A 72089-nucleotide genomic window follows, 5' to 3' on the forward strand; every position below is an offset into this window, starting at 1 on the left:
ACACCTCCGAGATGCAATCGCATCCACCAAATCTCAACCGCACCACCACCGTGAAAACGCTCCCCCTGTCGAATTTCTCTAACGACTAATCTCATCTTCTCTAAAATTTGCTTATGCGAAACCGAAACCGATCACCTCCACTTCACTCATCGGACGCACACCTCCAAATAAACCACTCTACCACTTCACCGAAATACTCAACAACCTCGAATCCTCCTCGCCATGTACCGCTGTCCAAACCCGGCGACCTCACAACAACGAACCCCTTCAAACTCCTTTCGCTGCGACACAACAATGACACACCACATCTCCATCTCCAAACGAGACTCCTCAGCCAACACCAGTAACACCGCTGATATGTCCTTCACTCGGGACCAACAAACTAACAACCGCCACCATGTAAATCATTGTTTTCTCTATTACGGTTTATGTTTTGCATTTATTATCATTTTAGTAATGACCACACCATTGAATAGAGATAAGATGATGTTAGAATTTCAAAACTTATGCAACATTTTATTTTTTTTAACCTATTTTCGTCTTTTATTTGATAGTGATAATAGAATTGGGTTGGGTTTAGGTAACTGGGTTTCCGTTTTTTTTATCTATGATTGCACCCTCCATTTTTGCTTCATTAATATTGTTTAATTAATTGTAATTGATAATTGAAGGTTTAATTTATTTGCTTATAGATTTTAGTTAAGACTTTGTTGTTAATTTTTGAACATTATAATGACGGAAATAATATTTGTTTGTTGTTGATTTACTTCATTTCATTTTTAATCGAATTCTTTTTATTTGCGGATTCAACATTTGTATGTTGTTATGTCGTTGAAGTCTTTAATACATCAATCAAATATTTTCACCGTGTTATGATTTTACGAATGACATGAATCATGTTGTCATTTTGCACAAACCGGTTCTTGAGCACATTGTGACCGATTCAATTCAATCTTATAAATCGACATTATCACATATTTCTTTCTTTTAATTAAATTAATTAATCAATTGAAAATTTTCTTAATTAGTTTAATTTTGATTAATCAATTTTAATAAACTTGATTATTTGATTCAATTAAATCATTTTGGTAATTAATCGATTTAACCAAAGTTTAATCAATTAATTTTGATAATTAAATGTTAATCGATTTCTTCGACTATCACAATTTCACAATCATTTTCAAACCAAACCCATTCAGTTCATCATCGATTCAAAACCATGTTAAACCATTAAAAGTCAAATAATTCTAGATTTAGTGTCGACCCCATTTTCATACCATTGTAAGTCGATCGCTTTTACCATCGCCATCAACATCACATAGCTTACTCTTGGGCTTTCTTACAATGAGACCTATTCGATGTTAATTAATCTATTAGATGATTGATACACTATATATAATTCAATTTATCCATTAAACACCAATTTAAAACCTCGATCCAACATCGAGTATTTTATTCAAATCAATTCAAAGTACCCAATCGTGATTAATACCCTTTCATTTTGAAATGAAAATAAGGATGGTTTTGAGCTTTCAACTCCTCTCCTCGATTGTTTGAATTCAAGTTCCCTTACTCAGTTAGTCAAACAATTGTCATTTCTTTAAGAACTTCTATCCCGATTAAGTCAAATCATTTTCATAATAACTTAAACGAAAAAGGAGATGGTCTAGAGCCTTCGATTCCTCTCCTCAAATGCTTGGATATGAGTTTCCTTACTTAGTCATTCAAGTAATTATCGTTTATCTAAAAATATCAACCATACATAAACTTATTTTCATAATAACTTAGATGAAAAAGAAAGTGGTCTAGATCCTTTTATTCCCTTTCCTGAATACTTGGATACGGGTTACCTTACTCGATTATCCGAGTTTCGTCATCCGCTTTAAAACACCTTAACTATTATCAAACCCTTTTATAACTAAGGATGAAAAGGGAGATGGTCTTGAGCCTTCGATTCCTCTCATAGACTATTTGGATACGAGTTACCTTACTCGCCTATCCGAGTAATTGTCATCCAACAAAATATCTCAACACATCAAATCAATCTTTTCTCGCCCCCGTGCGACCGAAACCAATCTAACCAAACATCTAACATATTAAATCCAACTTGTCACACCCATGTGATCAAAACTCTTTAAAAAAAAGAACATTGTTTAATCCATTCTAACGCGCATGACAAACTAGTGCTTAAGCCTCCGCCGAAAGTAGAAAAACCAACGTTTAGACTTTAGAACGCGATCTAGACAATTGTTTATTAAAAGACATTAATAAACTGTAGTTCCCTGAACTACGAATGCTCTGATTTCCTTATTGCACCATAAGGATACGTAGGCACGAGATTGTGAGATCTTGGCGAGTGTCATACCCCAATTTTGTCCGGACAATTTAAATTTTCATAAATTCGATTTAAGTTTTCAGTTTACGTCACATGTACAACATAACATGCATTTTATCATTAATAATACCTGAAATATCAGTCAGGATAAATTTATTGAAAATACAAACGAATCGGTTGAATCTTTCCACAAGTACGGACAAAATCAGCGGATAAAAAGTTTCGAAATTAAAATTGCAGACGCCAGTATTATTAATCTACGGTTCATGTAGTTTAACCTGGTGTGCTCGTTGTATTTTTCAGCAGCTATTTCAGTTACGTTTTGACCCGCCTGAGCCTTTTAACCGGTGCAAACTTATTTCAAAATTTGAAGAAACGCTGTATTTTTTCAATAAGTATATTTCGCACTGATCATTTTAATGTATTCGATTTAATTTTTCGAGCAAATTTGCGCCCGACTTTTATTCATTTTTAGTCATTTTAATTTTATTCTTTCGCCAAAATATTCGGATTAAATAAATAGAATTTTCCATATCCTTGTTTTGTTTTTATCATACTCATTTTAGAAGTTGAGAATTTTATTTGATTCAATTGGTTTAAATTGTTCTAAATCAATTAAATCATATAAAAAAGACATTATATGCATTTTAATCTATTTAAAATAGTATGTGCTTCTTGGTGTGTTTCTTTGATGTGATCCAGGCCATCAATTCAAATTGATCAATGTTTCTCATTAGTAATCCGTGTCCATTTCTATCATCCAATCAAAAAATAGCATTTAAATTAATTGCATAATTAATAAAGAAAATGGAAAATATCTCTTCTTCTTTTGGACACGCCAACGGTAAGAAAGGAGAAAAAGGAAAACTCTCTCACACTCCAACGTCTCTCTCTGAGCCAAAAAGGACAAAAAGAAAAATAATAAAGACTCTAACAGACAAAAACACAAAAGATATCCCTCACGTCCCTCTCTCTGTAACACCCCAATAAAATAAAATAATTATTAAAAATTGAATTAATAGTATATTATTAATTTAATTAAATAATTAGATTATTATTATTGGATTATTTTAATTATTTTGGAATAATAATTATTATTGGAAATATATAAGTGTGAAATGAGGAAAGAGAATCCCATTTGGTAAAGAAGTGTTTTCACGTGAAAAACAGAGAAAATCGTGAAAAGGGAAAGGGCAGAGAAGAGGAGAAAGGAGCTGAAGAGCAAAGGTTGAAGAACGGAAAGGCTTGAAGCTCAAAGATTCGCCGGATTGTTAAGGTAAGGGGGGTTTATCGTCGATTAATGGGTATTATGGGATAATATGTAATGGGTAGTGAGAAACCGTTGGATCGACCCTAATTGGGATTTGGAATGCTGAAAATTTGTGATGAATAGGTTGAGTGAAAACCGTAATCAAATTGATACTTGTGTGTGTAATCAAACCGATAAATTGGTGATGAATGGCGACGAGTAAGTTTGAGTGGGAAGGGTCTGGAATGGGCACATGAGATCCCTGCCCAAAGAAACGCGTCTGGTGAACTGTCATGTTCGCCTAGCGAACATAACCTTCGCCTAGCGAAGGAACGCGCCTCAACCTCGCCCCAGCGAGATTGAGAGGTTTTGCTACTGTAATGTTCGCTGTGGACTCGCTGGAGCTTCGCCTAGCGAGTGAGTGCTAGCTGTGTTTTTTTCACCAAAACAGAATGAGTTCGCTATTACCTTCGCCTTGAGCTCGCCTAGCGAATTAATTTACCAATTTCCTGGAGCTGTTCGCCTTGAGCTCGCCTAGCGAACCAGAGCTTCGCCACTGCCTCGCCTAGCGAGCAAGGCAGAAGAAGTGTTTATACATGTGTTGCTGAGGTGTTTCATACATGTGTTGAGGAAGTGTTTTATATATGTGTTGATGATGTGTTGATACATGTATTGATGATGTATGATGATATGCAAAATGCTGTGAATGTATATATTATGCATGTATTTGTGAATGGACTGTCGTATGGCTTAAAGTGTGAGCATATGTCCATTGTGAGTTGTTGTTGATGCTGCATTGCTAGATGATTAGTGTGCATGGCATAGCCTGTGGGGCTGTAGCTAATTCCCATTGTGAGGAATTGGTGAGTGAATCGTTGTGAATTGTTGTTGATGTTTGCATGCTAGATGATTAGCTTGCATAGTCTAGCCTTCGGGGCTGTAGCTAATTCCCATGGTGAGGAATTAGTGAGTGAGTCACTAGGTCTCAAATGAGTGGGACTAGTGAGCTTAGTAGCCGTATCTGGAGGGATCGGTGAGCTTGAACTATATGTTCAAGGATAGTCGGTACCGCATGTGTAGAGTCTCATTGCATAAAAATATGTATGGCGTATAATATGAATGGATGTGTTCCAATATTATACGTGTGTTGTGTTGTTGTTAAGTATGATTTGAGATTATACTGGTATTGTATATTGATGTTGAGAATGATGTTTAAGCCAATGAGCTATTACTGAATGTGTATTGCAATTAGGGTGATTGATGTGTTAATTACTTGGCATTACATGTTGTTCTATAATGCTTATTATATTGATTGAGGAACTCACCCTTACAACTATTTTTCAGGTAACGAGAAATGAGTTGAGTAGAAGCAAATGCTTGGAGTCTAGTGTAGTCTCCCTAGTGGGTCATGCTCTGATAGATGTAACATCGGGAGGGAAAACTTTGACTATTATTGTTGTTGTTGTTGAACTAAATTACATGTGATGTTACATGTTTTGCATGATTGAGTTGATCTCTATCTGCTGCGTAATTGTGCAAATACTTTATATTTAACTTTAAATAAAGAGCATGACAGTTATTTTGGAACATGGTGTGAATGATTGTGTGACACCCTTAACTGCATAATTACTCTGATATATGTTTATTATTTTAATTAAATAATTGGGGTATTTTAGAAGGGTGTTACATTAGTGGTATCAGAGCATAGTCGGTCGTGTCGAGTCGTAATTATTCTGTTTTCCTTGTACGGGATAGGAGTTGTGTAACCCTATCAGTACTTATTGTTTTAGCTTGTTGGGTTTTCAGAATAGAGATGGCTGGAAGAGGTAGAGATGATGCTGCGATTGCTGAGGCTCTGGGTATGCTAGCTGGAGTACTTGGAGGGAATCCGAATGTTGTGGGGATGGGAGCTGCTCGTCAACTGAGTGAGTTCCAGAAGAACAATCCTCCAATGTTCAAGGGAGCATACGATCCAGATGGCGCTCAGAAGTGGTTGAAGGAGATCGAGAGGATCTTCAGGGTAACTGAGTGTGCTGATAACCAGAAGGTCAGGTTCGGTACACATATGCTGTCAGAGGAAGCTGATGATTGGTGGGTTGCTACTCGCACTGAGTTGGAATCTGCTGGGAATACTGAAATCACTTGGGCTGTGTTCAGGGAAAGGTTCTTGAGAAAGTATTTTCCAGAGGATGTCAGAGGAAAGAAAGAGATAGAGTTTTTGGAATTGAAGCAGGGTAACAGGTCGGTTACTGAGTATGCTGCGAAGTTCACCGAGCTGTCAAAGTACTATACTCCCTATAATGAGGCTGCTGGAGAATTTTCGAAATGTGTGAAGTTTGAGAACGGGTTGCGTCTTGAGATCAAACAAGCTATTGGATATCAGAGGATCAGGGTGTTTTCTGACTTGGTTGACTGTTGCAGAATTTTTGAACAGGATTCCAAGGCTAGAGCAGAGAGCTATCAGCAGAGGGTTGATAGGAAGGGTAAGAATCAGATGGATCGTGGAAAACCGTATGCAGCTGGCAAAGGTTTTCAGAAGCAGAGTGGCATGAAGAGGCCTAGTGGGGGAGACTCTAGTGCTCCTGCTAAGTGTTATAGATGTGGTCGGGCTGGACATCGTGTTCATGAGTGTACCAGTGCTGAGATGAAGTGTTTCAAGTGTGGGAAAGGTGGTCACTTGGCTGCAGAGTGCCGATTGAAGACTGTAACTTGTTTCAACTATGGAGAGTTGGGTCATATCAGTCCCCAGTGTCCTAAGCCGAAGAAGGAGAATCAGTCAGGAGGCAAGGTTTTTGCTCTATCAGGTTCTGAGACTTCTGCAGATGATCGTTTGATCAGAGGTACGTGTTATATTAATGGCTTTCCTCTTGTAGCTATTATTGACACCGGTGCTACTCATTCCTTTATATCTTTGGATTGTGCTGTGAAACTTAAGTTAGAGATATCTGAGATGTTGGGTAGTATGGTGATTGATACTCCTGCGAAGGGTTCAGTGACTACTACTTCAGTTTGTTTGAGTTGTCCTTTGAGTATTTTTGGTAGAGACTTTGGGATAGACCTTGTGTGTCTTCCGTTAGTGCAGATTGATGTTATCTTGGGTATGAACTGGTTGGTGTTTAACCGAGTTTATATCAACTGTTTTGATAAGACGGTGATATTTCCTGAGATTGAGGAAGGGCAGAGTCTGTTTCTATCAGCCAGGCAGGTGAATGAGGAAGTGGCAGATGGGGCAGAGTTGTTTATGCTGTTGGCAACTTTAGAGGCTAAAGATAAACTGGTGATTCGTGATCTAGCAGTGGTGTGTGACTTTCCTGATGTGTTTCCGGAAGAAGTGAATGAGTTACCGCCAGAGCGTGAAGTTGAGTTCTCGATTGAATTGGTACCTGGTACTAGACCGATATCGATGGCTCCGTACCGTATGTCTGCTGTTGAGTTAGCTGAATTGAAAAGTCAGTTGGAAGATTTGTTGGATAAGAAGTTTATTCGTCCAAGTGTGTCACCGTGGGGTGCACCAGTGTTGTTGGTTAAGAAGAAGGAAGGTACTATGAGGTTGTGTGTGGACTACAGGCAACTGAATAAAGTGACGATCAAGAATCGGTATCCTTTGCCGAGGATTGATGATTTGATGGATCAGTTGGTTGGTGCGAGTGTGTTCAGCAAGATAGATTTGAGATCCGGGTATCATCAGATACGTGTGAAAACTGAGGATATTCAGAAGACTGCTTTCAGAACGAGGTATGGACATTATGAGTATTCTGTAATGCCTTTTGGTGTGACTAATGCGCCTGGAGTATTTATGGAGTACATGAATAGGATTTTCCATCCGTACTTGGATCAGTTTGTTGTGGTGTTTATCGATGACATTTTGGTGTATTCGAAATCTGAAGAAGAGCATGCTGAGCATTTGAGAGTGGTTTTAGGAGTGCTGCGAGAAAAGCAGTTATTTGCTAAACTGTCTAAGTGTGAATTTTGGTTAGAAGAAGTTAGTTTTCTTGGTCATGTGATTTCAAGAGGTGGTGTTGCTGTTGATCCTTCTAAGATAGAAGCGGTATCTAAGTGGGAAGCTCCGAAGTCTGTTGCGGAGATTCGAAGTTTCCTTGGTTTGGCTGGTTATTATAGGAAGTTCATTGAGGGATTTTCTAAGTTGGCGTTACCGTTGACGATGTTGACTAGAAAGGGGCAAGCGTTTGTTTGGGACTCAAAATGTGAAGAAGGTTTCCAGGAGTTAAAGAGAAGGTTGACTACTGCTCCTATTTTGACGTTACCGAGTTCGTCGGAACCATTTGAAGTTTACTGTGATGCTTCATTGTTGGGTTTGGGTGGTGTGTTGATGCAGAATAAGCAGGTTATAGCTTATGCTTCGAGACAGCTGAGGGTTCATGAAAGGAACTATCCGACGCACGATTTAGAGTTGGCAGCTGTAGTGTTTGTTTTGAAGTTGTGGAGGCATTACTTGTATGGATCAAGATTTGAGGTTTTCAGTGACCATAAGAGTTTAAAGTATTTGTTTGATCAGAAAGAGCTGAATATGAGACAGAGGAGATGGTTAGAGTTTCTGAAGGATTATGATTTTGGGTTGAATTACCATCCGGGTAAAGCAAATGTAGTGGCTGATGCATTGAGTCGGAAATCATTACATATGTCTATGTTAATGGTTAAGGAATTGGATTTAATTGAGCAGTTTAGAGACTTGAGTTTGGTGTGTGAGAGTACTCACAACAGTGTTAAATTGGGAATGTTGAAGTTAACGAGTGGTATTCTGGAGGAGATCAGAGAGGGTCAGAAATCCGATATGCATTTGGTTGATAAGTTGACTTTAGCGAATCAAGGTCGAGGTGGTGAATTCAGAGTTGATGAGAATGGTGTTTTGAAATTTGGTAGTCGGGTGTGTATTCCGAATGTTATTGAGCTTAAGAAGAGTATTCTTGAGGAGGGACATCGTAGTGGCTTGAGTATTCATCCTGGAGCTACGAAGATGTATCATGATTTGAAAAAGTTATTTTGGTGGCCGGGAATGAAGAAAGAAATTGCGAGTTTTGTTTATTCCTGTTTGACTTGTCAGAAGTCAAAGATTGAGCATCAGAAGCCGTCTGGGCTAATGCAACCGTTGGCTATTCCAGAGTGGAAGTGGGATAGTATCAGTATGGATTTTGTTTCTGGTTTGCCGAGGACAAATAAGAATTTTGAAGCCATTTGGGTGATTGTTGACAGATTGACAAAATCGGCTCATTTCATTCCGATCAGAATGGATTATCCGTTAGAGAAATTAGCTGAGTTGTATATTGAGAAGATTGTAAGTTTGCATGGTATCCCGTCGAGTATTGTTTCGGACAGAGATCTTAGATTTACATCGAAGTTCTGGGAAGGTTTGCAGAAGGCTTTGGGAACTAAACTGAGATTGAGTTCTGCATACCATCCGCAGACTGATGGTCAGACTGAGAGGACGATTCAGTCATTGGAGGACCTTTTGAGGGCTTGTGTTTTGGAAAAAGGAGGCGCTTGGGATTGTTATTTGCCTTTGATTGAGTTTACCTACAACAATAGTTTTCATTCGAGCATTGGTATGGCACCGTTTGAAGCTTTGTATGGTAGGAGATGTCGGACACCGTTATGTTGGTATGAGTCCGGTGAGAGTGCTGTGGTTGGACCGGAGATTGTTCAACAAACTACGGAAAAGATTAAGATAATTCGGGAGAAGATGAGAATTGCTCAGAGTCGTCAGAAGAGTTATCATGATAAGAGGAGGAAGTCACTTGAGTTCCAAGAGGGAGATCATGTGTTTCTTCGTGTTACTCCGGTAACTGGTGTTGGTCGAGCTTTGAAGTCGAAGAAGTTGACACCGCGATTTATTGGTCCTTACCAGATTTTGGAGAGGATAGGGGAGGTAGCCTATCGTGTCGCTTTACCGCCGTCGCTTGCAAATTTGCATGAGGTTTTTCATGTGCCTCAGTTGAGGAGGTACATTCATGATCCGTCGCATGTAGTCCAAATAGATGATGTACAGGTGAGAGATAACCTGACTGTTGAAACATCACCTATGAGGATCGAGGATCGAGAGTTGAAGCAGTTGCGGGGTAAAGAGATTGCCTTGGTGAAGGTAGCTTGGGGGGGACCAGCAGGTGGCAACGTGACTTGGGAACTGGAGAGTAAGATGAAGGAGTCTTATCCAGAGTTGTTCGCTTGAGGTATGTTTTCGAGGACGAAAACTCTTTTAGTGGGGGAGAGTTGTAACACCCCAATAAAATAAAATAATTATTAAAAATTGAATTAATAGTATATTATTAATTTAATTAAATAATTAGATTATTATTATTGGATTATTTTAATTATTTTGGAATAATAATTATTATTGGAAATATATAAGTGTGAAATGAGGAAAGAGAATCCCATTTGGTAAAGAAGTGTTTTCACGTGAAAAACAGAGAAAATCGTGAAAAGGGAAAGGGCAGAGAAGAGGAGAAAGGAGCTGAAGAGCAAAGGTTGAAGAACGGAAAGGCTTGAAGCTCAAAGATTCGCCGGATTGTTAAGGTAAGGGGGGTTTATCGTCGATTAATGGGTATTATGGGATAATATGTAATGGGTAGTGAGAAACCGTTGGATCGACCCTAATTGGGATTTGGAATGCTGAAAATTTGTGATGAATAGGTTGAGTGAAAACCGTAATCAAATTGATAATTGTGTGTGTAATCAAACCGATAAATTGGTGATGAATGGCGACGAGTAAGTTTGAGTGGGAAGGGTCTGGAATGGGCACATGAGATCCCTGCCCAAAGAAACGCGTCTGGTGAACTGTCATGTTCGCCTAGCGAACATAACCTTCGCCTAGCGAAGGAACGCGCCTCAACCTCGCCCCAGCGAGATTGAGAGGTTTTGCTACTGTAATGTTCGCTGTGGACTCGCTGGAGCTTCGCCTAGCGAGTGAGTGCTAGCTGTGTTTTTTTCACCAAAACAGAATGAGTTCGCTATTACCTTCGCCTTGAGCTCGCCTAGCGAATTAATTTACCAATTTCCTGGAGCTGTTCGCCTTGAGCTCGCCTAGCGAACCAGAGCTTCGCCACTGCCTCGCCTAGCGAGCAAGGCAGAAGAAGTGTTTATACATGTGTTGCTGAGGTGTTTCATACATGTGTTGAGGAAGTGTTTTATATATGTGTTGATGATGTGTTGATACATGTATTGATGATGTATGATGATATGCAAAATGCTGTGAATGTATATATTATGCATGTATTTGTGAATGGACTGTCGTATGGCTTAAAGTGTGAGCATATGTCCATTGTGAGTTGTTGTTGATGCTGCATTGCTAGATGATTAGTGTGCATGGCATAGCCTGTGGGGCTGTAGCTAATTCCCATTGTGAGGAATTGGTGAGTGAATCGTTGTGAATTGTTGTTGATGTTTGCATGCTAGATGATTAGCTTGCATAGTCTAGCCTTCGGGGCTGTAGCTAATTCCCATGGTGAGGAATTAGTGAGTGAGTCACTAGGTCTCAAATGAGTGGGACTAGTGAGCTTAGTAGCCGTATCTGGAGGGATCGGTGAGCTTGAACTATATGTTCAAGGATAGTCGGTACCGCATGTGTAGAGTCTCATTGCATAAAAATATGTATGGCGTATAATATGAATGGATGTGTTCCAATATTATACGTGTGTTGTGTTGTTGTTAAGTATGATTTGAGATTATACTGGTATTGTATATTGATGTTGAGAATGATGTTTAAGCCAATGAGCTATTACTGAATGTGTATTGCAATTAGGGTGATTGATGTGTTAATTACTTGGCATTACATGTTGTTCTATAATGCTTATTATATTGATTGAGGAACTCACCCTTACAACTATTTTTCAGGTAACGAGAAATGAGTTGAGTAGAAGCAAATGCTTGGAGTCTAGTGTAGTCTCCCTAGTGGGTCATGCTCTGATAGATGTAACATCGGGCGGGAAAACTTTGACTATTATTGTTGTTGTTGTTGAACTAAATTACATGTGATGTTACATGTTTTGCATGATTGAGTTGATCTCTATCCGCTGCGTAATTGTGCAAATACTTTATATTTAACTTTAAATAAAGAGCATGACAGTTATTTTGGAACATGGTGTGAATGATTGTGTGACACCCTTAACTGCATAATTACTCTGATATATGTTTATTATTTTAATTAAATAATTGGGGTATTTTAGAAGGGTGTTACACTCTCTGCTGCAACAAGAAAGAGAAGAAGCTCAGAGCTTTGAAAGAAAAAATAAAAGAGTTTTCATTGTGGAGGCACATACACACTCACATTACATAACTCTCTCCACTTTAACTTCATAAAATCTTCCTTCACTCCACTTCCACCTAACAACGACCCAAACTCACAAACACCGTGACCTCTTTCTTCTTCACACATCAATCGCGTTGTCCACCATTAAATTGCCGGCATCACCTCACTCCACCATCCACAGCCACACACCATTTCCGCCTCACAAACACCCCGTCGCCTGAAGCCACGACCATATCACCGGCAAACACAACCGTGACGGTCACACCGCACCACCATACACTCCGCCGTGGTTCATCCTTTCCAAATCCAACCTTCCTCCATTTCTGATTTTGCAAATCCAATGAATCTTCCGCCTCTTTCATAAAAACACCGTCGGATCTCACGAGCCACTCATACTACCATCTTCGATCTCCTTCGCTCACGTCGAAAACCACAACAATAACGTGCCGGCAACCAAGCTCAACACTCTTATCGTCTCCGCCGTTCTTCCTCATTAAACGTCCACACAACCACTTACCGCCACAACGATTCACAGTCGTAAAGTAAGAGGTGTAAACAAAACAGATTGAGAAACGTAAACAACAAAAGTGTTGATAACAACACCGCGAAAACAAGCTCAGCAAGTTCCCAACGACTACCACACTTCCACATTTTGGTAACATTCTGTTTTTTGGCTTGGTTGGTAATGTTGCTTTCGATTTCGATTTGTGTTAATGATATAACATCGTTTTCACTTTTAATTCGTGTTAATGTCGTAATGTTGTTTTCATTCTGTTTTATATATGTTGTTGTGGCAAATGTTGTTGTTCATTCAGAGTTATGTGGTCACAATTAATGTCATGGTGATGCTGGTGCTCACTAATTCAATTCCCTTTGATTCACAACTGCAAGGAATGACAATGTCGTGAGTTTTCTTTTCGGCCAACATGACAAACACCTTTGACTCACACCCTCCTGCACCATCGTTCCACCCCTTTTCTTTATCACTTCACATTTATTTTAAATTTACTTTAATGTTTTATAAAAAAAGGAAAATAATGTTAAGTTGGAGCTTTGTTTTTAGAAATAGAGTTTGTTTATGATTATTGTTTTGTGGAAAAAGAAAATAATATGATGTTAAAACGAATCATTTTCGAATTCTTTTTAAATCACTTCATGATGCTAGTACTGGTTCCATTCCCATACTTGTTCGCCAAATTAGAAAGGTTGTTGTTTGTCGACATGATGAATTAAAAAACTTTTCAATCCATGTTGATATTATAAAAATATATTTTCAAGTGCTTCTTATGATTTTTTTTTAGTGATATGTAATAGTATTTCATTTATAATCTATTACAGTAATGCTATTTCTTACACAATCCAATTGTATAATATTACATAGTTAAGACACATTGTTTTCATAAGTTTTATGCTATTCTCACAGGTTATCCCAAAACGTTTATATATATATATATATATATATATATATATATATATATATATATATATATATATATATATATATATATATATATATATATATATATATATATATGAGTTGAAATGGTTTTTGAACATGTCATATAAGAGGTTTCTTTAAGCTATCACTACTGACTAGTAATTAAACCAACATTTATGCTTTTGTACAAACTTCAATAAAGAATTAGTGTTAGTGGTAATTAGGGACTTAAATTATTTTTTAGATTTCCTATTTTTTTTTAGTAATTTTGATTGTCAGATATTTTTTCAAGATCAATTGCAAAATCACATGCTATCATAATTAATTATAAACACTTGATCAACATCGATTTTCTTTTTCGCTTACTCAAAGCGGTTAAATCTTTTTCTTAACTAAACTTGGAATGAAAAAGATATAGGAAGCGTTCGCTTCATTATTTCTCAAGTATTCGAATGATTGGCGCACGCCATATTACTTGAATTCTTATCATCCGATTAAAGCTTCAACCATAATATTCAAATCATTTCTAAGTCCACTTAAGCAAATCAAAACATTCTTACAATAATAAGAAATGAAAAGGGAGATGACTTTGAGTTTTCAATTTTTTCTCCTCGATTATTTGAATACAAGTTCTCTTACTTGGTTAGTCAAATAATTGTCGTTTCTCTACAAACTTCCAAACCAATATTAAATCAAATTATTTTCATAATAACAAAGTAAAAAGGGAGATGACTTTGAGTTTTCAACTTCTCTCCTCAATTGTTTGAATACGAGTCTTCTTACTCGGTCAGTCGAACAATTGTCATTTTTCCGAAAATTAATAAATTAATCAGATCATTTCATAATAAACTATATGGAAAGGGAAATGGTCTTGAGTCTTCAATTCCTCTTCTCAAATGCTTGGATATGAGTTGTCTTACTCAGCCATTCGAGTACTTGTCGTTTATTCTAAAAATATATCAACCATACACACCCTTATTTTCATAATTACTCAAATGAAACAGAAAGTGGTCTAGAGTCTTCTATTCCCTTTCTCGATTATTAGGATACGAGTTATCTCACTCGATTATCCGAGTATTTGTCATCCTTTCAAAACACTTTAACTATTATCAAATCCTTTTTATAATTAAGGATGAAAAAGAAAGTGGTCTAGAGTCTTCTATTCCCTTTCCCGACTGTTAGGATACGAGTTATCTTACTCAACTATCTGAGTAATCGTCATCCAACCAAAATGTCTTAACACATCAAATCTATATGTCCCCGCCTTCGTACGATCCAAACCAATCAATCAAAACATCCAATGTATTGATTCAACTTGTCACCCCCGTGTGACCAAAACTCTTTTCAAGAGAACACCATTTAATGTTTAGCCTTTAGAACGAGATCTAAACAGTTGTTCATTAAAAAACACCAACCAACCGTAGTTCCCCGAACTACGAATGCTCTGATTTCCTTATCATACCATAAGGATACGTAGGCAGGAGATTGTTGTATCTTCGCGAGCACACTAATAAAAAACCTCCCCTTTGTTCTCATCCATTTCTATTTTTAATAATTTTATAACCCAAAGATAACAAACAAACATAAATTAACACTCGAAACGCATATTAGAACTAAAAGGTTCCCGTTGAGTACAACGGACGTAAGGGATGCTAATACCTTCCCCTTACGTAATCCACTCCCGAACCCGAATATGGTTGCGACGATAATTATTCAATTTCCTAAAGGTTTTATCGATATTTCCCTATCCCTTTATTGGGATAAATAAAGTTCGGTGGCGACTCTGTTCGAACATAAATTTTTTCCCCGACCATCGCGAGGGATCGTATTTTTCGAGATGCGACAGACGGCGACTCTTCTGGGGACTAGTTCCAAGAAAAAGAGAGTGAAGCCTAATTTAGTTTAGTTGATGTATTGTGTGTTAATTTTGTTTACTTGTCTGTTATTTATTCTGTGATTATTTTGCTGTCATAATTATTATCTGTTGGTGTTTATTGGCAATGTATTATTGGGGTTCTCTGGTTGGTGATACTTTGTGAGATAGGCTCTCTACCCGAGTCTGAGAAAAACCGTAAGATTAAGTTGGTGGTTGCGTAGTGGACGCCCACAAGGAGTCTTCCTTGTTGGGAAGATACGAAGACCCCGCCTAGAGGAGATTCTCTTGAGATATTATTGCCCGACGAGTTTTCGTCACGACGATAGTATTCTCAAGTTGGATCAATGACTCTAGGGACCTTTTAACCCATTATATCCGGTGGTTATGTAGTATTTACCTGAAAAGCCCCAGACTTATTGGGTTAATACGAAATCCCCAATCAGATGAGATCCCTTGGACGTATTACTATCTTACAGTAATATTTCCAACCTCGATCTATGACTCTGAGAACCTTGTTAGAACCTTGGACTCGAGAGTTGTGTAGTAGAATCCCCATGGAGTTTTCTTTGTTGGGATAATACGAAGACCTCACCTAGACGAGATCTTCTTAAGGGTATTATTGTCCGATGAGTCTTCGTCACGGCAGTGACGTCCTCAAGAAATATCCATGACTCTGGGAACCTACCAACTGTAGAGCCTACCCATGGGGTCCCATTAATTAGAGATACCTGTCATTTACCCATTATTCTGATCCATCAGAGAACACCTTGAACCTGTGATCCTGAACCTGTCATTACATTCATACACATATCATTACATCTGCATTCATCGTGCGTTGCATATCATCTTTCACAAAAAATATATACCAAAAAAAACTCATCCATCCTTTATCTAAAACCCGCAGTTGAATTCCCGACACTCATATCGGACTTGAAGTAGCTCTCGAAAGATCATGGATCCGTTGGAGCAAAGCCATATTGCACTGAGAGAAGGTGTGGATTCGATGAAAAACCAGATAGACCAACTTGTGGAGGCTATGATAGCTTTATAAAAGAGGGAGGACAACATTCAGCAGACTGCAGTCGTAGAGAATGTTATTCTAGCTCCAGTAAATGGTCCTACCCAACCTCAGCTTGCGAGAACCCCAGTTGATAACTCTATTGTACAAGAACGTCGTATGGTTCAAGATTCCTCACATCATGACGCTGTTGAGTATCACAGTTTTGCATTCTCTGTGCCAGATTCGCATGGAACAAGCCAGGGGGTTAATACTGAACGACCACAAGATAATGAGATTACTAAAAGATGTCGCGTGCTAGAGAAAAGACTCAAGGCCATAGAAGGAAAAGATACTCTTGAACTGAATGTTTTAGACATGTGTTTGGTATCTGGCTTGGTTATACCCCCAAAATTCAAAGTACCAGAATTTGAGAAGTACAAAGGGGATAGTTGTCCAAAGCACCATTTGGTGATGTTTTGCCGAAAAATGACCTCTCAGACCCATGATGATAAGCTAATGATTCACTCTTTTCAGGATAGTTTGAATGGGGCATCATTGAGTTGGTACATGAAGTTAGAAAGGAGTCGTATTCAATCATGGTTGGACCTAGGTAACGCCTTCTTGAAGCAATACAAATATAATTTGGACATAGCTCCCGATCGCATGCAGCTGAGGGCCTTATCTAAAGAAAAAAGTGAATCCTTTAGAGGGTATGCCCAAAGATGGAAAGAGTTAGCGGCTTGCGTTGAGCCACCACTCTTAGACAAAGAATTGATGGAATTATTCAGGGACACCCTGCAAAGTCCATACTTCGAAAGGATGATTAGCAGCGCAGCATCAGACTTCGCTCACTTAGTGACAATGGGAGAACGCGTCGAGAGTGCCCTAAAAAGTGGAAGAATCCAAGGTGCCTCGAGCAACCAAGCTAGCGAGACAGGATCCCTCAGCGATTCCCAAAAGGAAGAAGATGATGAAATAAATGCAGTCATGGCAGATGTTGGGTATTCTCATGATGCACTAGCCAGACCTTATGGTTCTTCACCTTCTCAGCAATCACCATTTCCAACACCACGTTATCCTTATAGGCAACCGACAAGGCCTTGAGCACCATTCAAGCAACCATGGACTGTTTCTCATACAAATCAAAGATCTTGTGGTCAAGGATATCAGAATCAGCATTTGAACCAGCATAGGCCTCGAAACAATCTAGAAAGAAGGAATGCTCCTCTCGATCCAATCCCTATGTCATACAGTCAACTTTTTGCCATGTCTGATTCAAAGCTCGCTAGTGGAGCCCAAGTCTCTCAGGCCATTGTCAGAACCATACCCATCTGGATATGATCCTAATGTGCAATGTGGATATCATGCCGGAACAATAGGGCATTCAACTGAAGACTGCAATGCTTTCAAGGCTAAAGTGCAACAATTGATCGACAAAAGGTACATATCCTTTTCAGAAGGAAGCCTGTTGGTGCACGTTAACCTCTCGTCAGGATGAGTTCAAAAGTTTCATAGAGTATCTCCTAATGCCAGTAGTTCAGACAGGAGGACATCCTCAACACTGGCAATCGTTGGACTAATTTGTTTCTATTTTTGCATTTGTAGTTTCCTTGTTGTTAAAAGCTGCTTGTGTTTAAACATTGTTGTTTTTAATGGTAATATTGATGAAGTAATGATGCATGTTTTGAATTAATTATCTCGCATTCGCTCATTTTTCTTCTCTTATATCAAAAACAAAATACATCAGTGTTTCTCCCATTCACTTTTCTTTATCATAACTTTTGTTTTAGCAAAGATTTGAGGGAGGATGACGAAAACAAGATTACCCATAATTGCTGACTATATGCTTTCGGATAAAATCCTGCTGATGATGTACAGGCATTGTTTCAAATTCCCAAACACTGGAGAGATGAGGACTTAATACTAGTCAAACACTTCAAGCCTAGAAGTAGGTGTTTCTTTCGGATATACAAACCCTTATGTTTAACCCGGGGCAGGGTAGTGTTCAGTTAATCTGACTATGCATTCAAATTACAAGATGAAATATCCAGTATGTGGATCAACTACATGCCATTCTTCGCACACATCCTAAAGTGTCGAAGGAACCTTGAAAAATCCAAAAGTTATGACGGTTGTTCTTCAATGACCAACGACTTGACAGTCACATTCTAAAAAAGGAAATCAATAAAAAGAGCCCGCTAAGTCGAACACCTGATAAGGCGACTTAGGCAAAAAAACTGGGGCAATCCCGATGGACTAAAACTTCAAAAAAGGTGGTCCAGGCAAAACTTAAGGATCAAGAAAAAAAATCAAAAGAGGTCACGAGAACCCTTAACAAAACAAAACAAGATTCAGTGACCATTATACCAAAATCAAGGGGTCACCGACATTCAGAAAATGAAATAAGGTGATATCCATTTCAAGAGACCTTGAATCATCATCTTTATCCTTACACCTTCAAAAAAGACGAATGTGTATCTTGAATTAACTGAGCATAGGATTGGAGATCATCGTGAAGAATGGGTGGGTTAAAACAAAATTTGAGCCTTACATCCTTTGTTTCAATAACCATGAACCAAGCCACGTTACAACCCTTAAAAGACCTAATTGAGGTAGGGTTATTTCCAAAAGCATATTATAGCAAAGTTGCGTAAACTGACTCCTAAAGATTTGCTAATATTCAACATCAATGTCATTATTCTCGTTGTGTCTTTCACACTTTAAATTGCTAAATCAGCATTACATTTGGACTCAAGGTCCACTCGTCACACACTATCACATCATTCCAATAAATGATTCTTTTTCAAAACTTGCATGAGTATCGCATTAAAATTACCATTTCTGAACAAACAATTTTAACTGCAAGACAGTACTTGACGTCAGGGAAATTCCAACAATAAGGAACAATCAGAGGAACTTCGTTGGTGCTGACCCGAATCAAGACTACCTCACAACCTATGAATTCGAGACATGCCACCTAAACATCAGTTGGTCATAGGAAGATTACTCCAAGAATTGGTCAGCTTGAAACAATTCCCTAACATCTGTTAATAAATGTGCAAATCATTTCAAGAATTAGTTGATCCAAAGCAAATCTTCTCAGGACTCTATTAACTAGGGGCAGATCACCTAGAGGTTCTGTGGGCCAGGGGCAGACCCCTTCAATGTTCAGTTAGGGTGAGTTAAATCGCTTCAACGCTCCTACCGGGGCAAGCTACCTCAAGAGCACAGAAAAGTCAACCGCTCCAAGAGTTGGCTAACCAAGGATAAATCCTTTCATGGATCAAAATTCTGGGGCAATCCATCTCCAAATTATGGTACAATTGCTTTCAAAATCCTTTCGAGGTAAACATTTTGCATTGACCCATCACATTGGGGAAAGATGAGCCATATAGGAGCAACTCCTCTCCATGTTTTCAAGTTGGTCAATCAAAAAGTTTGGTCGCACGTCAGCAACCATAGAGTTCGAGACAAGTGTCGGGGAATCATGATATCATCCCATAAAACAACCATCTGGCAGACAGAAGCCTTTCTGCAAATAACCTTCCCTTCCAATACCCACGCAGGGGCATTTTGAAAACCTGCAAATCATTACAAAAATCACCATCATGCATTAGTCATGTCACTTTGCTCTAAGATAAAACCATGCATATCATAACATTTATCGGGCCTAATCCCATAACATCGAACCTGATATTGAAAAGCCTTGAAACACAAAATCTGACACCGAAGCCCAGTTCCCGTCTGGAAATTCATTTCAAAACCCAGTTCCCGTCTGGAAATTCATTTCAAAGCCCAGTTCCCGTCTGGCAATTTATGTCAAAGTCCAGTTCTCGTCTGGCAACTTATTCCAAAGTCCAGTTCCCGTCTGGAAAGCTATTTCAAAAATCAGTTCTTGTAGGAAAAATCATTTACCAAATACCAGTTCTCTTCTGGTAAACTATCTCTTAATACCAGTTCTCGCCTGGTCACCTATTTCGATACCAGTTCCCGCCTAGTAGTCTATTTTTCGTAACCAGTTCCCGTCTGGTAGCCTGTTGTAAAAGTCAGTTCCCGTCTGACAGACAAAAACAAATTCAGTCTTGTCTGACATTTTAATTATTTTCCTCAATTCTCGTCTGGTAACATATCCTTCAAGTTTTGTCCACATTGGCAGTCAAGAATAAAACCCTACAAAAACATCCAATTACCCAGTTGCATTCCCACATGCATCACATGCATCATTTCATGCATAATTTCCTGCCAAACAGAAAATTCAAAAAAATACAGTCATATCGATCATCAACATACTCATGCATAACACTCTCACAAAATGGGAATTTCAACAAAATAAAAATCATTCGCATTCCTACATGTACATCCTAAATACCCCCAGCAATTGCATACTGCATACATCTCATGTATCCTCCCATGCATGATGCTTCCATCCAAAATGGAGCATCACACAAAAATCACACCTAAATATCAGGATCTAGGGTCATGCATATGTATCCCAGACTTTCCTCATTTAGTTCAATGGATTTATTACCCTGCATGTTCTCGTGGAACTATTTCTCCAGTAAGCCATTCTTTTCAACTATATGATTAATAATGACATTCCCGATATTTTCTCTACTATCATTGCTCCCCAAACAGAGGTTACCCTAAAAAGTATCTTATGAGCTTTCCCCTGCAGAGCATTTCCAGTATGTCTTCCTCAAAAGGAGTCTTTTCTTAAAAAATTTCCCCCAACAGACGAACATTTGAGATACTGCTTCATTTATCCGAAGAATCTCATTTATTTGTTTGAGATACTGCTTCATCAATATGAAGAGTCTCATTTCAGTTTTTTTTGAGATAATGCTCTAAGTATCCTCGGAGAGTCTTAGATTCAATTAAGGTATTTTTCCCTTGCTGGAACATCTTAATTCTATCATATAAGATGCTGCTTCGACCCGATACAGAGAATCTCACTTTTACTGTTTGGAGATGCTGCTTCATCAATATGAAGAGTCTCATTTCAGATTTTTTTAGAGATACTGCTCTAAGTATCCTCAAAGAGTCTTAGATTCGATTAAGGTATCTTTCCCTTACTGGAATATCTTAATTCTATCAGATAAGATGTTGTTTCGACTCGATACAGAGAATCTCATTTTTACTATTTGAGATACTGCTTCATCAATATGAAGAGTCTCATTTTAGATTTTCTTTAGAGATACTGCTCTAATATCCTCGGAGAGTATTAGATTCGATTAAGGTATCTTTCCCTTGCTGGAATATCTTAATTCTATCAGATAAGATGTTGTTTCGACTCGATGCAGAGAATCTCATTTTTACTATTTGAGATACTGCTTCATCAATATGAAGAGTCTCATTTCAGATTTTCTTTAGAGATACTGCTCCAATATCCTCGGAGAGTCTTAGATTCAATTAAGGTATTTTTCCCTTGCTGGAACATCTTAATTCTATCATATAAGATGCTGCTTCGACCTGATACAGAGAATCTCACTTTTACTGTTTGGAGATGCTGCTTCATCAATATGAAGAGTCTCATTTCAGATTTTTTTAGAGATACTGCTCTAAGTATCCTCGAAGAGTCTTAGATTCGATTAAGGTATCTTTCCCTTGCTGGAATATCTTAATTCTATCAGATAAGATGTTGTTTCGACTCGATACAATCTCATTTTTACTATTTGAGATATTGCTTCATCAATATGAAGAGTCTCATTTCAGATTTTCTTTAGAGATACTGCTCTAATATCCTCGGAGAGTCTTAGATTCAATTAAGGTATCTTTCCCTTGCTGGAACATCTTAATTCTATCATATAAGATGTTGCTTCAACTCGATACAGAGAATCTCATTTGTCTGTTTGGGATACTACTTCATTTATCGGAAGAATCTCATTTATCTGTTTGAGATACTGCTTCATTTATCTGAAGAACCTCATTTATCTATTTGAGATACTGCTTCATTTATCTGAAGAATCTCATTTGTCTGTTTAAGATACTGCTTCATTCATTTGAAGAATCTCATTTGTTTTCAAGATACTGCTCTAGTATCCTCGGAGAATCTTAGATGCGATTGAGGTATCATTCCCTTGTGGGAATATCTCGATTATATCATGTAAGAAACTGCTCCGTTGATCCCCAGAGAATATCGTGTTCAAGACAGTGTTCTGCTGATTTTTTCGGAAAGTCTTGGGTTCAGTTGAGGTATCCTTCCATTAGTGGAATATCTCGATCTTGGCATTCAAGATTCTGTTCTGATGATTCCTAAAGAGTCTTGACTGTTTCGTTTTACCTTCTAAATAACTTTTCTTACTGTATTTCTCACTGCATTTTCTTTCTGCATTTTTTCCTTGCAATTCAAAGGACAAAATTCGGGTCTTTTTGTATTTAATTATCTTCCACCAAGAATGTACGAAGACTGCTGTCATTCACACCTTCTGGTTCAAGGAAATTAAATAGGGGCAGCTGTCATGCCCCAATTTTGTTCGGGCATTTTAAATTTTCATAAATTCGATTTAAATTTTCAGTTTACATCACATGTACAGCATAACATGCATTTTATCATTAATAATACCTGAATTATCAGTCAGGATAAATTTATTGAAAATAAAGACGAATCGGTTGAATCTTTCCTCAAGTACGGACAAAATCAGTGGATAAAAAGTTTCGAAATTAAAATTGCAGACGCCAGTATCATTAATCTACGGTTCATTTAGTTTAACCTGGTGTGCTCGTTGTATTTTTTAGCAGTTATTTCAGTTACGTTTTGACCCGCCTGAGTCTTTTAACCGGTGCAAACTTATTTCAAAATTTGAAGAAACGCTGTATTTTTTCAATAAGTATATTTCGCACTGATCATTTTAATGTATCCGATTTAATTTTTCAAGCAAATTTTCGCCCGACTTTTATTCATTTTTAGTCATTTTAATTTTATTCTTTCGCCAAAATATTCGGATTAAATAAATAGAATTTTCCATGTCCTTGTTTTGTTTTTATCATACTCATTTTAGAAGTTGAGAATTTTATTTGATTCAATTGGTTTAAATTATTCTAAATCAATTAAATCATATAAAAAAGACATTATATGCATTTTAATCTATTTAAAATAGTATGTGCTTCTTGGTGTGTTTCTTTGATTTGATACAGGCCACCAATTCAAATTGATCAATGCTCCTCATTACCAATCCGTGTCCATTTCTATCATCCAATCAAAAAATAGCATTTAAATTAATTGCATAATTAATAAACAAAATGGAAAATATTTCTTCTTCTTTTGGACACGCCAACGGTAAGAAAGGAGAAAAAGGAAAACTCTCTCACACTCCAACGTCTCTCTCTGAGCCAAAAAGGACAAAAAGAAAAATAATAAAGACTCTAACGGACAAAAACACAAAAGATATCCCTCACGTCCCTCTCTCTGCTGCAACAAGAAAGAGAAGAAGCTCAGAGCTTTGAAAGAAAAAATAAAAGAGTTTTCATTGTGGAGGCACATACACACTCACATTACATAACTCTCTCCACTGTAACTTCATAAAATCTTCCTTCACTCCACTACCACCTAACAACGACCCAAACTCACAAACACTGTGACCTCTTTCTTCTTCACGCATCAATCGCGTCGTCCACCATTAAATTGCCGGCATCACCTCACTCCACCATCCACAGCCACACACCATTTCCACCTCACAAACACCCCGTCGCCGGAAGCCACGACCACATCACCGGCAAACACCACTGTGACGGTCACACCGCACCACCATACACTTCGCCGTGGTTCATCCTTTCCAAATCCAACCTTCCCCCCTTTTTGATTTTGCAAATCCAATGAATCTTCCGCCTCTTTCATAAAAACACCGCCGAATCTCACGAACCACTCATACTACCATCTTCGATCTCCTTCGCTCACGTCAACAACCACAACAACAACGTGCCAGCAACCAAGCTTAACACTCTTATCGTCTTCGCCGTTCTTCCTCATCAAACGTCCACACAACCACCTACCGCCACAACGATTCACAGTCGTAAAGTAAGAGGTGTAAACAAAACAGATCGAGAAACGTAAACAACGAAAGTGTTGATAACAACACCATGAAAACAAGCTCAGCAAGTTCCCAACGACTACCACACTTCCACATTTTGGTAACATTATGTTTTTTGGCTTGGTTGGTAATGTTGCTTTCGATTTCGATTTGTGTTAATGATATAACATCATTTTCGCTTTCGATTCGTGTTAATGTCGTAATGTTGTTTTCATTCTGTTTTATATATGTTGTTGTGGCAAATGTTGTTGTTCATTCAGAGTTATGTGGTCACAATTAATGTCATGGTGATGCTGGTGCTCACTAATTCAATTCCCTTTGATTCACAACTGCAAGGAATGACAGTGCCGTGAGTTTTCTTTTCGGCCAACATGACAAACACCTTTGACTCACACCCTCCTGCACCATCCTTCCACCCCTTTTTCTTTATCACTTCACATTTATTTTAAATTTACTTTATTGTTTTATAAAAAAAGGAAAATAATGTTAAGTTGGAGCTTTGTTTTTAGAAATAGAGTTTGTTTATGATTATTGTTTTGTGGAAAAAGAAAATAATATGATGTTAAAACGAATCATTTTCGAATTCTTTTTAAATCACTTCTTGATGCTAGTAATGGTTCCATTCCCATACTTGTTCGCCAAATTAGAAAGGTTGTTGTTTGTCGACATGATGAATTAAATAACTTTTCAATCCATGTTGATATTATAAAAATATATTTTCAAGTGCTTCTTATGATTTTTTTTAGTGATATGCAATAGTATTTCATTTATAATCTATCACAGTAATGCTATTTCTTACACAATCCAATTGTATAATATTACAAAGTTAAGACACATTGTTTTCATAAGTTTTATGCTATTCTCACAGGTTATCCCAAAACGTTTATATGGATATATATATATGAGTTGAAAATGGTTTTTGAACATGTCATATAAGATGTTTCTTTAACCTATCACTACTGACTAGTAATTAAACAAGAATTTATGCTTTTGTATAAACTTCAATAAAGAATTAGTGTTAGTGGTAATTAGGGACTTAAATTATTTTTTAGATTTCCTATTTTTTTTTGAATAATTTTGATTGTCAGATTTTAAATATTTTTTCAAGATCAATTGCAAAATCACATGCTATCATAATTAATTATAAACACTTGATCAACATCGATTTTCTTTTTCGCTTACTCAAAGCGGTTAAATCTTTTTCTTAACTAAACTTGAGATGAAAAAGATTTAGGAAGCGTTCGCTTCATTATTTCTCAAGTATTCGAATGATTGGCGCACGCCATATTACTTGAATTTTTGTCATCCGATTAAAGCTTCAACCACAATACTCAAATCATTTCTAAATCCACTTAAGCAAATCAAAACATTCTTACAATAATAAGAAATGAAAAGGGAGATGACTTTGAGTTTTTAATTTTTTCTCCTCGATTATTTGAATACAAGTTCTCTTACTTGGTTAGTCAAATAATTGTCGTTTCTCTACAAACTTCCAAACCAAGATTAAATCAAATTATTTTCATAATAACAAAGTAAAAAGGGAGATGACTTTGAGTTTTCAACTTCTCTCCTCAATTGTTTGAATACGAGTCTTCTTACTCGGTCAGTCGAACAATTGTCATTTTTCCGCAAATTAATAAATTAATCAGATCATTTCATAATAAACTATATGGAAAGGGAGATGGTCTTGAGTCTTCAATTCCTCTTCTCAAATGCTTGGATATGAGTTGTCTTACTCAGTCATTCGAGTACTTGTCGTTTATTCTAAAAATACATCAACCATACACAACCTTATTTTCATAATTACTCAAATGAAACAGAAAGCGGTCTAGAGTCTTCTATTCCCTTTCTCGATTATTAGGATACGAGTTGTCTCACTCGATTATCTGAGTATTCGTCAGCCTTTCAAAACACTTTAACTATTATCAAATCCTTTTTATAATTAAGGATGAAAAAGAAAGTGGTCTAGAATCTTCTATTCCCTTTCCCGACTGTTAGGATACGAGTTGTCTTACTCAACTATCCGAGTAATCATCATCCAACCAAAATGTCTTAACACATCAAATCTATCTGTCCCCGCCTTCGTACGATCCAAACCAATCAATCAAAACATCCAACGTATTGATTCAACTTGTCACCCCCGTGTGACCAAAACTCTTTTCAAGAGAACATCATTTAATCCTTTCTAATGCGCATAACAAACCAATGCTTAAGCCTCCGCCGAGAGTAGACAAGCCAACGTTTAGCCTTTAGAACGAGATCTAAACAGTTGTTCATTAAAAAACACCAACCAACCGTAGTTCCCCGAACTACGAATGCTCTGATTTCCTTATCATACCATAAGGATACGTAGGCAGGAGATTGCTGTATCTTCGCGAGCACACTAATAAAAAACCTCCACTTTATTGTCATCCATTTCTATTTTAAATAATTTTATAACCCAAAGATAACAAACAAACATAAATTAACACTCGAAACGCATATTAGAACTAAAAGGTTCCCGTTGAGTACAACAGACGTAAGGGGTGCTAATACCTTCTCCTTACGTAATCCACTTCCAAACCCGAATATGGTTGCAACGACCATTATTCCATTTCCTAAAGGTTTTATCGATATTTCCCTATCCCTTTATTGGGATAAATAAAGTTCGGTGGCGACTCTGTTCGAACATAAATTTTTTCCCCGACCATCGCGAGGGATCGTATTTTTCGAGATGCGACAGCAAGCACACTAATAAAAAACTTCCATTTCCCCCTTTTAAGGTTTCCATATTTTTTCTCCTTTCAATCCTTTATTCACTTTAAGAAAACAAATAACATTAGCTAACATTTAAATTGCAAATTATAACTAAAAGGTTCTCGTTGAGTACAACGGACGTGAGGGGTGCTAATATCTTCCCCTTCCGTAATCGACTCCCGAAACCGAATATGGTTGCGACAACCATTATTCTATTTTTAAAGGTTTTATCGATATTTTCATATTCCTTCATTGGAATAAATAAAGTTCGGTGGCGACTCTGTTCGAACTATTTTTCCGTGACCATCACGATGAATCGTATTTTTCAAGATGCGAAAGACTCTTACTATGAGAAAATGATAGGGAGTGTGTCCTCAAGATTCTCTAATAGAAAGCAACCTCCTAGAAAGCGACCTTAAGAGTGAAAAACTTCAAAGCGTCTTGAGTAGCCAGACTGGTGAGATGAAATTCTCTAACAAGAAAAAAAAGGGTGAGACCAATGCAGTCACGACAGATATCGGGTATTTTCATGATTTCCAACGCCGTATAGTATGTACCCACGTGTGGCAACTATGTCACCAACTCCTTACTATTTAAGGTGAATGGAATACAAGAGCGATTTTCAAAAAACAAAAATAACGACATTGTAGCTGAGGCAACTTGAAATCAAAGAGGTTACCAAAACCCTATTTAAAGGCCAAGTCATAATTAATGCGTTGGAAGTAGCAAATAACGTGGAAGCTAAAAGTGTAGTGGTGTTAATTAATTGCAAAATCGTTTTCACCAGGGTTGAGAAGAAGAAAAAGAAAAAACATCAACATAGAAAATATAATGCATGAGAGGTTGATTGATAGTATTTTCAAAACCCAAAGAATTTTAGAAATGGATTCAAACTACATAGGGCATGTTTGTTTCAACTTAAAAATGGGTTTCTTCTTTGTAATTTTAAAATTGGTTTTTATAAAATCATTTTTTAAAATATTACAAGTTTTTTTATATTCGCTTTTTCTTAATTGAAAGACTAATTTTGATATCCTATAAAATAAACATACATTATTGAAGATTAAAACATAGTCGAAATCACAACTTTTTAAAAAGTTGTATGTCAATTTTTTTTTAATGAAATAAGTTAAAAATTAAGTGATTTTTTTAAAATTTTGATATCTAATTATTTTTCAATAAAATGATAAAATATCTAGAATTATATTTTAAGAATAATTATTTAAATCAAATTTTATTTGAATTTTTTATAAAGAATTTCTTCGTAATTTTTTTATACATATTATTTTTTAAAAATTATATATAAGCTACAATTTGGGTAATGTCCCAAATTAGTAGAATATTACTGGTTTAAAAATAGTATATATAAACAATTATAAAAAGTGTTTAACAATGATGTTCTGATCGTGTAAAGAAGTTTTACCTTCTCATTCAATAGAAATCTATCATTTTAGAATTTTTTATCTAAATAACCCATTTTTTCAAATAAATATAAAAAACAATCCACTTTCCACCTATTTCCCAAACTAATCCACTTTCAAAAAAAAATCTCAAAACAAAGAAGACGTCAATCCAATTGGCGTCTCTGTACAGTACATAAGAGGAGACGTCAATCCAATTGATGACAGTGTACAAACGCGTAGGAGATAGAATGTATTATCTCTCATATATATTTGTACACTGTCGTCAATTGAATTAACGTCTCCTCTTATGTGTTGTACACAGACGCCAATTGGATTGACGCCTCCTTTGTTTTGAGATTTTTTTGGTTTGAAAGTAAGTTACTTTGAGAAATAAGTGGAAAAATGAATTATTTTTGATATTTATTTAAAAAAGTAAGTTATTTAGATAATAATTTTATCCTTTTATCATATTACATAAGTAGTTTAAAATTTTCAATCTAACTTAACGGAATGCATAATCATAAGTTATAAAATAAATTTACATCACACCACCTCCTTTTCTCTTATAAAAAAAATTGAATTTAATTGAAATACACTGAAAGTGTAAAAAGATTTTACACCATCAGTTAATCCTAGACGTTGGATATTGAAATATATTTGACTTTTATTTTAAAAATCTATAAAATAATACAAACAGATAAATATGATGAATGATCAGTGTAAATCTTTGAGATTAATTACTATACACTGTCAGTGTAAAAAGTTTTACACCATCGATTCATCACCATCATCCGTTTGTATTACTTTATAGATTTTTGAAATAAAAGTCAAACTTCTTTTAATATCCGACGGCTATGATTAACTGATGGTGTAAAATCTCTTTACACTGTCAATGTATTTCAATTAAACTCGTAAATCTTTTTACACGGACAATCCATACACTAATTAATCAAAAAATGATTATTTAAAAATTTAAAGAGAATCTTACCATAAAATTAAAAAGGGGGCTTAACTAAGGACGGAGCGAATAACATTAAATTTGAGTAAAAAAATCATTATCCATGAATAAATGGCGTATGCAGTTGTCCATTTAGCTTGAGTGGAAAGAGCTGCTGAAAGTGGCGGGACCCATCTACCGCAGTTCCTGCTTTGCATTTACTTCCGTCTCATACCCACGTGCTCGAATTCTACTCTTAATCAAAAATAATAAAACAGAAAGAAAAATTAAAAAAAGTAAAGTAAGTACTCTTTCTCTCCCTCCGTCCATTATTTTAAACTTCTTTTATCCCACGTGATCAAATTCTCCATTATCCTTCTAACTTCTTTATCTTTTCATAACTCTCTTCTCTTCTTCATTACTCTCACCCTTCTATCTTCTTTCTCTACTCTGTTACACCTCAAAAATAAAATAAAATTAGAAAAATGAAATTCCCAAACTCTTTGATCATATTTTTATTAACGGTTACAGTTCAGGTGGGGGACTTCGCCGCGCATATACCTTCCACCGCTTACCACCACGTTTTATTCTCCGATCGGAGATGCTGCGATCAGGAGAAGGACAAAGAGTTAACGATACCGCCGTGCAAAAACGGGACGCGGATGAGGACGACGGAAACGAACTGTGAGATATGGAGTGACGCATGTTCGGAGGCGGTGATGAGCGTTGCGCAGTTGCCGGAGACGGTGGAGTGGTTGAAAAGTGTTCGGAGGAAGATCCATGAAAATCCGGAGTTGGCTTTTGAGGAAATCGAGACGAGCCGTTTGATAAGAGAGGAGTTGGATCTGATGGAAGTTAGTTATCGATACCCGCTCGCGAAAACCGGTATTCGTGCTTGGATCGGTACGGGAGGTCCACCTTTTGTTGCAGTTAGAGCTGACATGGATGCACTTCCTATCCAGGTTGCACTTCTATCTATTCACTGTTCCCTCTCTTTTTCTTTTTTATTTATTTATTTTCCTTCAAAACTTATCTTCTTAAAAACCCTAAAAACAATAGTATTATAATAAGAAAATACACAATAATTGAATTTTTTAATACTTTTTTTCAATTCTAGAATGAAATTTGGCTATGGTATTTCATGAGAAGAAGAAAAATATTGTTCAAAGTAAAAAACTTCTCATAAAGATTCTAACAACATATTTTTAATTAAAGTTTACGTGAGTTGGATTCAGAAAAATACATCTATAAAAATATCTAGCTTAATTTATACTAGTACTATATTATAGGACACCTGATCTGATTTGGCTTTCTGTCTCACATTAATGATACACTTCTAAAAGTATGTGTGTCAGGTGTTTGAATCTTTTAAATATTTTTAAAAGTTTTGTCTGATTTTTTTATGATTCAAGTATTAATAAGATAGTAATGTACTAGATTGGGTACTTTTTTTTTGTCTGATGAATTATGAGTACATGAATGAAAAAGTTGAAAATTTTGCTAATGTTCGAAAAATGCTGTTTTTCATAAGGTTGGAACTTTTAGGAGTATTTTGATGTGTATAGCATGAAATATTTGAATCTTTTTTAATAATTAATAATGAAATAATGGGAGCATAAGCATTACAGCTCGTTGCTTTAAAACCATAAAGTGTTTTAGTTTTTTCTTTTTTTTTTAATCTTTTGATATGGAGTAGTACAATATTCTTAGCTGTATTTATTCATTTTTGATAAAGAGATGTTCTTAACTTTATTATTGTGGTGACCAAACTGTTGTTGAAACGAATTTATAATTTTCCAAATCATTGGTGTGTTGTGTGGGATTGGTAATAGGAAGGTGTTGAGTGGGAGTACAAGTCTAAAGTTGCCGGTAAAATGCACGCTTGTGGGCACGACGCACATGTGGCGATGCTTATTGGTGCTGCCAAGATATTGAAAACTCGTGAGCATTTATTAAAGGTATTTTTTCTTACCCTCGTCCCTTATTCACGCACATGTACTAGGGGTATTTACAGTATTTTCAACCACAATTTTTATATCATGTCAAACCAAAACTAGCCACTGCATTTGTATTTTTCTTCATTTATAAATCAAATTAAGGGGACGCTAGTATATACATATACATATATGCATGCAGTTTATAGTACTCCAGTTTATACATAGTTTACTTATATTTTCTTTTTTATTGTGAAAATAATTTATAAATAAGTTATTACATACTCCCTCCGTCGTTTCAAAATTACGTAGTTTTAAAAAATAAAATTTGTTTTAAAATTAATGTTATTCTTATTTTTTGATACAGAAATAATAATAATTTTTCAGTTATGTTATATAATTATTATTCTATACATATAAGATTAATTTATGTGTAAAAACTTAAACAACAGTCATTTTATAATGGAGAGTATGATAAATATTTGTTGAATAAATACTTAATTAAACTATTTATCTTAATACTAACACCCTTTTATTATTGGAAGGGTCATTGAGTTTGTATTATTAATTTTTCAGTTTCTATTTTTGGGGTTTCATGCATGATACCACTTTTCACATATTGGTCTTCATTTTGTTGTCCTTTTCCCCTCCTCTAAAAGTGAAAACATCATTGTTGGTACAATGTCAATTCATTGCCAAATACTTGTGTTTTTTTGAGCCCCTCATTATATCATATGCAATTGTCTTAGTGTTAGAACTAGTATCTTACATTAATAATAGTCTTAATAATAGTTCCTCTGATACTATTTAGTGTAGTATAAAAGAAAACTAACTTTTAAAATTGATTGAATAATAAAATATATACGGACTATTATATAATTTAGATATATTAATTATTTAATAAATTAAAAAAATAAATTTTCAATAGTATATTTGACCAGAAGAGATAGTGATTTCGAAAGGGAAATTAGATATTCTATTTTGTGTATTCTAGACTCAAACCGTTTGAAGAGATACTAAATCTTTAGAAGTAAAAGAAATAGATAGGAGTTTGATATTACTAACTAGTCAATTAATTTCTCTCACATTGAAGAACTCTCTATAGAATTAAATCTAAAACATTTTGTTAAGTATTACTCCTATGTTTAGATTTACGAACAAGTTTGACAAAATCAGAATAAATATCACTAATAATATATTAAACATGCACTAATATGTGGTGCACGTGCAGCAACGAAATCTTTTTAATTTGACATGCATGTTTCTCCCTTTGTTTTAGCTATATATTTGAAATTTTAGATTTCAAAATTTGAAATTTTACCTCCCTTTCGTCTTTATCTTCGTCACCCATACCTCCACACAACTATTGCAAGAAATCTTGAAATGTCATTCTATTATCACCTCAATTTATTCGATTGTCGATTTATACTATTCAATATGTTGAGAAAAAAGAAAATATGAGTTAAAAACTTTAAGAAATAAAATATGAGAATTCTCACACTTGATATTGCTTACAAAGGAGAACCCTAATATTATGTTTTTTTGGGTCAAATGTAGAAACATTATGTTATCAGCAGAAAAAGTGATTTTTTTTTAAATATATTACAAATATAGAAGGTTAAATTAAAATGGTCCACCATTGCATTTTTGTGTGGTGCATGTTACATTCAAATTTTAAAATAGTACTGTAATAATTTTTACACAAAATGGCAGTTCAAGAGGGGATTATTGCCATTGGAACAAAATTTAGTCAATCAACATCTACCTGTCTTGTCTCCATTACGTACTATCGGAGCTATCAGTTCAGATATTGTTTTTCACTTTTATTTGAAAAGAAATGTGACTGTTACTTTATTTCAGAGCATTTGTACGGATTCTTGCGTTATGTTTTTTTATGTGATGTGCTGAATAAATATATGGTTTGCTTGGCTTGGAATGCATGCATGAGAAAAATTGAAAATATATAAATAAAAAATCTCTCTCATTTAATTATTTTAATTGTTTGGTTGGATAGATAAAAAATATATTTATACTAATAACTTTTGCATTTTTCAAGTTAACTACTTACTAGTATATATAAGTAAAATTATTCCTTTTCATTAATTTGTCTCTTTACATTTCTTTTTTACTTTTTGTCACTCATGTTATTTCCTTATCTCTCTATTTTTCCAAGCAAAAGTAAAATATTGTTAACTAGTACTCCCAAAACACTTTTTATGTTTTATGTTTTATGTGAAACCGGTTCAAAATTCTAATAACAAAATAAAATATTAATAATCTAAAATATCAATGATTTTTCTGTGCACTAGATTTTTAAATAGTTTTTCACAAAAACATGTCATGTGACTCCTCAAACAATGCTATAAAACCACTTATTAAGAATCAAATATTAAAATATTATCTTGGAAGTGGAATATTCAATGTCTTAAAGTTTGAAAATCATTTTTTCAATACAAAACTTCTCTTGTAATTCCATTTTAACGTCTTAATAAGTGCCCTAAGGCACATGTTAACAAAAGATGGTAATTCCAACTCTTGCAAATTATGCCAGCTCCCCTATGCAATATTGTATGATAACAGAGAGAAATTGTTTCACTAAACCTATGCCCTTAAGCCTGTATTTCTGTTTTGTCATCACAGGGTACTGTAATTCTGCTATTCCAGCCAGCAGAGGAAGCTGGTAATGGTGCAAAGCGAATGATACAAGACGGTGCTTTGGAGGACGTGGAGGCTATATTTGCAGTTCATGTATCCCACGAACATCCAACTGCTATAATTGGGTCGAGGCCTGGACCCCTGTTGGCTGGCTGCGGATTTTTTCGAGCAGTTATTAGTGGGAAGAGAGCCTTTGCTGCGAACCTTCGCTACTCGGCTGATCCAGTTTTAGCCGCTTCAGCCGCAGTTATCAGCATACAGGGCATTGTCTCTCGCGAATCAAATCCAATGGATTCACAGGTATTGCCTCACTGTTGTGCTCTTCTCTGGTCTTGCTTACATACCTCCCAACTAACTATTTGGCTCCCTTTACAATTAAGGTTGTGTCTGTAACTTCGTTTAATGGAGGCAATAGTCATGACACGATCCCGGACGAGGTTGTCATTGGTGGGACCTTCAGAGCATTTTCTAACACCAGTTTTTATCAGCTGCTAGAAAGAATAGAGCAGGTTTGTGACTTGGCTTATAAATCTATCATCATTTCTATTATACTAATGCTAATGTGAGTGCAAATCACTGAATGAACTGAACTTGAATCCTAATGTTGTCTCACCTCTCAAACAGGTGATTGTAGAACAGGCTAGTGTCTACAGATGCTTTGCAGAAGTTGACTTCTTCGAAAAGGAATATAATATTTACCCTCCCATGATTAATGATGACCAAATGTATGAGCACGTGAAAAAAGTGTCAATCGATTTGCTCGGTAGAAAGAATTTCAGGGTAGTCCCACCTATGATGGGTGCCGAAGATTTCTCTTTTTACTCCCAAGTCATTCCTTCAGCTTTCTTCTACATAGGGATAAGGAATGAAACACTAGGGTCTACTCACACAGGACATTCTCCGCATTTCATGATTGATGAAGACGCTCTACCGATAGGAGCCGCTGTTCATGCCACCATTGCAGAGAGGTACCTCATTGAACACGGATGATGCTGAAAACCATGTCCATTCCACTTTGTACAAATATGTACACTGGTTTATCCGTCTTCCTCATGTTCTCTGTTAATGTGTTGCTTGAGGTTAAGGAACGGTAGAAACCATGTTATCATTCCTTGTGTAGAAGGTAGGCTCAAAATAGGAAACAGAAGGGTGGGGGCACAATATATGTATAAAATATGTTCACCATTTATGGATGCAGATGAACATCTGTATAAACTATTAAATAATGCTGTAATTGATTGAATTTTTCTTAATGATAATAGTCCTATAAGCACATCATATTCAGAATGATAACAGTCTTATAAGAACATCATATTCAGTATTAAAACTGCATCCAACTCATGAAACCATAAACCATGTTTTATATGACAAACAGAAGGCTAATGGAACATAAACATTCACTACAAGAAATTGACTTCATTTCAGCACTAAATACATTACAGTTATAATTATTTTGCAGTTGAGTACATTCTGTCATTTATAGAGTACTACTTATTCTGAAGTTGAGTAAATTACACGTGAATAAGATTATGGGTTTACAAAAACTACAACACATTTTGAAAAAAAATTCTCAGCATTTTATATGAACTCTGCACATGCTTGCAAATGCTTTGAGCTCTTTGGCCTTCGAGGATGAAAATTGGCCTATATATTTATGGAACCTCACCTCTTCTCTCCACACAAAGTTCTGGCAGCTTGTAGAGCAAAATACGTAAGGATGATGTCAGCACCAGCCCGTCGGAGGCACAATAATGATTCCATCATAACCTTCTCTTCGTCAATCATTTTTAGAGCACCACCAGCTTTTATCATCGAATATTCACCAGAAACCTGTTTCATGAATTAAGAAGGATTATATGAATTAAGGGGCGTTAAATTAATAAAGCAAAAAAAAACATGTTTTAAGCTACTCAAATATATCCTCTCATTCACATAAAAGTGTTCCAAGGTTTTTTCTAATTAACAGCTTCAAACTTAAGGGCAGGGTATCAAGCATCATGGCATCCAAGATAATCTATGATGAACAACTTTTGTATGTTGTGTATACTTGTTCCGATTCTCTACCAACTGCTTTTGTATTTTATCTCGTTATCATGTATTTTACTGTCTAAAAGAAGCTTCAAACCTTGCAGATTGGTAAGGAAATAGGAAGTAAAAATGTTAACCAGTCATTCTAGAGCACGAATAAGACTGCAAAATTATATTACAATAAAAGTGTTTCAATTAACCTACTCCCTCCGGTCACTATTATAAGCAAAAATAACTATCACAGTATTTAAGAAATGTAGTTAAGCGTAATTAATTTCATAAATTTCACGTAAAACATAAGATATGTTTAATAAATTGCCCTTTATTCATATCAGTAAATAAGTCAAAAGTAGTTACTAATAGTGACCAAAATATGAAGCATTTTTTTTTCTTATAATAGTAACCAAAATTTGAAGCGTTTTTTTTTGTTTATAATAGTGACTAAAATTTGAAACACTTTACTCTTTGCTTATAATAGTGACCAAATTTTTAAGCACTTTTTTTTTAATAATAGTGACCAAAATTTGATACATTTTTTTTCTTATAATAGTGACCGGAGAGAGTATTGAATTAACCTATCAAACCAGTTTCTTCTTCAACTTGAGTAGCTTTGTACTTAAGGTCTTGTTCATTTGTTTTGGCAGTTAAAAATGTTATTAACAGCATATGCAATTTATATTTCCAAACTGGACAAATCACAAAAGACCAGATATATGATCACTACACAAACAAATAGCCAATCAATCCTTTTTGGAAAGAATTGAACTAAAGTTTGATGACATGTAACATCATTAGGGTCACTTTTATCTATTATATAAGAACTTCGGTTATGAGTATATAGGTTATCAGTATTCATTGGGTCCGAAATAATTGAACATTGATCAACTTTTAGAATAGGCCAGAATAGAACCTGGTATGCTGCAATTGGCAGTGGAGAATTATCTCTAAGTAGCCTTATGATATCCAAATAGGGAAGGCCGGGTTTTACCTGCACATCCAAATTTTCTATAGTCAGTGTAAAAAATGAGCATAAGATGAGTTCCATTCCTAACTATGATCATATGCATAAAGAAACAAAAATAAAACTAAACCAACCAACAGAATATCAGCTCCTTCAGACTCATCTTCCCTCATCTCAGTCAAAGCCTCTCTGTAATTTGCTGGATTCATCTGGTAGCTTTTGTTCAGCCATACCAAATTTATGACAAAGTAAGAATCAATTATGTAAAATAAATTAGATATTTGATATGAAGTTCAATTTCAAGATAACACATACGTCTTCTTGTCTCCAAACCGGGGGTTTGAATCCAATGCTTCTCTAAATGGGCCATAAAATGAGCTTGCATACCTGTTGGTAGCAGATAAATGGTATAATTTAGGATTGAGCTATATAATTGCCAAGAAAAGATGCATAACTAATAGCAACGTCCACCAAAATAATAGTAAACTCAGTAACAAATGAATAGCAATTAGCAAAAATAGTGAAATGCTCATGGCAGCAACAAGATGCATAACTAACAGAATTTGAATGCTACGATTATTGGCGAATGGAAGATAAAATTGTGTATAACTTGCATAAGAAACCAGCTTGTGCATAACGGAACTGCTTCACCTATAAAATTATAAATATCAATATGCCACACATTTTAAATATCTTCACCAATACCCAATGCTACAACTTATAATAGATAGCCATCGATTCTAAGTTCATATAATCTTCAACAATTTCCAATGCATGCTGGCATAAACAGAAAGTAAGATAAGAAAAAATAAATGGCCATAAAATTACTTTGCAGTATATGACATAATAGAAACATGCTGAAAGCCTTCAGCATCGAGAGCTACTCGCATCGCTCCTACCCGACCATCCATCATATCGCTGGGGCTGACAACATCTGCTCCAGCCCGTGCCTTTTAGAAAATAGAAAGACAGTATAAATTGCATTAGTGTCTTAGCGTGGATATAGAATGAAAAACTTTGAAGTTTGGAACATAGAAGCATATGACAATTTCACCATTTAACAATGCTCAATCATTAACCTTCCTAAAGTATTTAGAAATTGATAAATGTGCCTTTGAAGGCAATACAGTAGGTGAGTAATTTGTTCAGGAAACCCTGAGCAAAACAGTGGTAACTTCCTAGTTGAAGATGTAAACATGAAACATGTAGTTATATTACCTGGGCTACAGCTTGTTTACAAAGCTGATGAACAGTCTCATCATTCATAATAACTCCTACAAGATATTAAGAATATACGTTATAATTAGTACTTTATTGACAGCAATCAAGAAAGGCCACTTCAAAAGACAAATTTGTTAACATACCATCTTCTCTGACTATGCCATCATGTCCATCTGACGAATAAGGATCTAATGCAACATCTGTGTAAATAATCTGAAGAGAAATTGAATGCGAAAGGATATTAGATTAATTTTTCTTCTGACATTCACCAGAAAAATATAAAATTCTCGAATCATAAAAGCTATGTTCACTTACAAGATCAGGGTACTTATCCTTGAGCAATCGTATAGACCGAGGCACTAAACCATCCTCATTATATGCTTCATCTCCTGTGGGGGTCTAAAGGGGGAAACTTGTTATACTAGATTGCATTTATTCTACCAAAAATTTATGGTATGTAGGAGAGAGAATAAACCTTCAAAGCATCTGGAATTTTGGGGAAGAGCACAACACTGTTAACACCAACATCCCGTGCTTTTGCAACCTAAATTACAAAAATACTCACTGAAATTAAACTAAAATTCAATTAGGAATAACAAGAATGAAGTCACCATCACTCATGCAGTTTTGAAGATAAAAAAGGAAAGGCTTTATGTCTGAGTGAGTCAATGTACTCATCAGTTATAAATTATAACATACAAATTATAGAAAAAAATTCTAGAACCAAGCAAGCAACGTAATGAGAAAATTCGACAAATGAAGTAAAATACCCAACAAAACCTACCACTTTTCCCCATCATGGCATGATTCAAAAAAGTCAAATACTCAAAGCAATTAACAAACCTGTTCAAACTCCTAGACCAAATTGGAAAATATCAGACTTCTAAAACATAGCTTAAATAATAATTCAAACAATGAAGCTAATCCATAAAGTAGACAAGAATATTTTATCTTGTTAATCACAGCATGAAAGCAACAAAAAAATGTGAACATTGGAATATAATTATGCTAAAAAATAGTCGCATAATCTCCCATTATATATGCTTGTTTTACAGCAATATACATCCTTTACCCCCAATTCAATACCACTTTTGAATGGTTTAGTAATATTTGTTTGTTTGTGATTGATCTCGCTACATCCTCAAGATCTCACTTCATATTAACAATTATCTTAGCTAAAATGTAAGATTTAAAACATAAAAACGATGCTTGCGATTGAGATGTCAAATAGCACGAGAGTTCATTTCGACAAAAGGGAAAAGAGAGAACTGATTGAAAAAAACCTCTTCCAAAAGTCCGTGTCTCCAACCAAGCCTGTAGCATCCAGGCATAGCCCCAATAGGGGTATCCTCCTCACCTGCAAAAAGGGTTAAAATCTTCTCAAAATCTAAAATCAAATAATCACAAACACAACACAATCCAACCCACACCTACAAGCCAACAATGTAAGCATATTTATATATATGTAACAACCCTAAAAACTATACTGAAAGAAAAACACAAGAACTAAAAAACTAACCTTCATGTATAAACAGTGGATATACAAAATTCGCAGGTGATAGAGTTGTTTCCTGAAACGCCGATCTAAGTGCAGGCGATCTTCTATTACGGCGGGGACGCCTTTGAATTGGCTGACACAAATGCAAAAACAAAAAAAAAATCAAAACCAGTTGAATAATTTTGCTTAGCAATGCTCAACGTTAAGCTAATTTCGCAAAAATAATACTCACAAGTGAAGGAACGACTGGGGTTCCAGCTGGTGACGCCGGTGTAGGCGGTACTGGAGGTGCTTCCGGTACTTTACCGGCAACAACCGCGGCTTCGAAATCGGAGTCACTTGCTCTGACCGTGAAAAGACTTGGAGGTTGTCGGCGCTTTGATGAAGAAAAGCTAAGATAGTTGGATAATGTGAATGGTGATTTGAGATCAACAAAGGTGTGGGAATTCAAGGTTAAGGGTGTGTTTGGAATGGTTGAAGAAGCCATAATGATGATGATTGGGAGATTAAGGTTTGGAATTGTGAGAGAAGGTGGTGAAAATGAACGAGTTACGAGATGTTGATGAGAAAATCTAGATAGCCAATAGTGAACTGGATGATGGAAGAGGATAAGCTAGGTGTGGAAGTACACACTGGATTCCCGACAATTTATTCAATTTACATTTCTGTCCTTCACCAAACCTCCCAAGTCTCACCAAACAACCCATTCTTACTTTTACTTTGTTTTGTTCTTTTTTTTATCTTATATAATACGTGGCAGTCCGTTTTCTCAAATATTGATTCGCATAAAATATAAATCCTATTATATTTTTATTAAATTTTAATTTTATTTTTAATTATTTATAAAAATTTTAAAGATAATAATGTAAAAAATAATAAATCGTCATATAACCGTCGTTTGTGGAAAAGAGAAGTTAAAATTTAAAATAAAATTGAAAATATATTATTACTTATATAACCGTCGTTTGTGGAACAAAAGTTACACCAAAATCATGTTTTCCTTTTAGATATTAATAATATAGATACTCCCTCCGTGCCATAATGAATGAGTAACTTAATCATTTTACATATATTAAAATAAATAAATAAATGAAAAAGAGATAATGATATTTTTACTAAAATTTATTATGTATTAGGAATGATGAAAGTAATATTAATTAAAGGATAAAATTAGAAAAGATGCATTGAAAATTGAAATTGATCATTTATTTTGGGACACTATTTTATTCCAAATAGATCTCTCATTATGGGACGGAGGGAGTAGTTAAAAATCATAGTTTTTACCGACTACATTGATATGTCTCTAAACTCTTGTATTTAGTTTTTTACCATTGTATATGTTTGTTCAAGAGTTGTGCATTGGTTTGCTTATTTCCTCCTTACGTCCCTCATTGATCTACTTTACATTTAAGTCTCTTTAAATGTATATTTCTAATTATGTGCATTTATGTAATTGTTCATACATTACTTATGATTGTTAATACATTCTTTTACATAATGATTGTGATCACTTAATTGCTTATTGTTGAATGTTGGTGTTGCATCTCTTTTTGAATTTTGTTGCTTGTGGCATGTCTATCTTCCGTGTTCAATATGAGATATTTGTTGTTGTATATTCTTCTTAGTTGTTTAACTTATACGTTAATCTGGAATTATTTGTTTGTGGTTGGTTATTCGGTTTTTAGACGCGTTTCAATCTATCTCCTTTTGATGTTGTTAAAGGAGGAGAAATTGTAATGTGAGTCTAGAATTGTTTTGTGTGTTTTACGTTGCGGCTTGTATGCAATGTTTTATTGGGGGGGAGGGGGGGCATAAGCGTTTATTGCATTTTACTTAAAGTCAACTCAATTTCAAGTGAAAGTTTGTCAAACATCAAAAAGGGAGAGAATGTAGTTACATGTCTCTAATATGCTCAAGGGAAGCACCCCAATATAACTTTTATTTTATTTTTTTATCGCTTTCATTTTGATTTACTTTCGGTTACTGAGTCTTCTACAGGATTGCACCTCTCTAGATCAAGTTTTGAAATGATTTGTTTTGGGGGGGCATAAGCGTTTATTGCATTTTACTTAAAGTTAACTCAATTTCAAGTGAAAGTTTGTCAAACATCAAAAAGGGGGAGAATGTAGTTACATGTCTCTAATATGTTCAAGGGGAGCACCCCAATATAATTTTTTTGTATCGCTTTCATTTTGATTTATTTTCGGTTATTGAGTCTCCTTCAGGATTGCACCTCTCTAGATCAAGTTTTGAAATGATTTGTTTTGGGGGGGCATAAACGTTTCTTGCATTTTACTTAAAGTCAACTCAATTTCAAGTGAAAGTTTGTCAAACATCAAAAAGGGAGAGAATGTAGTTACATGTCTCTAATATGTTCAAGGGGAGCACCCCAATATAATTTTTTTTTATCGCTTTCATTTTGATTTACTTTCGGTTATTGAGTCTCCTTCAAGATTGCACCTCTCTAGATCAAGTTTTAAAATGATTTGTTTTAACCATGCATAAATCATTGATTATGTTTGAACTTGATCATGATGCTTTTATTCAATTACATGAGTCAGTGGAATAAGATAGAATTGGTGCATAATCTAGCTGCATTGGTGATTAAGAATCTAAGAAATAATTGTGGTTAGAATTCATCATTATTGAATCATTGTATAATCACATCTTGTAAAATATACAATTGAATCAAGTGAATTACTTTGTGTATCATCAACAAATAAATTGTGGTGTTTGTGAATCGATTTAGTGTTAACGTGATTGAGCTTTAAAAAGTATAATTTTTATATTTTCGCTTCAAACCTTCTGTGCGCACTTTTGAAAAATATTTGATATTCAGTTTTTAAAAAGCGGTTGAATTTTTCAATAAGGGTCTATTCCCCCCCCCCCCCCCCCCCCTCGAGACCATTTTTCTATCTCACCCAACAATGATATCCTCTTTTTTCCTGTCATTGCTCTATTTAAGTGAAAAGTCGCGATGTGGCGTCATCGCCATGGGGAACTTGCGCCTTAAATGTGCCCCATACTCTAAATGTCTTTTTTCCTACCACATCTTGATGATCTTTGGGGAATTATAGTACTTTAGTGTCTTTCTAAGGAAATATGGATTGCTTACTTCCTTACTTTTTATAAGATATTGTACAAGCTTTAAGAATAATTATAATGCTTCCTTGATCATTACTTGTTGTTCTTTTGTCATCTGCATTCTTTGCAACATGTTATCTTCTTGACTAATGGAGGTGGTATCCATCATGCGTCGAAAAGCGAAGGAAGATACTTCAGATGTATGGGTGAATCCTTAAATTTTGTGAGTGCTTCTATTTTCTCCCGCCAAGATAGCCTCGAAAGAGCTTTCCTTGAAGTGGTCTCTTATTTGACTGGGGTGTACTGGTCCTAGAGGAAGACAAAAATATATGTAATGAGTATAGCGGGTGCATCATCCTTTTTTTACAACTGCATGTTTTTTATTATGGGTCTCCGATTGTCTTTCAACAATTTTAAAGTTGATGTTATGAACCATATGATGATTGCTCTTTCGCAATTGAATCTTATGAGTTAGGCTTTCATCAATGTCTTTCAATATTGGTGTGAGTATCGGGGAGGAAAGCCATATTTGTCACTCTTCTTTCATCTTTTCAAGGTTCAACGTAGTGCAAGAAATTGTGCATAAGGTCATGGTTTAATTATGTTGACGCGAGTTACCTGTTACTTTGAAGTGTATTTTGATGGTATGAAACATTTCAAAAATCAGTTCTTTTTAATTACTCCTTTCATTGAAGAGGCTGATGCAAAGATTTGGGCCATAGAGACAGGACGAAAATACCAATGTACGGATTTATTTGGTAAGTTATGGAGTCAAGGTAACTTTTTAATGGGGAATTATCTACAAGGAGGAGGATTTACCCTAGGAGGATCTTTACCTGGAGAAACGTTTAGTCACTTTCTCCAAGAAGTTGGGTTACATCAGAGGCGTCATTCTGCAAGATGAAGCCTCGAGGAAACGTTTGAAGTGACTCATCGAAACTCGCCTTTTGATGGACGCTAACACCCAGGAGGAAAGAAGGTCATTTTTGGTAAGCTTTTAGTATTTCTATCTTTCTTTGTATGTCATATTTGTCTATAATATTTCCTGACGATTTTTCAATTGCCATATGTAAAATTAATAAAATGTGAGAAGCTCGAGCTAGAGCTGTCAAAATGGACTTTGGCCCATGGGCCAGCCCACGAAGCCCGAAAAAAAGTAGGGCTTGGGTCAAAAAAATTAAGCCCATATATTTTTTGGGCATTTTTTGACCTGACCCAAAAAAGCCCTAAAAAATATTAGTTGACCCGCATAAGTTATGGGTAACTCCTGGGCCGTTAAAATACTTCACAAATTATTAATAAATTTTATTAAAATTCAGAAGAAAAAAAATTAATTACAACTTTCACTGGGTCAAATTTAGTGTTAGTTTAAATTTATTGTTGCTAACTAACTAACTAACTAAATATATATATATATATATATATATATATATATATATATATATATATATATATATATATATATATATATCTTATATTTTTCAAATTACAGTATTATCTTTATCATGTATATATGTAATGTTAGTTTGCATGATTCTTTTCTATTTTTATCATGTATATTTGTATAGTTACTTATAAAATAGAGATACATTGAATTTTTTTAATATAATTATTTACAAAATAGGTCCATTTAGGATCGGGTAGCTCGCAACCCAGATAGGGCTGGATTTGGATAGTAAAATTAGAGCTCATATTTAATTTGAAATTTTTGGATTCGGTTCTGAAAAGCCTGAGGCTCGTCGGGACCGATCTGCTTAGGTCGAGTAACCCGTTTTGACAACTCTACCTCAGGATATCCTAGCGATAGTCGGTTGATAAGTGTCATATTTACGTTAAATACGTCAACACTTATCTACTTATATTACAAGTAATCATCACGAAAAACCCAGATTTATCTATAAAAAGTAAAGAAACGCATTTTGGACTTTTCTTGTATGCATTTATCAAAAACAAGTGAAAGGAACAAAAAAACCCCAAATCAGCACGAAGAAAATAGGCAAAAGCAAAACCCTAAAGAGTAAAGGCTCGTTAGGCCCCATTTACAGGCGTGATGGGTGCACTGTAGGACTAGGTGGAAACACCTGTGCAAGTACTTCATGGTGAAGCAAGGTTAGTGTGCTAGTCAGAGGGATGGCCCATTAGGTGATCAAAAGAGGCCAAGGACACATGGAAGACATGGAAGACATCATTGCTTGCTGAAGAAGAAAAGCTAGTTGGTTAGAGTGTTAGGTGTAACACCTCAAAATTTAATTAATTAATTTAATCAAATTATTTGTATTTTTATTTAATTATTTAGTATGTGGTGTACTTTTAATTAAATATACTATAAGTTATATGTGTATGTGGCGTATGGTAAAATGTATTGAGAGTATTAGTGGGTTAATAGAATATTTAAAATAATTATAAATAATTGGAATTAATAGATATTTTAATTAATTAAAATAAATAAAAATAGAGGTTTTGTGGAAAATAGGAACTAAGAAGAAATAAGAAAAGTCGTGAGAATTATAAGAGGAGATGGGCCAAAATGTAATTTTTAAAGGGTTTAATTAGATTTTTAGAGATAAAAATGGGTGAAAGGAGCTTTTGAGGAAGAGTATTTAAAGTAAGAGTTTTTGGAGAAAAGAGACTAGGGCTTGAAGAGAGAAGGACTCTAACCACAAACCTTAATCAAATTCAGAATTTGCTAATAGAGATCTGAGGTAAGGGGATGAGTGCTTCCATATTGGTGTTTTGCATGAAATGATAGAAGATGGACCCTTACTCTCCTTTAGGAATTATTTGAAATTTATTATGAGTTGTTGTTGTTGCATGCTAATATGAAAATTGATGATTGAATATGTTGTTATCTAATTTTCGTCAATAAATTCTTCTGTGTGTAATTTTGTTTATGCCTATATGATATATGTTATTGTTGAAGTTTTGAAGGTTTGAAACATAAACATGAATTTCATGAAATTGAATAATAAGTTGTGTAAATCTGTGAGTTATTATGTTATGATGATAATATTATAAGTGGTATAATTTTTTGGATGTTCTTGGATGATTGGGAAGCCAAAAATTGGAGTTTCAAGTGAAATTACATTGCTATTTCATTTTTCTGCAATCTAGTGCAGGGTGACAGGCGTCACCCAGATGACGGGTTGACAGTCACGCACCTTAAGCAGCTAACGGGCGTCAGCGCTATGACGGGGAGACCGTCAAGGTCTCCAGGCTTAGTTTTACAAGCTGAACATCATTGGAATGATTGGTTGTGGTTTTTAATTGGATGACAGACATCACTTTGGTGATAGGCTGCTTGTCATGATGTCAGAAGGGGAGTTTTTGTCCCAGTTCGTGTAGTTTGAGTTGTCGGTTCAGAATTTTGATGTTGTTTGGTAGTTTGATCGATAACTGGCTACTGTTTGAATGTGTTGGTGTTGTTAGTTAATTATTATGAGCTTAATTAATTATGGCAGAATTATCATTGTCGAATGATAATCAAATGACTTAAATGGTGTTATTTACATGGTGTAACAATTGTATGGAATGCATATGATGATGTTTTGTGATGGTATATGATGTGAAAATGACTAGTATTGTTGTGAGATACCTGATTATACGGTGATTAATTATGTATTGTTGATGCAATGATGAATAGTTCATAAGGGGGGTACTATTGGTATGTCTGTATGCATTATTTTTATGATTGTTGAATAGTAGTTCATAAGGGGGAACTACAATTGTGTGCCAATGCATGTTGGTTATGGTCAGAAGTGGGACTATAAGCATCGTTATTGTTGTTGCATTGATTTGTATTGATATGCATCATTGTGTTGTTTCATTGAAAGAGGCATGTATGCTAGTTCAGGAGGGGGGACTAGTGGCTTATTCCAAGCTCAGGAAGGGGGGGGGGGGAGGAGCTCAAAAGAATGACTCATGGGTTCAGAAGGGGGGATCTGGTTCCTGAGAGAAATAAATGTTGTTGAGTTCGTATCACATGTATAGTGTCACGTTGTGTCGTGAGTATCATTGTAAATATGTGTATATTATTATGGAATGCTTGTGAGATTTTCATGATGTTAGTTATGTATTGAATGCATGATATGTTGTGTGTATTATCCATCCTTGCGCTCTTTACACTGCTTTATATGGAAGTTTATTTCTCACCCATTTTGCTTAATGTTGTCCACCATGGGCATCTTGCAGATAATCAGGACTAAAGTTGTTGTTGTGTATGAAAGGTGGCTTATTGGAGCTATTATTCATTTACTTATCCTTTGTCGCAATTTAGAGGTTTTAGTGCTTTGATCTTGTAATATCGGTAACATATCGTTTTTACTATGTTTTGAGTTAATGCTGAATTATGTGGTTTGAAGTTTAATACTTTATTTGTGAAGTTTAATTTTAATATGATTTTTCGCTGCTCGTTGTCAAATGTATTAATGAGTTTTTGATGGTTGTCGTAGTTACACCTTAAATTGTCTATTAAATCTTTTTATATAAGTTTTGGGGTTTATGGTGTTACACTAGTGGTATCATAGTAGGTTGGTCCATTCACCCGGGTTTTTGTCACGTTGTATGTTCCCTAGTATGCGACGAGTGTATGAACACTGTCGATGCAATGTTTCTTCTAATACCTGTTTACTGGTGTGCATAAATATGGCAGAAGGAAGAAATGACCAAGCGATCGCTATTTGATGACAGTCCATCATTGCATGAATTTAGTCGAAGAATTGGGTCAAAACAAGTGAAAGATGAGCCAAAATGAAGAAGAAATACCAAGGAATGAGGAAGAAATAGATAAGTGTGAAGATTGTGAACTTAGTGAAAATTTGAGTGCAAAAGGAGAAAAAAAGGGTGTAGTTTTGGAAATAATCACATGCACCATCTCTCACGCGATGAAGTCCATAAAAGTTGCATCGCGCGCATGATGCAAGTCATCATGCGCGTGATGGTCCTTTTTTCTGGGATTTCTTTGATGCGTCTGATCCATTATGAGCTCTTTTTAAGGGAAATTTTTACACTTTGATAAGGGTTACAAAAATCGTAAAGCAAAGCACGATTTGGAGAGAATCAAGGGTGATTTTTAGGGCATTTAAAGTCATTGGAGGTCATTACTTCAAGGGAATTCATATGTTATTTTCATCTATCAATTGTGGTATTATTATTTGAATTATGAGTAGCTTAGCTCCTATAGGTTATGTTGTGTTATGATGAACCTATTTGAATATTGTTGGGTTATATGTTGATTTGACTTTGTATGAACCTTTTGATTTATAATTCCATTCAATTGCTTACTGTTCTTAATGATTTTTATGTGAGATACTCTTTTAAATTGATTTTGGGCATATAGGGAATACTGACCCCTTAGCCTATATGTTGGACCTAGGGCAATTATTGTACTTACATTGGTTGAATAGGAATAGGATACTTTGAGTAGTGGCATAGAGAATTAACGTTTTATACATCGCCTAACCCTGCTTACGCTGGCGGATTAGGGATAGAAAGCTTCAAGTAGTGGTTAGTGAGTTATTTTATGAGGGGTCGGCTATAACGGTTTTGTTAATTCACCGTGGGGTTATAGTGATAAGATCATTCATACAAGGCATAAAGCATCAACAATAAAGAAATAAGGGATTCTAAAACAAAACCTGACCGCTTTCGTAATTTTGTTTAATCTCTTATTTACTTTTCACATTAAAACTCGATCCCCCTCCCTTTACTAATTTTTATACATTGCACACATTTTGTCTTGTTAGAAGCAGTCCCTATGAATTTGGTATTTTTTATTACTTCGAAATTATTTGTACACTTCTCAAGAAGTCACAATTGATGCTTTCAAGGCGATGGCTCAGGCACTACATGGTCAGCAAAATCAGGCTGACGATGAATTCCGTGGATTGGGGAAGTTTCAAAGAAACAATCTGCCAACCTTTAAGGAAGAGCAGAAAATTATCTGGGTTCAAGGTTTGTGTTCTTAAATAACCATATAATTGAATATTTATTTTATTTATCTAATTTTTTGTTTGTTATAACAGACATTTGATCTTCCTCGAGATCAATGAAATGAGAAACCCTAACATTTTCTATTCTCCAAGATATCTAACATTTGTTCTTCATCGACATCGATGACGATGAAGAACAAATATAATATTCTATGTAAACAATGTAATGAGTATTTTATATATATATATATATATATATATATATATATATATATATTATATATATATATATATATATATATATATATATATATATATATATTTCTCCTCGGCTTTGTAATTAAACCGAGAGGAATATGATGCTAGTTTGGAAAATATAAAAAAAAAATATATTTGGGGACCAAACTCATGACCATTTTAACTAATCCCTAAGTTATTATTAAACCAAGGGGTAAATTGACAGCTTTTTATGTCACACTTTGTTACCTCGCCTCTTTAACCGAGGTTAAGTCAACTTCGCGTTTGAGGTTACATGTTTTTTTTTATAATTGTGCATGCAATCATTCATGATATGTTATTCATGCATGTACACACAACTTGTAGTTAGTAGTCAAAGATCAGAAGCTACTATTAACACACAATGATATCATCACACAGTCATAGAGGGCCATATGCCATACCAGATGCTTCAGCATGTGTGCACCCATAAACCATATTAGTTACTACCACACATATCAGACAATATTAAGGACAATAGGATATGTCATGTCACCAGCTGATCCTTATACATCACAAAGTCAGTAGTTAAGGCAATAGTCACACCATTCTACTACACGCCAATACTCCCCCTTTTGTCACAATTTGGCAAATCTCCATTAGCAAAGTTAGCAACAACTAGGTCATAACTAGCCATGAGCATAATAAGTGAACTTGTAAGACAAGAGCACACATAAAACCATGAGTAGAAACTATCCACAACAACCATGAGAACAGATGTTGAACAGAAAGTCAGAACATCAAGACTGAACGATTAGAACATCAATACAAAAAGATAGAATAACTCCTGGTGAAACAAAATTAGCATAGTTTTCATCATCTTTTAAGTAGGTTTCAATGCAAATCCAATCTTCCAAATCCTCCAAATCTTTCTTTCAAACCTTGGAACAAAAACAAATCTGAAGTGCATGAGAATTTAACCAGTATAGCACGCACGCCAAGATGTCACACAACATGTTCCAAACATCTTGCTATCCATTTTGCCTATAGGATCAAAGAAACAACATTTCGTTTTAGCTATTTTTTAGGAAAAACACATATTAAACACTTCTTCAAGATTACACCAAGCTAGTGCATAATAGACAAAGATTATCAAAAAAAATATCAAAGAAGTGTGCCCTTTGATCCCCCCCCCCCCTCTTTGTCTAAAAAGAGACAAATGACATAGGACCACCAACAATCAAACAACCCATCAGTAGATCATGCATACATGATACTACATATATTCTCCAATTCATTCTTCAGATAACAGCAATACACAAATACTTATGAGCAACATCCTTTCTTGAGTATCATCATATCTTCATCTCCCCTTAATTTACTCAAACTAGGAAAGGGTTAAAAAATACCAGGCCAGTATGGCCACAAGTACTAGATAAAAAGAACCCAAGAGATCATACTACAAACTTGCAGTAGCACCAACAACAAGTTAAGGTGAAAAAGATCCAACGTTTCTCCATCAAACAACATATCAATTTCATCAATAGGTACACAAATGTGAACACAATTTCAGATACATTTTTCCCAACATTCAGAATGTGTCTCAAATTCAGCAACCGATGAGAAATACCATCATTCAACATTGTCTTCAAATACTGAGAATTACTAAGAAGCTCCATAATTTCATAATATTTTGGTGCTTCAACAAAATGTTCCTTTTCAAGAGCCATTTTCTTATGATGAACAACATTCCTTTTCTTCCTAGATGATTCCTTACTACCAGCTACATATTTCTTCTTCTTTTGGGAAGTCTTCTTTTCCTTGGTAGGAGTAGGGATCTTCTTGTAAGGAGTCCTTTTAGTATTCAGAATAACCTTTCTATTTTTCAACTTTTTATTTGACTTCTTGTCAGACCTTTTACTAATACCAGCATTTTTAGTAATACCTTCACTATAAGGAGCATATTCAACATGAACTACATTGTTCTTATGAATAAAACCCTCATAAGGATTGACATAATCATTCAAAACATCATCAATGTTCTTACTCACATTATTCACCACATCATTCACTTCAGAATTAATAGGGGAAACTTGCCCATCCTTCCTCTGGGTTGAAACTTGGCAACAAACTCGTCATACAGGTTGTCTAGCACATCCTAGTTGACATATATATTCAAGTACATATTAAGGGAGGCATTTTTCACATCCATTTGATAAAGAGTGAACATATTTCTACAATACAAACCTAACAACATTCATATGGCTTCAAGATGGGCAATAAGAATAGAGTCTTCAGTATAACCTTGTGCTATAAGTTGACCCTTCTTTCTAGTAACAATCTTATGTCTTTTGTTATTAACCACCTCAACACGGGTTACAATAAAATTAACCTCAACATATTCATGGAAATGATCATCATCAATCACATAATTATTCTTAGGTGTCACAATATCAAAATATGGAATATTATGGGGAACAATGTTTAGGACATATTTTCTGACATACAACTTAAACCTGAGATTCAACACACAAGGAGGAATACCCATTTCAAATTCACCAAACACAATACATTGATTTTGAATAGTGAAAATTCCATAATCATGATAAGGAACCTCAATAGTAAGAATTATGTCATAATCACTAATCTTCTTTAGCTTCTTCTTATGAACCACTGTTAGTTAAAAAATTGATGCGTGCTTTTCGCAAGTATACGAACGCGTCAGAGTAATATAAAAGATTGTCGAATCCACAGAGACCAAGTGTCAATCTATCGTTATCTATTGTTATGGTGTTTATCAAAGGCAATCGAAATAGGTGTTTTTTGGAGTATGCAATGAAAAATAAAATGTTGAATAAAGATTAATTAATAAAGACAGGGTCGAATGTAATTCACGTAATTAATTGATAATCCAAGTACTTGCTAATAGAATTACTTATGGGCAATGTTTCCTACTTTGAAAAGAACTAATTTAACAGGAATTGTCGCTTTCGCGTATTCAGAACCGAGTTGTACTCCCTAATCAAACCCTCTTATTGTCACTTATAAAAAGGCGCGCATTGCGTTAGAGTAGTAAACCTATTTTTAAGAAATATAGTATCTTGACTAAGTTGAAAAGTATTATAACCTGTATTTCTTAACCAAAAGAGGTTCTCACGAACCAGACTCTAAACTTATAAACGCGTCCTAAAATAGTTTTAAAATCTCTTTTCTTCTTAAGTTAAAAACTCCTAATGAACTAAACAAAGCGCTTTCGCTGTTTTTGAAATAGTTAAAAACAATTAAGTTTAAAAAGACGTTGGACGGCTTTCGATCTTACCCAACGGAATTGAAGTGCGGGAAAACTTAAGTTGAAAGTTAAAATAGCCCTTAAGTGTTTCTACGAACAATTGTACGGATTATCGGTTCAATCACGATCCTTACATTCTAACCTTATAGATTTAGTTAGACATGGTAAAGTAAAAGTGCATTAATTTAAATAAAAGTAGTGCGAGTGCGGAAAGTAAATAAAAGTAGTGCGAGTGCGAGAAAATAAATAATTTAAAGCGAGTGTGAGAAATAAATAAAGTAAAGCGAGTGCGAGAAATAAACAAAGTAAAGCGAGTGCAGGAAATAAATAAAGTAAAGCGAGTGCGGGAAATAAATAAGATAAATACAAGTAATAAAAACCTGCTCCAATCGGAGGGTTGAGTAAATTGCAAAGCGGAAATGAAAATGGCGGCAGGATTAACTTCCTTCCAAAGTGCTCCAAACTCGATTACAGACTCTATCACAGACTCGATTACACAATTGTGGTAACACTCCAATGCGAAGCGATTACCACTTTATAATACTGAATATATGCCTAAGTGAAACAAAGTTGCTCTGAGTTTGCCTCTGCTCTAAGTTTGGATGATTGTAAAAGTGATTTCGAGTTTCTATTTATAAGCAAGTAAAAAGATGGAAATGAAAAGGATGCCCTTCAACTTGAAAATGGGAGGGAAAAACTTTCCTCTTGTGGCGCCCGCCACAAGGCCAATCTGAGGCGCCTTAGTGGAGGTAGTGGGGAACGTAGGAGTTGAGGGAAGTTGAGTTTGGACACGTCATGGCAGGGTCTATGGCGCCAACCATGGGGTAGGTCACAAGTGCAAAATGCTGAATTTTAGGGTTTTTAGCTCTTTTTCACTCCTTTTCTCGATCAGGGCTCCGATTAAAGTAAAAACCTGAAAACAAAGGAAAACATAGCAATAACACAACGAAATAACAATAAAACAACTGGAATGCATGTGAAATCGGAGTCGAAAATACGGTAAATTTTAGTGTTATCAAACTCTCCCACACTTAAACTTTTGCTTGTCCTCAAGCAAAACATTAAAAAGCTCATAAAAGAAAATTCGTGTAAACGAGTGTTTTAGGTAAAAATTCTAAGTTCGGGTCGGGATGTAGTGATAGGTACTAACTGAGTGAACTAAGGGTATCATGATGACACTAATCCGCAAATACGGACATAAACTTCATTCCTATATTAACCAACCCATATTATCCCACAATACCTAGGCCTGCCTCTTCATCTCTTTTTGTGTCCTTTTCATTCAGGCGCAATCAGATTAAGCCCGTTATCCGTACATGCTTCGTAGTAGAGTGGCCTGTTAGTGATTATGATCTGAGCATGGGGTTTCTGGCACGTAAATATGTGTAAACCTTTTTATTGGACCCAACTGTAGTTTTGGGGGATCGGATCGTAATCTGCCCTACCGAGTTCAGTGCCAGATACCTCTGAACCAACCAACAGTGGTTAAGTTTTTTTTTCTTTTTTCTTTTTCTTTTTGTAGCAATTTTTTACAATTCTTTGGTTTAAATGACTTTGTGAGGGTCACCTATACCGGAGTTGCCTTTTTGCTTTCTTTTATTTTTTTGTTTTTTTGGATCATTCACTTATTTGCATCGGTCCCCTACGTAGAGGATGCGTAGGCCGGAGCTGACTGCTGAGATAAACTACTGAGGACTTATACGGAAATGATGATTAAGGCCATGGTATATGGGGTTTCGGGAGTGGTTCCTATATTTACGAAGTCTATGGTGCTAAAATAATACTGATGTTTCGCAAAGTTCTCCCAAGTCACCGCATCCTTACTCAAAACATGTCTTTAAAACCTGAAAACTTTCGGAATAACACTATTTTCTTTTGCAATTTTTTTTTCCGGTGGGGCTAAAGGTATGGGGAGGTAGGATTGTACTAAAGATCTACTGTATTTGGTGACTCTTCAGACTCATGCATTATACTAAAAAGCAAAATAAACAACTAAAAGGAAATAACAATAAATAAACTATCTAAAAACACCAAAGAAAAAGCGATAAAGGAAAAAAACGAGAAAGGTAATAAAGAAAAGACGATAGAGTCTCCTCCCACGCTTAAATCGAACTTTGTCCCTAATGTTTCGAAATAAGATAAGGGAAGAGTTACCTGACAACCTATTGCTGACCACTAGTGCCCTCGCCATCCTGAGGTGGACGACGGGATCGGATACGACGACGATCTCTCTGATCCATCCTCGCCTGCAGGGCATCCTGAGCGGTCCACACTTCTCGAAGGTTACCTAAAATGGTACCCTGAGTGTTTTCTATGAGAGCAATATGCTGACGGTGGTGGTGTTGCTGATGGGCTTGTGTATCTGTGATCATTTGCAGGGACTGTAAAACAGTGTCGTAGGACCTGTCTGTCCTCCGCTGCGATTCTTGCATGAAGCTCATGTTATTCGCCATTTGTTGCTGGATGGTAGAGAGTAGGTCGTCACGCCTTTGCTCTCTAGCCATGTGGTCACGCCACATCTCCTCTGTAATATAGATGCCAGGAGTGGTACCTGCAGAAGAAGAAGATGGTGCGGTGTGTGGTGGTGAAGGATGATGGGGGGATACATGGGGTACGGGAGATCTCTCTCTCCGATCATATTCATCATCAGTGTCATGTCCCGCCTCATCAGGCATGTTAGGAGGAAGGGGACCCAAAACAGGTGGGGCATCTAAAGCGTAGGTCCAATTCCTTTCATCTCGTACATCTGTACGTCTAGTGCAAGGTAAAACAACAGATGGGATGGCTACACCATGAACCATAAGCATATAGCCTCCTTCTCTCCTCGAACGGCACAATTTCATGTCTCTCAGAAATTTTAGGTTAATTGTGCGAGGAGGTAAGGGGTCTAGGGTAGCCATATCATTGTTCAGATTAAGCGCCCGAGCAATAGATGTAATCAATCCACCAAAAGAAATCGGTCTCGCTTTATTCAAAGTTAAAGTCATATGAGCAAGCATGAAGGGGACCGAATTAATACGTCTATTTGTGAGGCTTCCTTGTAAAAATAGAAGCTCTCTAGCATTAACCTTATTTGGATTCTCCCGGCCAAAAATAGTGCATGCCAACAGATATCTAAAAACTCTGATGGCCGGGTTGTGGATAGTTGAGGCAAGAACTCCTTCAAAAGAGTTTATGGAAATGTTTGATAAACGCTCCCAGAAGGAAAATACCTCAACAGACCATTCGGAATCCAAAGGGGGCTCACAAATAGCACCGTCCCCATGAGGGATTCCTAACAAGCTGGCTAGTTCGTCGGTACTGAATTTGTATTCAATAACAAACATTCTAAATCTGACAGTACCAACTGTGCTAGCAGTGTTAGGGTTGACAATATAAATTAAGGAACTCAAGAATTCAATTGTCAATCGCTCATAGGGCGGTTCTTTGTTGGAAAAGAAATTATGCAAACCTAAGTTATCTAATAAATGAAATATGCTATGATAGATACCTAAAGTGTAGAGACAGTTTTCGTCAACATACCTTGTCGGGAGGATTTCCCGATTTTGCAACCGTTTAATAATTTTTCTTTGTCTATCCCCTGGTTTCCCTCCTCGTAGAATGAATTCGTTAAACTCCATTTGAAAGCTCTTGAAAAGTGATGAAGAAGATGAAGTGGTTTGTGAAAAGGTTGGATTTTTACGAAATCCGACGAATGAAAATGAAAATGGAAATCGGAAAGATGATTTGTACGGTGTGGTGGTTAGAAAAGTATGAGCTTTTTGTGGGTTCAAGGATGTTTTTCCAAGGTGAAAAAATGGGGTTGGAAGGTTGTAAGTTGCAAAAATGGTGAAGAAAGGGGTTCTGCCCCGACCTTTTACAGACGCTGTGGCGGGCGCCACAGGGTCTATGGCGGGCGCCACAAGGCAAAATCTGGCTGGGCCGGATTTTGGTCCTTTGGCTTGGGCTTCTCTTGTCTTTTGGCTTTGAGGGGTCCGGATAGCATTTGTCTTGTGATTTTCCTAGTATCTTTGACTTGCATAATTTTACAAAAGTAAAAACAAAAATAAAAATGAAACTGAAACAAAAAATTAAATATTAGACTAATAAGTAAATAAATAACTGAAAAATTAAAATGCAAATAAAACAAACATAAGACATATATAGATAAAAATAGAAATACCGATGTATAGATGTAGTTTATATAATATTCCAAATGCGATAAAATAAGATGAGTTATGTAAATACTAAAAATAAAATAAAATAAAAGAGAGATAAAATAAGATGGAATGGTAAGATCATGTAGTGGGGATGTCGTCTTCCTGAGTGGATCCACGGAGCGTGGCTACTTCTTGCCTGAGCTCTGCGATCTCCTGATATAGACAGTCGGCTTCAGTAGCATGGGTGAGATCAGACACTCCCATCTGTAAAGTGAGGTCTGCCACCTCCTGTCTAAGCGCTGCGATCTCTCTACGACACTCAGCAATCTAAGTGCGGATGTCGGGGGTCTGCAATGAAAGATTATTAGAGAAAACAGTGGTTCTGGGAGATGGTGGTGTAGGCGTGTATTCAGCAATGGGTGGTGATCTTGGTTCCTCGACGGTCTCTCCCTGGCCCTCAAGAGCGTAACTCCAATTTGCTGGATCATGCACACTGGTCATCATAGGATCTGGCAGTGTGAAGTAATGGATAGCCTCGTTGTCGACTAGCAATCGGAACTGGCATGGGTGGAAAGAGGCTTTCCTCATCAACCCTCTGGTCAAACAGAAGTCAATGTCCATGGTAGTGTACCCACAGTAGGTCCGAAGATGTAACAGCTTGCGAGACAGACCTAAAGCGATAGCAATCTGCGTGATGATTCCGCCAACATGGATGACTCCTTCGGTAGACCTGGAGATACCGCTGAGACTGTATAATAAAAAGTTCCCACATGCTACTGGGCGAGACTGGGATGCACAAAATAATAGGAAGATCTCCTCTTCACTCAGTAGTGTCTCTGCATCCGGTCTTCCCAGGAAGGAATGTGCTAATATCATCTGAAAGTATCTGAACGTGGGGTTATGTATAACATGAGACAACTGTGTAGATGGATCCTGGCTTCCGCCACCTGATATATCACTCCAAAACTTCTCAACCTCCTTACCCAGAAAATATCCCATAGGTGTCTCCGGGATAGCATCAGGAGTGGTCTGGAAGCCCAAAAGGTCGCCGAACTCTTTCTGGCTGAAGGAGTACTCAACTCCGAAAAGCCTGAAAGCAGCATACCCATCTGGTCCAGAGTATGGGTCATAGTCGAATGAACTCAGGAATTCCAAAGTCAGGTTCCTGTAGGTGTTACTCAAGTCATCAGCAAACTCGTCCCAGTGAAGCTGGTGGCTAAGGAATCGGATACTCGACTCGATACCCAGTGCCTCCATATAGTGCTGATCAGGATAACGTGTGGGTGCCATAGGGCGCTGATACAGAGCGATGTAGTGCTCTCTCTGAGCATTATCTCTATAGGCCACGTGCATGTCATCGAAATCCTGCATCCTGTAAAAGTTAAGAAAGTGATCCTGAAAATGCAAACCATTCAAATTTTAGTCTCAATGCAAAATATGATAAAAAATAAAAACAAAATTAAATAAATGTGAAAAAGTAAAATGAAAGAAAAACCATGGGTTGCCTCCCACGCAGCGCTTGTTTAACGTCATTAGCTTGACGATTAGAATTTATACACCTGTAGTAGTAGGAATTGGTGGATCAATCAGGGTGTGGCTTGAGTAGTATGCTGGAATGTCTCCTCCTTCGTAGAGATTCAGTCTTTGTCCATTTACAATGAATGGACTACAGGTTTCGTTCTTGATTTCTACGGCTCCGGATCTCAGAATCTTGGATACTTCGAAGGGACCAGTCCATCTTGAACGTAGCTTTCCAGGGAAGAGTCATAACCTAGAGTTGAAAAGGAGAACAGGATCGCCTATATTAAAATTTTTCTTTACTATTCTTTTATCGTGATAGGCTTTTGTCCTCTCTTTATATATTTTTTCATTCTCGTAGGCAGATTGCCTAAGTTCTTCTAGTTTATGAATGTCTAGGGTACACTTTTCTCCAACGGCTAGGTAGTCTAAATTCAAAGTTTTAATGGCCCAATAGGCCTTATGCTCTAATTCGAACGGTAAGTGACAGGATTTTCCATAAACTAATTGATAAGGAGTAGTTCCTATAGGGGTTTTGAAAACGGTTCTGTAGGCCCATAATGCTTCTTGAAGCTTCTGAGACCAGTCTCTCCTAGAAATAGAAACAGTTTTCTCTAGGATTTGTTTTATCTCCCTATTAGATACTTCTACTTGGCCACTAGTTTGTGGATGGTATGGTGTTGCTACTCTATGCCTAACTCCATATTTTCTTAAAAGTTTGTCAAATATTCTCGATATAAAGTGTGATCCTCCATCGCTTATGACTAAACGTGGTGTTCCAAATCTAGGGAATATATAGTTTTTAAATAGTTTGATTACCACCCTAGTGTCGTTTGTGGATGCAGCTATAGCTTCAATCCACTTAGACACATAGTCTACAGCTACTAAGATATACCTGTTTCCTAAGGATGATGGGAAAGGTCCCATGAAATCTATACCCCATACGTCAAAGAGTTCTACTTCCTGAATGTTTCTTAGAGGCATTTCATCACGCCTTGAAATGTTTCTAGTGCGTTGGCATCTATCACAACGGCGAAAAATTCCATCTTTACCCCTTTTGAAAAGGAGTGGTTCGTCCCAATAGAAGTTTCTTACATCGTGGAAGAATTTCTTCTTGCGGTGGTAGTCAAGATCAGGGGGTACTATATCAGCAGCTAGGTAACTAACGAAGTCTGCATACCAGGGTACGTTACTTATTGCTAAGGAATTTTGAGGGTGCTCATTAGGATCTAGGTTATTATCTTCAATGGTTTCTACTCTAGCGATTAGTCTATCATAGGCGAAATCATCATTTATGGGTACTAACTCTGGTTTTAGATGTTCTAGCCTAGAAAGGTGATCGGCTACTACATTTTCAGTGCCTTTTTTATCTCTTATATCTAAATCAAACTCTTGTAGTAATAGGATCCATCGGAGTAACCTGGGCTTGGCATCTTTTTTACTTAATAGGTAACGAATGGCAGCATGATCGATGTAAACTATAATTTTTGCTCCTACTAGATAAGATCTAAATTTGTCTATAGCGAAAACTACAGCGAGTAATTCTTTTTCAGTTGTTGCATAGTTAAGTTGGGCAGCATCTAGGGTTCTACTGGCATAATAGATGGCATGTAATTTTTTATTTTTCCTTTGTCCCAGAACGGCTCCAACTGCATAATCACTAGCATCGCACATTATCTCAAAAGGTTCCGACCAATCGGGCGGTTTCATAATGGGTGTCGATACTAACACTTGTTTTAAAAGATTAAATGCGTCATTACATTTTTCATCAAAAATGAATTCAACATCTTTCATTAAAAGTCCAGTTAAAGGTTTAGTTATTTTGGAGAAGTCCTTAATAAAACGCCGGTAGAATCCAGCGTGTCCAAGAAAGCTTCGGACTTCTCTGATGGTTTTTGGGGGTTTTAGGTTTTCTATAACTTCTATTTTAGCTTTATCTACCTCTATACCTTTTTCGGAAACTATATGTCCTAAAACTATTCCTTCGGTTACCATGAAATGACATTTTTCCCAGTTTAGCACGAGGTTCACCTCCACGCATCTCTCCAGGATTTTCTCAAGGTTAGCAAGATAATTGTGGAAATCAAATCCGCAAACCGAGAAATCATCCATAAACACTTCCATGAAGCCATCTAGGTAATCTGCAAAGATTGACATCATGCAGCGTTGGAAAGTAGCTGGGGCATTACAGAGGCCGAATGGCATACGTCTGTAGGCAAAAGTTTCATAAGTGCATGTAAAGGTAGTTTTTTCTTGATCTTCGGGGTGGATAGGGTTATTGTTTTTATAGGATAAGTTCGGGTGATTCCTCCATCCAGGGTTATAAGTATTCGAATATGGGTTCCCTTGGGTGTAGTTCACTTGCTCAGAGTGGGTTTCGTTTAATAGACTGCATTCTGCGGATTGGTGTCCTTTGGTTCCACATATCTCACAATCCGATGAAACTGCGGCTACAGTATTCGGGTTTATGCACATATGCTCGACCTTAAGGGCTAATGCGTCCATTTTAGCTTGCATCATGTCTATAGAGCTTAGTTCATGCACTCCTCCTTGGGCTTCCTTCTTTTCAACTGTCGCTCGTTCGACTCCCCATGATTGATGGTTTTGAGCCATATCTTTGATGAAGGCACTAGCTTCAGGATAAGGTTTGTTCATCAGAGCACCGCCTGCGGCAGCGTCGATGGTCATCTTTGTGTTATAATGAAGTCCATTATAGAAGTTTTGAATGATTAACCAATTTTCTAAACCATGATGTGGGCATGCTCGTAACAACTCTTTATATCTCTCCCAAGCTTCGAATAGCGATTCTCCTTGGTTTTGGGTAAATCTAGTTATATGGTTTCGAAGAATGGCGGTCTTACTCGGGGGAAAATATCTAGCAAGGAAAACTCTTCTAAGGTTATCCCAAGTCGTAATGGAATTGGGTGGAAGGGAATCTAACCACGATAGGGCTTTATCTCTGAGGGAAAAAGGAAATAATCTTAAACCTATTGCCTCAGGAGAAGCTCCATTGGTTTTAAAAGTGTCTGCTAATTGAAGAAATATTTTTAAATGTTGGTTTGGGTTCTCAGTAGCGAGACCTGCAAATTGTCTCTGTTGCACTAGTTGTAACAGAGATGGTTTAAGTTCAAAATTATTAGCTGGGATGGTTGGGTTTACTATACTAGAACTAGGTTCTTCATTTGATGGTTGAGCGAAATCTTTAAGAGGTCTTTGGTTTTGATCTTCGTCCATAGCTCTCTTAATTCTATGAAAGAATAAACGTGCGCGAGCGTAACATTCAGGTTCCGCCAGAGGGTATACTAAGCTTAAACTTTAGGTGCTGCGAGTTCTTCGCATTGACCGGCGGGAAATAGCCTAAGTCTAAACGATATAACAACAGGGAAATTAAATTTGACGAAATTGGTCCCCGGCAACGGCGCCAAAAACTTGATGCGTGCTTTTCGCAAGTATACGAACGCGTCAGAGTAATATAAAAGATTGTCGAATCCATAGAGACCAAGTATCAATCTATCATTATCTATTGTTATGGTGTTTATCAAAGGCAATCGAAATAGGTGTTTTTTGGAGTATGCAATGAAAAATAAAATGTTGAATAAAGATTAATTAATAAAGACAGGGTCAAATGTAATTCACGTAATTAATTGATAATCCAAGTACTTGCTAATAGAATTACTTATGGGCAATGTTTCCTACTTTGAAAAGAACTAATTTAACAGGAACTGTCGCTTTCGCGTATTCAGAACCGAGTTGTACTCCCTAATCAAACCCTCTTATTGTAACTTATAAAAAGGCGCGCATTGCGTTAGAGTAGTAAACCTATTTTTAAGAAATATAGTATCTTGACTAAGTTGAAAAGTATTATAACCTGGATTTCTTAACCAAAAGAGGTTCTCACGAACCAGACTCTAAACTTATAAACGCGTCCGAAAATAGTTTTAAAATCTCTTTTCTTCTTAAGTTAAAAACTCCTAATGAACTAAACAAAGCGTTTTCGCTGTCTTTGAAATAGTTAAAAACAATTAAGTTTAAAAAGACGTTGGACGGCTTTCGATCTTACCCAACAGAATTGAAGTGCGGGAAAACTTAAGTTGAAAGTTAAAATAGCCCTTAAGTGTTTCTACGAACAATTGTACGGATTATCGGTTCAATCACGATCCTTACATTCTAACCTTATAGATTTAGTTAGACATGGTAAAGTAAAAGTGCATTAATTTAAATAAAAGTAGTGCGAGTGCGGAAAGTAAATAAAAGTAGTGCGAGTGCGAGAAAATAAATAATTTAAAGCGAGTGTGAGAAATAAATAAAGTAAAGCGAGTGCGAGAAATAAACAAAGTAAAGCGAGTGCGGGAAATAAATAAAGTAAAGCGAGTGCGGGAAATAAATAAGATAAAGACAAGTAATAAAAACCTGCTCCAATCGGAGGGTTGAGTAAATTGCAAAGCGGAAATGAAAATGGCGGCAGGATTAACTTCCTTCTAAAGTGCTCCAAACTCGATTACAGACTCTATCACAGACTCGATTACACAATTGTGGTAACACTCCAATGCGAAGCGATTACCACTTTATAATACTGAATATATGCCTAAGTGAAACAAAGTTGCTCTGAGTATGCCTCTGCTCTAAGTTTGGATGATTGTAAAAGTGATTTCGAGTTTCTATTTATAAGCAAGTAAAAAGATGGAAATGACAAGGATGCCCTTCAACTTGAAAATGGGAGGGAAAAACTTTCCTCTTGTGGCGCCCGCCGCAAAGCCATGGCGCCCGCCACAAGGCCAATCTGAGGCGCCTTAGTGGAGGTAGTGGGGAACGTGGGAGTTGAGGGAAGTTGAGCTTGGACACGTCATGGCAGGGTCTATGGCGCCAGCCATGGGGTAGGCCACAAGTGCAAAATGCTGAATTTTAGGGTTTTTAGCTCTTTTTCACTCCTTTTTTCGATCAGGGCTCCGATTAAAGTAAAAACCTGAAAACAAAGGAAAACATAGCAATAACACAACAAAATAACAATAAAACAACTAGAATGCATGTGAAATCGGAGTCGAAAATACGATAAATTTTAGTGTTATCAAAAATGTAGGGAGGACCTCCATCCTGACCATCAACCTTCTCTTCAATGACAACTACTTGCATGAGTCTCATAAAGTCCATAAGTGGTAATTCAAAAACATGAGTAAGATGTTAAAGCATATTATATGACATCTTAGTTTGCTTCCCAATTTGCCACTCTCTGGAAATTTTACCTTCTTTAAAGATGCGATTTAGCAATCCCTTGGAAACATCTTCATATATGATCTCCTCCATGCTCTTAACCTTGGATGAGGGATAAGAAACCCACATATAGAAGTTGTCTTTGGATTTTGAACCCTTTATTAGCACCTCTTGATCTTTGCTAGAGACAACATATTCACACTTGATGTAGCAAACATTCAGACCTTGATCACATGGTTGACTTATGCTGATCAAGTTTCCTGTACCTTTTGGGATTGAATGCATTATAGAAAACAACACGGAGTTTGCTTAAGCTAGTTCTAGTGCAGAAGGGAGACATGTTGAACAAGTTGTTCCAAAATATGGGCTGCAACTTCCGGTCTCTTGGAAATTGCAGTTGGTTCAGATTTCGTCTATCCAAGATTCTCTCCATAATAGAAGATCTGCAAGTCAAGGAGAAGAGTTGATTTCGATGTACTAGTGCAAAATGTTGAACTCGATGTTCTAGCATGTGATGTACAACATCTGGCCTTGACAGTAGGCCATGTTGGATGTTATTTAATGCATATTTTTTATTGGTTTTTAATCAGATTTTATTCAGTTATTTTAGCAATGTTTGGTTAATTTGTTTGATAGTTGGAGATGTTCAAATCAGATTTAAATTTGAATTTGAATTAGAACAAATCATAAATTTTTTTGGAGAGATATGAGGAGCAAATCATATCCATCTAATTCAGGTATTTTCTAGACAAATTAAATGTAGATCCACAAGGAGAAAATCCTAAAAGACATTGATATATAAAAAGACTCAATTCTCATTGTTTGATAAGAATTTTGGTGTGAAAGAACTAGGTTATTTGTGTTAGGGTTTGAGTTTTTGTTTCTTGTATTCCAAGCTAATTCCATGACTGGATTAGTGTGAAATATAATGTTGTACACCAATATGTTTCAATAGCTTGGCATAGTCGGTTTGACTTAGTTGATTTTTAATATTCAGCATTGTTTGTTGAATTGTAAACATCAATCACGGGTTATGTGATTGAAAAGAAAGTTAGTAGGTTCTCATATTTAAGGGGAGTCCTTAAATAGAAAATCATTATGATTAGGAAGAGGATTTGAACAACATAGGTGTTGGTTCTTGTAAGACTAAGTGTACTAATTCATAGTAGTGAGTTTCCTTTATTGGGTAGAGTGCCCCCCAGACATAGGTGTGGTTTCACCAAACTGAGTTACCAATCTCTTGTGTTATTATACTACTATCTATATTGTTTTATTGTTGTCTTATTACCATCATTCTGGTTGAAGAAGTTGGACAAGTTGTCTCAATATTTGGTCCAACATTTGTCCCCTAAGGAATAGAATTTCAATTGGCATCAAAGTAGACACCTTATTATGTTTGGGTGAGCTCCAAGGAAGATATTTTCTTTTTAGATGGACAATAACAGAGATGGAGGTCCTGCCAACAGGATACCTATGTTGAATGGCACAAATTATGATTATTGGAAAGCTAAAATGGATTCCTTTCTTAAATCCATTGACAACAAAACTTTGAAGGATGTGATTAAAGGTAGAAAACATCACGTGATCACTTTTGAAGATGGTACTACAAGTTTGAAGCCTGAAGTTGAATGGACTGATGCAGAAGATAATAAAGCTCTTGGAAACTCCAATGCTTTGAATCAAGGTAATGAGGGTACTAAATAGAACCTATCATATGTTGGAAGAAAGTTCAACAAAATCTTCAAGAATCTGGACAGAAAATGGAGTAAAAATGCTCACGATATCAGGTCCGACATTGGTCCCCAAAGAAAGAGCTTAGAAGAAGATAAAGGCAAATGATTTGAATAACATAGGTGTTGGTTCTTGTAAGACTAAGTGTACTAATTCATAGTAGTGAGTTTCCTTTATTGGGTAGAGTGCCCCCCAGACGTATGTGTGGTTTCACCAAACTGAGTTACCAATCTCTTGTGTTATTCTACTACTATCTATATTGTTTTATTGTTGTCCTATTACCATCATTCTGGTTGAAGAAGTTGGACAAGTTGTCTCAACATTTGGTCCAACATTTGTCCCCTAAGGAATAGAATTTCAATTGGCATCAAAGCAGACACCTTATTATGTTTGGGTGAGCTCCAAGGAAGATATTTTCTTTTTTAGATGGACAATAACAGAGAAGGAGGTCCTGTCAACAAGATACCTATGTTGAATGGCACAAATTATGATTATTGGAAAGCTAAAATGGCTTCCTTTCTTAAATCCATAGACAATAAAACTTTGAAGGATGTGAATAAAGGTCGAAAACATCACGTGATCACTTTTGAAGATGGTACTACAAGTTTGAAGCCTGAAGCTGAATGGACTGATGCAAAAGATAATAAAGCTCTTGGAAACTTCAATGCTTTGAATCAAGGTGATGAGGATATTGAATAGAACCTATCATATGTTGGAAGAAAGTTCAACAAAGTCTTCAAGAATATGGACAGAAAATGGAGGGAAAATGCTCACGATATCCGGTCCGACATTGGTCCCCAAAGAAAGAGCTTAGAAGAAGATAAAGGCAAAGAAATTAGGTGTTTTAAATGTGAAGGTTTTTGTCACATCAAATCTGAATACCCTACATTTCTTAAGCAGCAACAAAATGGATTATCTTCTACTTGGCTTGATATTGATTTCGAAAGTGAAACTGCTAATTTTGTTATGGCATTCACTGGAAAATTTGAATCTAAGAGTGTGTCTAGTGATGAAGACACGTCTGGTGAAGAGCTCACTGCTACATACATGCTATTACACACCAAATGGGAGAAAGTCTTCCTAACTATGAAGAATCAACGGGAAACAACAAGTACATTTTAGAAAGAAAAAGAGGAGCTTGTCTCAACCATCACTAATTTGGAAGAATGAGTATCTTTTCTAAATTCAAAAATTGATAACATGACAAAATTTGTATGCATGTTGAACAATGGTTCAAATATGCTAGATGAAATTTTGGAAGTTGGGAAGATGTCTAGGAATCTGAAGTGAACTGGTTTTGACTCCAAACTGAACAAGAAAATCCCCAATAAGAAGTTTGTCCTACCTAAAAGGGAGATGGATCATATGTCTCAACATCATCCTTAACATGTGTAGCCTCAACACAAAGTCTTCAAGAAAGCTTCCAAGAGATGTCATCATTGTGGTAGATATGGTCATATAAGACCATTTTACTATAAATTGTATGGTTTTCCTCAGTTTTATAGTCTCTAGGCCTAAAAGAAAGAAAGGGAAGAAATATCAAGCTAAGAATATACGAAAACCCAAAGAAAAAGTCACTTGTCTAATAGCTCATAGTTCTCTCAGAGTTTTGTCAAGAGAAGAATGATATTTAAATATTGGGTGTTCCAAGCACATGACTGGAGAAAAGACATATCTCGAGGAGTTAAAACCTTTCTCCAACAGTTATGTAACTTTTGGTGATGGAGCTAAGGGAAGACTAAAAGGAATATGCAGAATGGTTAGCCCTGATCTCCCTTGTCTTACCAATGTATTGTTGGTAGAAGGCTTAACTGCCAACTTGATCATCATTAGTCAGTTGTATGATTAATGGTTAAATTTAAGCTTCAGGAACGAATTTGTTATCACCAACAAAGATCATGAAGTTATCATGAAGGGGTTAAGGTTCAAAGACAACTGTTATATGTGGATTTCTCATCCCTCATCGTGCATGTTATCCAAAGTTGATGAGACAAAATTGTGGCACCAAAGACTTGGACATCTCAATCTCTCTACGACGAATAATGCCATATATGCTGAAGCCATTAGAGGCTTACCAAACTTGAAAATTGAAGAAGGAAAAATTTATGGAGATTGCCAAATAGGAAAGTAGGCCAAGATGTCCCATATGAAGCTCTAACATATGGTCACCTCAAAGGTTCTTTAGTTACTTCATATGGATCTCATGGGACCTAAGTAGGGGGATATATATATATATATATATATATATATATATATATATATATATATATATATATATATATATATATATATATATATATATATATATATATATATATATATATATATATATATATATTTGTACGTGTGAATGATTTTTCAAGATATACATGGGTTAATTTCATTAGATAAAGATATGATACTTTTGAAGTGTTCAAAGATATATGCCTTCGTATCTAGAAGGAGAAGGGGAGTGAAATTGTCAAGATAAGAAGCGACCATTGCAAGGAGTTTGAAAACTCTAAGTTCTCTATTTTTTGCTATGCTGAAGGGATCAATCATAAATTCTCGGCACCTATCACACCTTAGCAAAATGGAGTGGTGAAGCGGAATAATAGAACCTTGCAAGAAGCTGCTAGAGTCATGGTACATGATAAGAAATAACCTTATCATTTTTGGGTTGAAGCCATGAACATTATGTGCTACATTCACAATAGAGTGACCATCGGATCTAGAACAATAGCTACATTGTATGAACTTTGGAAAGACATAAATCTAAATGTTAGGTATTTCCATATCTTTGGTAGTAAGTGATATATCTTGGCAGATTGTGAACAAAGAAGAAAAATGGATCCAAAGAGTGAAAAAGGATATTCCTTGGATACCCTATCAATAGTAGGGCTTACAAGGTCTTTAACTCTCATACCAATACTATGATGGAATCCATTAATATTATTGTTGATGATAACCATGAGCATAAATAAGTTTTTGAGGATGAAGATGATATTATCTTTCAACCAACAGATGTCCAAACAAATGTTCCAGACAAGGGGTATGATTGAGATTGAAAGTAAAAATTCTGAAGAGACCACTATAAACAAAGGACCTTCCATCAAAGTTCAGAAGGATCATCATATTGATAATGTCATAGGGTAATATGAATGAAAGAGTCATCACTAGATCCATAAATATGATTTCCAACTCTTGTTTCATCTATAAGATTGAACCTAAGAATGTCAAAGAAGCTCTAACTGATGAGTTATGGATAAATGCCATGCAAGAGGAACTGTGTCTTAAAAAGAAATGCAATGTGGGAGTTAGTACCTAAACCTGAAGATGTAAATGTCATTGGTACCTAATGGATATTCAAGAACACGTATGATGAAAGTGGTAATGTGATAAGAAACAAGTCAAGGTTAGTAGCTTAAGGGAACACTCAAATAGAAGGAGTGGACTTTGATGAGACCTTTGCTCCAATTTCTAGACTTGAGTCCATCAGGTTACTGTTAGGAATTCCATGCATGATGAAATTCAGTTATTATAAAATGGATGTCAAAGTGCTTTTTTGAATGGTTGTCTCAATAAAGAAGTCTATGTAGAGAAACCAAATGGGTTCATTGATACAAGTTTTCCAGACCATGTGTTCAGACTTAAGAAAGTGGTTTATGGGTTAACGCAGACTCCAAGAGATTGGTATAAAAGAATGTTTCAGGTTTTGATCAAAAATGGGTACAAGATATGAGGAATGGATAAAACTCTATTTGTGAAGATAGTTGAAGGAGAACTCATGGTAGCACAAATTTATGTTGATGACGTTGTGTTTAGAGGGATGTCTGAGTTTTAGTTTGAGATGAGACTTGTAGGTGAACTCACTTACTTTCTTGGTCTTCAGGTTAAACAAATGGAAGACAATATCTTTGTTTCTCAAAGCTAGTATGATAAGAGTATAGTGAAGAAGTTTGGCCTTGACAATGCTAGTTACAAAAGAACTCTTGTTGCTACTCATATAAAAGTGACCAAGGATGAAAATGGAGTTTATGTAGATCAAAGCCTATACAAAAGCATGATTGGGAGTTTACTCTACCTTACAGCAAGCAGGCCTGACATCACTTTCTTTGTTGAGGTGTGTGCTAGTTATCAAGTAAAACCTAAGGCCAATCACCTTGCTCAAGTAAAGATAATTTTGAAGTATGTCAATGGAACATGTGACTGTGGTATTCTTTACTCTCATGAAACTAATCCTATATTGGTAGGATATTATGATGTTGATTGGCTAGAAGTACTGATGATAGAGAGAGCACATATGATAGATGCTTCTTTCTCGGGAACAATCTAATTTCTTGGTTTAGCAAGAAGCAAAATTGTGTCTCTTTATTTACTACTAAAGCTTAATATATTATCGCAAGTAGCAATTGTTCTCAATTGCTCTGGATGAAACATATGTTGAAGGAATACAATATGGCACAAGATGTCATGATATTGTTCTGTGATAACTTAAGTGCTTTCAACATTTCAAATAATCATGTTCAACATAGTAGAACTAAGCTGTCATACCCAAATTTTGACCTTGGATCATCAAATCGATACATTCATTATGACTTTCGCATCAATTGCATAACATATAATGCATTCCATTTTGAACAATGCCTAAAATGTCAACCAGAATAAATTTTCAGATTTACAGACAAACCGGTCAAACTAATTCTCAACGGTGTGTGAAATTAGCAAGAGAAAGATTCAAAATTGAGCTTGCATACGTCAATTTCATTAATCTACGATTCACGTAGTTTAACTTGACGTGCTCGTTTTATTTTGTTGACTACTTTTTCAGTCTCATTTTGAACAATCTGAGCCTTTTAACCGATCATTCTTTATTTTTAAATCTAATCAAAACATGTATGTTTTCGAGAAATTTATTTTGCACTGATCATTTTGGTGCATTCAGTTTAATTTTCGAGCATTTTTGCGCTCGACTTTTATTCGTTTTAATCCCTTTTATTTTTTGTTTTTTCATCAAAGTGTTCATAAAAATAAATAGAATTAACCTTGTTCTCATTTCGACTTTATCTTGATTATCTAGAATTGTTTAAATTTTATTTGTTTTATTAGTTTTAATTTATTTTTATCACTAATTGACATTTAGAAGGGGAATTTGTGGAATTATAAAAAATGGAAAACCCCAGTGGTTCCATTATACATGGTTTCATTGTCTTGAGAATAGGAGACCATCTACCAGCAGTTGCCACTCTCTCTCTCTCTCTCTCTCTCTCTCTCTCTCTCTCTCTCTCTCTCGAATTTTGAAGAAAAAAATAGATGATGAAAAATAGAACAGTAAAAAAGACATAAGCCTTTCTTCTTGTTTACGTCAATGACCTTTTTCTTCAACAATACTCATGATCGGAAAAATAACAAGTGTATTATTTTGCCTTTATAGTAATAATGAGGAAAGTTTCCCAAATGTCGATCTCAATGACTGCTCGTAAATATTGAGTTTTAATTTTCGTTCAATTAAACAAAAACTTGTGTTGGGGGTTTTTGATTCAACTGTATAAAAATAATTGCAAATAAGATAAATAATGCTTAAAAAGGGTTTTCAAGATAGATTACTATGCAAGGGAATGTGTTTGATTTGTCCCTGTTGTCGCAACGCGAAAAACAACAAACGAAAAAAAAAACATGTTTACAGAGCCGCCACCGACGCTATTCATCCTATGACGGAAAGGGAGCGCAGGACTAACCTAAGAAATGAGAAAGGAACGGTCTTACGACCAGAGATTGCAAGGTACGGGAGTCGGTTACGCAAGGGGAAGGTATTAGCACCCCTCACGTCCGCCGTACTCGACGGGATCCACGCTCAAAAGAATAGAATAAAGTTGCTGAATAACTGCTCAAAGAATGCACACACACTGGAATAATAAAATAGGTGAAAGAAGACGGAGGAAGGGGACTCGGCAGGATGTCGCATCCTGGGCCTACGTAGTTTGTCAGAAACAAACATCAGAGTCGACGTAGTTCGGGGAAATGGGAAACATGCTCGCTAGGATATCACATCCTATGCCTACGTATCTTCTCTATCCAGAGAAAGAATCAGAACACTCGTAGTTCGGCTAACGCACACCGAAACAAACACCGAAAAGAGACGCTGAGACGTCAAAAGAAAAACTCAACAAGGAAACAGAATGCCAATAGCTGGACTTATATCTAACTCCTCAAAACAAACAGGAAACAGAATGCCAATAGCTGGACTTACTTCCGACTCCAAACACAAGCAAACTAGGAAACAAAATGCCAATAGATGGGCTTACATCCGACTCCAAACACAAGCAATCGCTAACCAACGAGCACCAAAGAAAAAGGTTGACAGACTAATAGGGAGTCTGGAACTCGAGCCTAATAGTTGTCACATAAATACAAAAGAAGGTTGAACAGATAAACTAATAGGGAGTCTGGAACTCGAGCCTAATAGTTGTCACACAAAACAAAAAGATGAACACACTCAAAAAGAAAAAAGGTTGAAAAAGAAAAAGGGTGCCCGGAGAGATCTCGCACGATCTCCTGCCTACGTATCTCATCTGGTATGAGAATCAGGGCGACGTAGTTCCCCTTAACAGGGGAGAAACTCTCTCCTAACCAGAGACCAGGGAGACTAACTAAAAGGGAGACTGACTCGAGCCTAATAGTTGTCATGGAACCCACAATGGCCCTAGGTTGAGGTATCTAAACATAACCTAACTCGCATAGGAAGCAAGTCAATCAAACAACAAATAAACATGTCTAAAGCAATCATCACACTCTATATACAAACAAGAGGCTCAGACAAATGGTTGGGCTTTAGTCAAGGGGTCATATTAACCTCGACAAACAAGCCAAAACTGTAGGGGTTCTGAAGCTCTTAACCACTGACATTGACCGTCAGGGTGAGCAGATGAAAGGTAATGAGGATTAGACCTCATAGCTCTTAACCCTGGCCTGGGTGAGCTTGAATCAATGAAAGCGTGGGGGTCCAGAATGAGGGACCCTATTCCACTTGACTGACTCTATATACAAAGATCTTGGGTTAGGTTCAAGAGCATCAGCACGTAGTGCGAGCATAATGAACGACTCAACGACTAACAGGGGACTGACTGCTAATCCCTTCTATCTGTCAATTGCCTCTTCACTTAGGAGGACTTAAGTAACCACGCCTCACTTGGAGGTCTCTGGCACAAACATAAACAAACACAGTCATTGCCTCTTAAGGAGGACTTCAGCCAAATGCCTGCCAAAAAAGTGACAGCGCTTCCATACTACATGGAGTCAGAAGGCTAAACTACCTCAGTGGTGTACTAACCACACTCCAAAGCAAAGAAAATCTAGCTAGCAAGAGCTAAAAGCGACTAATGTACCTGTACAAAAGCCAAACAGTTAATATTCACATTTAGAAGAACCAAACAGACAACA

At 36.0% G+C, this 72089-nt stretch overlaps 2 protein-coding genes and 1 non-coding gene across 3 annotated transcripts; 2 read left to right on the plus strand and 1 right to left on the minus strand.

Moving 5' to 3' along the window:
- The first annotated feature begins 29636 nt into the window (after positions 1-29636).
- Positions 29637-35123, plus strand: LOC127082810 (IAA-amino acid hydrolase ILR1-like 6). Its single transcript, NM_001426882.1, has 5 exons — positions 29637-30223; positions 31094-31219; positions 33836-34150; positions 34231-34359; positions 34475-35123. Exons 1-5 carry the CDS (start codon positions 29747-29749, stop codon positions 34838-34840), a joined length of 1413 nt encoding a protein of 470 aa, NP_001413811.1. The 5' UTR covers positions 29637-29746; the 3' UTR covers positions 34841-35123.
- A 54-nt stretch (positions 35124-35177) lies between these two features.
- On the minus strand, positions 35178-40234 carry LOC127082811 (delta-aminolevulinic acid dehydratase, chloroplastic). Its single transcript, NM_001426881.1, has 12 exons — positions 39791-40234; positions 39580-39691; positions 39344-39417; positions 38536-38604; positions 38376-38459; positions 38204-38273; positions 38058-38113; positions 37668-37789; positions 37155-37226; positions 36974-37055; positions 36789-36866; positions 35178-35680 (listed from the first exon to the last, which is right to left on the minus strand). Exons 1-12 carry the CDS (start codon positions 40043-40045, stop codon positions 35513-35515), a joined length of 1242 nt encoding a protein of 413 aa, NP_001413810.1. The 5' UTR covers positions 40046-40234; the 3' UTR covers positions 35178-35512.
- Positions 40235-60474: 20240 nt separating this feature from the next.
- LOC127090123 (small nucleolar RNA R71) lies at positions 60475-60581 on the plus strand. Its single transcript, XR_007791654.1, has one exon. It is a non-coding gene; the product is annotated as a small nucleolar RNA R71 (small nucleolar RNA).
- Positions 60582-72089: the final 11508 nt, after the last annotated feature.

The sequence above is a fragment of the Lathyrus oleraceus genome, chromosome 5 (genome assembly GCF_024323335.1).
Source record: "Lathyrus oleraceus cultivar Zhongwan6 chromosome 5, CAAS_Psat_ZW6_1.0, whole genome shotgun sequence".
Classification (NCBI taxonomy): Eukaryota; Viridiplantae; Streptophyta; class Magnoliopsida; order Fabales; family Fabaceae; genus Lathyrus; species Lathyrus oleraceus.

What these genes read in the sequence shown, in the direction of transcription:
- LOC127082810 (NM_001426882.1), top strand. Translation starts at nt 29,747, where the DNA reads ATGAAATTCCCAAACTCTTTGATCATATTTTTATTAACGGTTACAGTT. An exon ending in CTCGTGAGCATTTATTAAAG is followed by an intron (nt 31,220 to 33,835) that starts GTATTTTTTCTT and finishes TTGTCATCACAG; the next exon opens with GGTACTGTAATTCTGCTATT. An exon ending in TGCTAGAAAGAATAGAGCAG is followed by an intron (nt 34,360 to 34,474) that starts GTTTGTGACTTG and finishes CCTCTCAAACAG; the next exon opens with GTGATTGTAGAACAGGCTAG.
- LOC127082811 (NM_001426881.1), bottom strand. Translation starts at nt 40,045, where the DNA reads ATGGCTTCTTCAACCATTCCAAACACACCCTTAACCTTGAATTCCCAC. An exon ending in GTAAACAAGCTGTAGCCCAG is followed by an intron (nt 37,790 to 38,057) that starts GTAATATAACTA and finishes ATTTTCTAAAAG; the next exon opens with GCACGGGCTGGAGCAGATGT. An exon ending in AAGGAGCTGATATTCTGTTG is followed by an intron (nt 36,867 to 36,973) that starts GTTGGTTTAGTT and finishes TTGGATGTGCAG; the next exon opens with GTAAAACCCGGCCTTCCCTA.